We start from the raw sequence: 72,089 nt of genomic DNA on the forward strand, positions 1-72,089 counted from the left end.
CAGGTGAGATAAGGTAAAAGTATGTACATCAGCTGCAAACATCATCTGCTTCTGTAGCACTATATGATCTAAATCAGTTAAAAGTCATATTTTGGTGCAATATTGTGATGGGTTAGCTTTGGCTAACAGGCAAACTCCCACTCCGTTTCTTGCTCACTCCCCCTCCTTAGTGGGACAGGGGGAGAAAATAGGAAAAAACGGGAATGAGAGCTCATGGGTTAAGATAAGGTCAGGGAGACTGCTTACCAGTTACCACTGTGGGCTAAACAGACTTGACGTGGGGAAAATTAACTTTTATTTATTGCTGATTAAAATAGATACAGGTAGTGAGAAATAAAAAGGCAAACGTTAAAACAACACTTGCCTCCTCCCACCCTTGCCCAGGCTCCACCTCATTCTTTCACTTTACATTCCTCTACCTCCCTGAGCGGTACAGGGGGAATGATCAGGGGCTACGATCGATACATGAACGGTTCATCTACACTGCTCCTTCCTCCTCGTGCTTGTTCTCTGCTCCAGCATGGGTCCTCCATGGGCTGCCGTGAATCTCTGCTCCATGATGGAGCACCTCCAGCTCCTCCTCCTCCTCCAACCTTGATGTTCCCTCTGCTTTTTCTCACACTTTTTGTTCCCTCCTCCTCTCTCTGTCCAGCATTTCCCCTGCCTTTCTTAAATATGTTTTCCCAGAGGTACCACCACCTTGGCTGCTGGGCGCAGCTGTGTGCTGCTGTGGGTCCATTGGAGCCAGCTGGAATAGGACACAGGACAGCCCATGGTGTCTTCTCACAGGGACCACCCGTGTAGTCCTGGCCACAACTATCACCACATCTAGCCACCTACACCCAATGCATGTTAAAGTCAGTTTCTAGTGCTTTGCTTTTTCTTCCTAAAATAAACAGAAGAGTGAATTAATATTGAGCTAGAGCTCAACAGCACTTTCTCTGGGATATCACCTGTGTACAGGCATTCTCACCAGCAAAAAAGTTACAGGTCAGAGTATGCAGGAACATTTCTTGCTCCTTAACTTAAATATTATACTTATCAGAAATAATGGCCCAGTCAAGACAGGTTACTAGCAATTTCAGGAGAAGATGAAGTGTTGAATAGTCTTCATGTGATGTACCCAAAAGAGGTTTGGTTTAAGTATGGGCCTATTTTCCCAAAGCTGAGATCCTAATAGATATCTACAGGTTAGTTGTTGCTAGAAAAGTAATTTCAAACCCATAGGGTGGGATTCATCTCTAATGTTAACCATCTAAAAATTATATCTGATTCAGAGTCTCACCCAAGAGGGCAAGACTCTGAATTATCCAGATTATTTATCCAAATTATTCATTTGCTCTGCCTTATGGGATGAGATTAAACCTGTAATGGACACCTAAGTCATGACAAGTTCATTAAACCTTATTCTCTGTGAGGGGAACCCAAGGTTATAAGCCCAAACTTAAGGATCTTTGACAGATACTTAAGTAATGGCAGATGAATCTTATCCTCCTGATGCAGAGATAGGTCTTTGCACAGTGCCACAAATGGCTCCTCTGCTGATACCGGTACTGGTAGTTTCAGTGGTGAGGTTACCTACTACAAATTAGCTAGCTCTATCGTGTTTGCACAGTGTTTACTCTATCCTCCCCTCAGTTTTTTCCAGCTATTGGAACACTTATGCTGATTCTTCAGAAATAAACCTTTGTTAAAATAAGGAACAACTGCTTAAAAGGAAGAAAAATATTCAGCCACATACACTTGTGAGATAAAATGAAGTGGAAGTGGCTAAATTAAGGTGACTCAGCCTAAAGCAAGGAGCAGTTTAACAGAGTGATGACAACCCGGATTCAGCTGGGCAAACTTTGAGTCCTCTTGCGTCAAGAGGGCTGGTACTGCTTGCATGATTAAGTGCACTAGTAAAGGCTGGAAAAGGAAGTAGTGCCTGGGACTGAACAAGGATCTGACTGATTTACTAGTTAGCTGGCCTGGTTGCACACAGGGAGGTGAGTAAGCTGTGGGAAAAGTGCAAGTAACATTGGACTAAGTGCAAGAAAGGATTTGGAAAAGTTAGGCAAGCTTGATCCATGGTGGAAGCTACAGCTTTGAGAAATCACCTCAGAATGAGAAGCATGTCTCATCGGGACTCTCCAGGATGCTAAATGGGGAATTACCTAAGCTTCGCAGTTGGAAACAGCATCATAGAGGGCTGTATACTCTCATCTTGTCCATCAGAAACGTGTGTGTTCTTCTTGTGGCACTGAAGGAGTGCATCATGGATGGACTGCAACAGCTGTGAAGCTCTGCTAAAGGTAGGTCTAACAGCATTCCTTTTTTAAACTTCAGGCAAGGTTCATTCCCTTCTCTCAAATTCTTCCCAGAGGCAGAAATCCTCACCTCCTTCTCTGTCGAGGAAGTTAGGGCTATGCTAGAGCAGCCCTCCTCTGACTGACTGATTTTAACCCAGCTCCTCCTCCACCTCCTTTGTTTTCTATTCAGTAATCCTCAAGTGAAAAACTTACTGTTTAGTCAGAAAAATCAAGTACCCTCCACTGGAAACAGCAAAAAACCCCTGGACTCTCAAATTATTTTCAGGCAAAGTTGTAGATTTCAGAATACTCTTCTTACAAAACTTACTAAAATTTAGAATAAATCAGATTTGTTAAACGTCTAACACTTTAAAATGTTATCAAAATATTTCCTGAATTTTTTTTTACCGATGACAAATAACAGTGCCTGTGGTTAGGTCAGTCTTTTGAGTGAGTGTAGAGTTGCTTCAAAGTGCATGTGTAATGGTTGCTCCAAGCTGAGATACAGCAATACTTCAGAACTGTCATGACAAACGGACACAGCTTACTGCCTTTCAGTGTGATTTCTTGCTCAGTGTATGCTCACTGATAGGAGACTGAGAGACCACAAGAATGCAATGGAAGAATTTTTGTTGATGAGCTCCAGATTAGTGATAAGGACATAGAAGTCTGAACAAGCACAATTATCAACATTGACCAATATTTAAGAGTGCTGAGCAGAGCACCTAGAAACGTATCTTTCTCTAATATAGAATGAATTTTTGAAAATCTCTCTGCGTGAAGTGGCCAATGATTTTGTTATACGGTTCAGTTGTAAAAAGGTTTATATGTTTCGGAACGGGGATTAGCAAAAGCTGTTTCACAAGCAAGTCATTTGTTTACTTGTGCTTGGCAAATGGCTAGACATTTTCCCTCTGCCTGTCTCTAGTGATCTTTATTTCATCAGACTGTTTGGTGATGAGTCAATTTTCTTTCAACTGAGTCATAAATGCAGCTCTTCACTATTGTGATCTTGGGCAACTAGAGTTTGGTAGGGGAGGAGTGTCATGAGAGTGAGAAAGTTCTTCCTAAAATGATGGCTATAGCAGGTGGATAGACTTTTTGCACTCTAGATTTGGCTGTGTAAAGGACACCGATATGCTTGTCTTCACTGAGAATGTTACTTGCACATACATGTTGTCTTTCTTGGTTAGGCAATGAACGCCCCATGGTAGCACTACAAGACTCTTTATTGAATACCAGTGTGTGAGTTGAAAGAGTCAGATGGAGGATGCAGAAGGCAGCACTTTACAATATCTTCAGTATTCTAGAGAGGAAGCAGTTGTTTAATAACCATTTGTGAATCAATAAAAGCTTTGCCAGTGACAGTTCTAGGTCTTAATGGTGGAAGAATGAAAATTAAGACTTGAAGTTTAAAGACGTTATAAGGATTGTTTTTGAGCACCTGAAATGTTTTTTGCATACCATCTGGGAAGGAAAATTGAATGAACCATTCTGAAGGATATTCTTAAATGAATTGTATACAGGAAGCATGGAGAGAAATTAACAGTGCTCCATGAAAGGAATGGAGTGAAAAAAAAGGATTTTATTGAGAGTGCATTGCTTTTTTCAATCTGCCCATTTTTAAAGGTTTTGCCCAAACAGGGGGAGAAGACATTGAATTTGTAACAATTTTAGGGGTCTGAAATTCAATTGTAATGAGCAGAGATCTAATCAAAGCAGTTTACAGAGTGATTTATCAGATTTATGGTATGGGTCTACCTGGAGGTGTCTCCTCCCTCCCCTTCCCCCTTCTCTTTCTCTGTAGTTGACTCATTACTTTAGCTAGATCTCCACTAGCTGTAATGGAAACCTGGACAACTAGTTCCTTGAAGACGTCAGTTTGCAGGTGTCTGAATCCTAGTCCTAGACTGCAGAAACCCAAATGGAGGATTAATCCCATCCCCAGACTTGTGACTGAGAAAAAAACTGAGCATGTATCTTAAGACCTTCTCCACGTGCCTCCTCCCAGCAGGGTCTGTTCATTTGTTCGTTCTCTGTCCATACGCGAGGTACTCCAGGTAGCTAAAGTCCTGCGGGAATGCATACAGGTCTAGCAGGAAGATATTCTACAGATTGATGCGGTGGTTTAGTAGCTCAGTTTCATTCTGTTAACTGGGAAGGCCAGGTGATAAACAGAATTAAAGAAGGAGGCATTGAGGTCTCTGCCTCCTTGAGACATACAATGATATACATGCATCTAATAGTAGTTCCAATACAGAAACAGGCACATCACACACCTGTGACCATGTGGAGTTGCTGTTTGTGGCACAACAGCCATCAAAAGATTCAAACTGACTCTAAGAGCTAAGCATAAATAAAGGCAAACATGACATGCTTTGTTAGTCTCTTATTTGATTCCACAAGTTTGTAGCTGATAAAGTATATATTTAAGTATTCTGTTGTCAGTGCTTGAATATCTGATCAGGAATATTTGCATAAATTAGCAATCAGATGGCAATTTATACGCTTTTAACTGTCTAGGAATTTTCTCTGTGTTAGGCTATGTTTCAACAGTTCCCTTGAAAGAAGGATAATGTTTATGAAATACAGCTTATCTTTTATAATACAGCAGGCTCTATTCCTAGAAATATTCAGGATGCATATCTATTGTTTTCACACTAAAAGATAAGTCATTCTTTCAAGTCTTAGTCTCTTAGGCTGCTTGTCATCACAATTATTGTGATTCATCACTGATCTGACCATCACCCCAGAGGGAATTTGTGTGCATAATGAGATATGAGCTCCTGATCAGTGTTCTGAATTTTTCTAGGTAGTTCACAAAGTTTAAAATGGAAATTTCAGAACAGTAACAATTCCTAGCTATTTCAGCTATTTCTAGTGTGATTTGGAAAACTTGTATAATCTCTCCATGCCTCAATTACTCACTCAGAAAAGATGAGGGGTCTGGTTTTTCCCATCTTTTCCTCCCCTTTCTCTCCCCCATTAAAAGTAGTGCATACCCTAAGGTAGGTGTTAAATGCGTCTGATTTAGTCTAATGGATTTGAAACCACAATACTATCACCACTACCTTTATAATTCAAACCTTTCACTGATTCCTCCTGAGTAGCTGAGAACAAGCATGCCTATATGGTATTGCGTGCCTTCATAGGGCTTATTCCCACCCCTGATGCAAAGTCAGCATACCCTACAGTGCACCCCAAAACTGCACATTGCTGTCTTATAAATCACCGCATGTAGGATTTGACTGTAATTGATATTAACCTTTACAGATGTAGAAAAACAGAGAAATTAGAACAGAGGCATTGTATCTGGACTTTACTTTCACTGTCAACAGATGGCTATTTGCTGTAGCTGATAATTTTTGGAAAGCAAAGAGACATCTTCTCAAAGAAATTACTTTCTCTGGCAAGCCTTGCATTGATACATATACATATGCATCTATCTAGTTTGGAAAGTGTTACAAAAGTAATCCGCAACAAAAGAAACGTTCCATTTTGAGAGTGCAGATGCAGAGTAGAAGGCCACATGGACAGCTGCCATCCCTATTATGTGAAACAGAAACATGAGATCAGCTTCAAAACAGGTTTGAGACCCAAATAGTGGTAATTTAGTCACTGCAGCAGCAAACTGTGATGTCAAAATTCCCTTCTGCTAACAAGCACTTATCGCTTTCAGGACACTCCCTTTACTTTACTGATATCCTTCACGTCTGCTTCTCTACCCTTTTGCAGTAAAACATTTAATTTTTAACAGCCCAAATCTCTGAAACTTCATTTTCACATCAGTGCAAAGCAAAAGATGAGATTTTGCCCTCTTCCTCCCTTGATGTAAACAGAAGTGGAACTAAAGAGCACCCCAAATGTCCCCAGCGCATGATTACAAACACTAGCTGTGCTAAGACAACAAACTAGACTTCGAGGGAATGTGAGAAGGGAAAACACACGTCCTTTAATCACAGGCATGGGACTTCACTGGAACTAGCTCAACACAGGGTTCAGATGACTAAGAAGGGAATGGCTGCTAAGCTTAGAGCGCTGGCTTTATGGATTGTTAGCAGTAATTCCTTTTTACAGGCAGCTAAACCCTGGGTGAAGTACTGCACAGTGCATTGGCTTTATGGATATTTTTAATTATATGACATGCTGTTTTGATCAGCCCAAATCCATATGTGGTTCCAATGCAGCACTTTGATGAACTGGAACTATTATTCAGTTCAGTGTGAGAGCCTACTAAGGGTGGAAAAAAGCATTGAATTCTTACCATTCTTGCTTTTCTGAATAAATTAACAATGTGTGAAAATTAAAAAAAAAAAAAAATATCCCTGAGGTGTAGCTTCCTTTTCATCTTTAATTATTTTAAATTATAAGAAAACTCCAGAAAACGTACCACCAGGTAATGAATGGCTGTTCTCTGAGTCAGCAATGTTAGTATGTTATTGGTGTAAGAAAACAGGAAGAAACATGCTGCAATTACTAATGTGCTACCACTACTTCAATGTACAAACCACACTTAAACCAGATACAATTTGTACGTTTTGCTAATAAGCAGAAGACACAATGGGAAAATAAGTTTTCTACATTTAAAAAATGAAGTATTGGGCCTGTGGTCATGATTGCTACTATTACCATTGGATATGAGATTCTAAGTCACACTCTTCTCACTTAAATACAACATACTTCTAAATAAAGTCAAAGTTCTCAAGAAGCATTTGCCTCACTTTATCTAGTTCCTTGTTAGAAAAGTATGGGGTTTGTGCACCCCCACCTTAAGCTCATGTCTGATAAACTCCAGAACAAGGGTGCAATTGGATTCAAGGCATTAGAGGTAAAGGCTGTTGGTTTGTCCTTATGCTGTATAACTGCATTATCTAGTGTTAACAATAAAATAACATGTGGACCTAACTATATTCTTTTCTAATCTAAAGCCAAGATTAACTTATTGAATCTATGTATAAGGGAAATCTGGATATAAAACAGTCACAGTAATCACAGCAAAAAATATGTTATTAAAAGAAACAGGCACATGGTGTACACCCAAGATGCAAAGCAGCGGTTTTTAAGGCTTTAATAGTAAGAAGTTGAAACATTCCATTGGGCTTTTGTATGACAACTTTTTGGTTGTTTTTTTTTTTTAAATGTATTTTTAACATACGTACTGAAAGAATAAAAATATTTCCATACTTAACTGTAACAACCTCTGCTTGGGACGAGGGTGAAGATCTTTAAGTCTCTACCACTTCACCTAACAGCCATCTAAGCGAGAGGGATGCATGGCATCCTGCCTTTGTCAGCATTTCTCTGCTGTGTGCCCAGTAGCTAAAGATGGGGAAAAGCAAAGCAGAAAAGCCAGTTTCTGTGCTCTGGAGGGGATCACACCAGTTAGTAAATGAAAGAAAATATATTCCTTAATCTCTTCAGCCCTTTGTAGCAGTGCTTGTGAAATGAGACTTTTAAGAGGATACTAGCTTGTCCAAATCTGGCATTTTTTTTAAAAGGCAGTAAATAATGCATTTTTGACACCTTAGGTTCATTTTTGCACCAAAACCTGGGGTCACATTCTCATTGAATAAACTTTAATGTAAGTGCAGAGGCATATCTGTTCCAAACCACATTCCCAGAAAAAACTGAACAATTTTATCCATTATTCCCTCTCTAAATTCAGCTTAAGGTGTAAAGCTGGAATGCAAAATATCAGCTTGTATGAGTAAAGTGGTAAGTTGATTTCAAATTCACTTACTACCAAGGCAGTCAAACCCTGCAGAATGCCACTCATGCTGGTATGGCTTGTGATTGCATATGTGGTAACTGCAAACTAACCTCATTTACAAAGTAAACCTGGTAAAAGTAGGACAATTTCAGAGGCTAGGCTGGGCAAAGCTTCAGATATGAAGAGTAAAACAGACAGTCATACCTGTTCAAAATGTAAGATTTATTTGTTCTTTTTCCTCCATGAGTTCTGTGACTTTTGCTTATCTGTCTAGTTTGTGTTTGTTTTGTTTTTGTTTTTTTTTAATTTGGTGTGCAGTGAAAGATGCTTATTAGCCACTGAAAAACCAGGAGAACAACGGCAAGTAGGGTATAATCTTTCTCGGATTTTAATTTCATAGCCACCACTTGCACTATGTGATTTAATTTCTTCCATAATCTGACTTTTTCTTAAAAGATAAAAGCTCATTACAATATGTAAAAAGTTTCAAAATCTTTCTCTTCCACGTGCAAAGATTAAAAATAGTAACAGCTCTGACCACTGAGTTAGTCATCCAGAGGTGTGCCTCTTTCACAGGATTTCGAAGAACTTGGGCAAGGTTCCAGTTAGTGTTTGTGTATTCAGAGGTGTGCTTTGGTCCCACAGTGGGAAGCGGCACTGGCAACGGGCTTTTCTGAGGGGGTGTTCTGCAAAAAGGGAAGTCTCTTGAATCAATTTCTCATTATAGTCTTAAATCAAGACATTCTTCAGTGCTGATCTCCTCTGCTTCTCAGCCCAAATGATGCATAGGTATCCAGGATTTAACGAGCATTAAAATGAAGGTATGTTTTGAAAAAAGAATGTAAATGGTATTGCTGTTTTGACTCTTCAGCTACCCAGACCTTTAAAATGTATTTGATCTATATTGTTTATTTCAGCATTCCTTAATCAATTTCTACATTGTCTACTATCAAATATGGGGGCTTTGAAAAATATGAATTGACAGCCTTAAATGAAGCATAAGTTTTAGGTAGTCTTAATCAGACAAATACTCCTAGTGATTCCCCCTAGCTAAGACTGTGCATTAGAGCCATGAATAAAAGATTTCATTGCTTAATGATTAAATTTACCCTCTAAATTAGGCACAATATATTTTTCAAGAGCACTTGAAATTGTCTTTTTGGACAATTTTACTATTTTTTTCAAAGAAAATATTAAAAAATGCTGTTTCTTAAAATGTTAACTTTTGTATTTAGGAAGATATAATAATCAGCCCCACAAATTTTTCAAAAATGACTTTATTCAGACACATGGACAGCGAACAGACCAACACTTCAGGAAACTCTCACGTCTCCTGAATTTTTAAAACTAAACGGTTAATTTTCCGCACACTCCAAGTAACAGCTCTTAAGTTTTGTGAAGATTGGTTTCGCTACTTTCATTTTTCTTGCCCTGGCTGTCTACTTCCCAGATTCACCAGATGGGTTTTGCACAAACCCTTACAATCTCTGCAGCTGCAGTGGCGTATGGGCTGGCAGCTCCTCTAATGTTCCCTCTCCTTCCCCTACTCCAGCAACCTGCGGCTGTAAACCAGACATTGCTGGGCAGCAACCAACAGGCATTGGCTGTAGTTGAAGCTCAGTAATGAAAGCAAGGGGATAAATAAAAGAAAAAAAAAAGTAAAATGTAAGTGTAGTACTGTTTTTAAATATTAAGAATACTTTCCTACTTAAAAAAAAAAAAAGTATTTTTTGACAGTGCACTGTTTGGAAAGCAGTATTTTTTTTTCTTTATGGTTATTTTTTAGATTATTTAGATTATTGAGATAATTTCTATCCCATTAGATTAACTGGACTGTCTGCAAGCATATTTGGCTAGTGTGCATTTCTCCAGAGACAAAAGGACCAAAGAATCTTTTTTAAAAATAATTTGTTAGGCAGTGAATTTTATTTTGCACCTCATAGACTGAATTTCAGCACCATATGCTAACATAAAGCTCTTTGTAGCACAGGATTAGAAATGCACAGTCCTGTCTGGGTACGTCTGAGAAGAAACATTCTGTCTTTCTGCTCATCTATGTGGGCATAAATTGAAATATGCACTCTTTGACAAGTCATGAATCAAGAGCATTTTACGTATAGATGGCTTTTCGTTCCCTCCTGGTCACCTCGGGTGTCCTTATGTTGCAGTGCTTTTGCTTTGCTGTTTTCTGTGGATGAATTAATTGCATGTAAACATCAGGAATACCCTATGGGGTCAGCCCCACAGTCTATCTGCTGTTCTGGCAGCAGCAGTGGCAATAGGATCGGATCCACAACTCCGGCCACCTCCTGCAACCCATTCCCCAAGTATTCCCCCAGCATCTATAGCTGCTGAATCAGGGATGTTAGAGGGTACATCCACCTCTAATATTTTTTAGTAGCTTTTCATGTACCCGCTTTCTATGAATTTGCCTGGTCCTATTCTCAGCCTGCTGAGGCTGTCTACCATCGTAGCGCCTGCGGGAGCAAGGTGCAGGAGTTCACTGCACACTGACTGGAGAAGTGCCTCTCAGTGCTGTACAAAAAGTACTCCTAGGAACAAGTCACCTCTGGGAAACAGCAACGATCTCTCCTGAAATGTCTTTCTTTGTCTCAAGCTGGTTGTTTTTTTCTAAGTTTATTCGGACTTTCTTTAAAAATCTTTCTTCTCTGCCCCTGTGTTTCCTCTCTCCAACTGAATGCATTTATATTATCTCACAGACGATTTCCATTTTTGTTTCTAACACCAAAAGTTGTTGCTTCTTTAAGATTTATTTTGTTCCTTTTCCTGTTTTGGGTCGCCTTTTGACTTGTGTTTTCCACAAAAGTCATGTTAATATTAGCCACAAATATTTTAACTTGCTTAGTGTTTTCCATCATCTTTCCTTTTCTCCTGATTTAAATAAAGTACATACATGTTCCTAGGACTATTTTTGATTGCTCCATCTCATGGGAATGGATGAGCCCTTTACAGCCACTACATGTTGAATTATAAATCCTTGAAAGCTCCTTGTTTTCATTTTACATTTTCCCTGACTTTTCTCTTGCCACACGCTGTACCATTCCAGGGGCATCATTAATGGCACAGCTCACCCCTTCCCTCTCCAGGCAATTAGAATTGGCTTCTTTCCCAGGCAAGCCAAGCAGAAGAATTTACTCTCATTTTTTGTTGGCCGCGTGCATGGTGTGGCACGCAGACTACAACTGCTGCAGCTGCCACAGCTGAGATCAGTACCAGAATGAACCAGGTGGGGGAATCTCTGCCTTAAAGCATTTTGTCATGTTTTTTTATAGCACTTCATAAACAATGACAGCATTCATTAAATGACCTCTTGTTCACTGCATTGTGCCAAAATAGCTTTGTAAATGAATCTATATGTATTTGTATAAGTGTATGTGCATTTTTTTTTTCCAGGTAACCTCACTGCAGATTTTTGGATGTGCTGGATATTCACATATTTTCCTCTACATCACCAGTGCCACTTGTTAGTCAATGTATTGTAAACATTTTGATATGGCTCCAGGTGTCCTTTTGCTGATCCCTGGATAACATACATAGAGTGTGTCTGAGGATTTAGTATTGAAAACAATCAGAGCCAAGATAAATTGGTTAGTTTGTGATTGAAAGACCCTGAACACAGAGGCGTATTAATTCTGTGGAGAACTCAGAAGGTCTCAGAACTGGTTTTACATTAACGCAACCTTTGAATGAGTACTCAGCCATCAGAGAAACAGAAATCATGTCTTTCTAAAACCAACTTTGATCAGTGTGGAATCTGTTTGCTTACTGTATCCCAAATTTAGCAAACACCTGGTATGCTCTCGCTAATATTAGCTTTTGCAAATGGCAGGATTCATCTCTTCTCAGATAGTTACGGTTCATATCTTCCTAAAGCAGATACCTAAACCAGATAACAGGAATCACAACCTAGAAGTGACAGCTGCTCTACTGTCACTAGAGGTTAGGTAGCTCATACAGATACAGCTGGTGGTTTTGTATCTAGCCAAAGTTATGTCAGGTGGCTCCTACCCAAACTGTCTGCTTTCAGTATCAGTAGCGTCGTATCTGTGGTCTTGCCTTGCAATCTAAGCGGTACTGCCATTCAGAACCAGCTCAGTATGGCACACGTCCTCTTTGGCCCTAGTACCCAGTTAAAGAGTGGGCTTAAATACATTCTGGGAAGAGAAGGCACCGCTCAACAAGACCCGTTAAACATATGTCATTTCACATTTACTTCTTATACCTTGGACATCACTTAAGCAGTTAAGTGTCTGTTTCATATTATTTCACAGATGCAAAATGAAACCATCATGTTCTAACTCCTTTTTCAATCAAACTTGGAACTAAAGAGTCTCAATTTCTGCAGACCTGTGGCCCAAGCATTTGCGATGGCACGTGTCACAGTCGTTCTTGTCATGCTGATATTAAGTTTTTTCCAGCGTAAGACACCGATTTCCACTAGCTTGGCAAGTGGACAAGAAGATGTAGTGGGTAAGTAAAGTATTAAGCAACAGTTCATCCTACGATAGCCATCCCAGATATCTAATCTAAACTTGTTGTCAATGCACTTTCTACGACCCATAGAGAGAAACAGAGAGACCTGTGCTAGGAGAGGTGTCCAAGACAGGTAAAAGTGAATCACCTAACATTCTGAGAGCTGCAAATAGGTAAACATGAATGTCACTACTGAAGTCAGTCATATTCAACAGAGCTCAGAAACTACCCTGTCCATGTAAGAACAGAGCTCCTGGGAGAGCTACTGGGTGTGCAAGCCTTGCTGAGAGCCAAATCCTTTGTGTACACAGTGGTGGGCCCTCTCTTCCTCTATGTAATTTCTTTGTAATTGCAGATACACCTGGGCTACATAATGCTCTGTGGATTATCAAGCATGAGTCAAGAGTCATTCTGTACTGGAATGATAACCTGACAAAAGAAGAAACTGAGAAGTACACTGTGAAGTATATTTTGAGTTATAAATTCTTCAATACCAGTCACGAATGGAAAGTAAGTTGTTCAATGGTTACACATAAAGTGAAATAGTGTATTACTTCATTCAGTAGATGAATTTGCACAATTTCCCTTCCAATACTTAGTACCGTCTACCTTCATGCAATTCCTTCTTCCTCCTCTTAGGAAAGACTGCGGGAGAAGAAGAAGATAATACGTCTTGAGTTACATTCTGGTTTTAATGCTAAAGTTAAAACACAACTTTTTGCAAAAGAAACAGAAGATGTAATTAAGGAGAGTGGCTGGACAGAATTTACTTACAAGGCACCTCCAGGTCAGCTGTTTCCTATATGTTGTTAAGACATCCAAGTGTTCATGGTAATGTCCTGTCTTACTTGGAGACATATTTCTGAAAGCTCATTATTATCTTATACTACTTTTTTGGTATGGGTTTGGTAAGAAGATGACACATAACACCTTGGAATATAGCAGAATTATTTCCTTTATTAGACATGTTCACATTCAGAAAACTCCAGCTCCGCTGAGCAATATGTCAAAACAACCCAACCACTCTCTCCATTTTCCCTTGCAACTCATGTCTCTTGAAGATTGGCTTCTATATCACCTGGTTTCAGGAAATCTTAAAAGAGCAGAGCTTTTCAGCTACTAGTCTGGACAGTTTTTTAAGTGGGTTAGTAAGGCTTTTGGTTGTAGTAGCAGGTATGCTTCTCAGTTGTCATTGTCGAAAAAGCCAAAAGACCCATTTGTTCTCACCTACCACTTATTCATGCTTCTAGAAATAAGGCTACATAATGGGTTTGTAAAGGCAACCATCATGATGTTGTTAGAAAATCCGTGTAAAATAAACATCACTCTCTCTTTTTTCCCCTTTCTTTGTTGCAGTATATATTCAGAATCTTTCATGCATCATATATAACAGTTCTTTTTTCAATTGCACCTGGCATATTAAAGCAGAGGCTCCTGAAGACATCCAGATCTTTTTTTCATACAGGTAAGGGTCTTGTGCAAAATAAATGTGAAACCATGTTTTTCTACCTAAGTCCTTGATTTGCAAGACTCTTATTTCCTTCTCACAGACATGCAGGAAAAGATTTTGAATGCCAGCAATATATAAAAAATGCAAGGAAGAAAAATATTGGTTGCCATATGAAAAAAATATCTTTCCAACAATCAAAAAAAATCAATTTAAACATAACTGTAAGAGATCTGAGAAATAATTCTAGAAGACTGTCTTATTACAAAGCTTTTACACCTGAGACAATAGGTAAGTATTGTCTATTATTACCTATTATGAAAAGTTAATTTATTGGTTATTTCATTGGTCTGGAAAGCAAAGGAAGGAAAGAGGGAAGTGTGACAAAGAATATAAATTCTAACTTTTTATGCATTCATCTCTCTGGTAATTTTACACAAAGATTAAACAAAATGGATTATGGCTCAAAGGGTTTTATTTTTTTCTCTGATGTAATACCACTGTTTATCAATAATTGTCATTTTAAAAAATTGATAGGCTAGTGTGAGAAAATGCAATTTGAAAAGCATTATACCCTTCTTTTCTCCAGTTTTTCTCTTTCCTATCCTTCTCTTTTTTTTACAGTGCTGAAGAAAATGTCATAAAAAAAGGAACATAAATAGACACAAGTCTCATTCATAACTAAATTTAAGAATATGAATGTTCTCAAACATTAGTAACATTTCTATTTATTTATTAGGTCATTTTTCAGTTAAAAATATTTTGACAGTTATTTTTAATTATCGACAGTTTTGAATGATGAGATAAAATTATTTTTCCTTACTTCTCTGGGAAGTTTGAATTAATCTCATGGATGAGAAATTCACCTGAGTTTTAGCACAGACTGCAGATTCGAATACCTTTTAAATTATGAACATGTTGATGATATTCCAGAGCTGTAACACGGGAATCTGTCATAACTCAAGGGATAGCAAAAAACTCATCCAAAACTATCAAAATTTATTCTGAGATAGATCTCATTTATTCTGTTCTAATACATCAGAATTATTGGCTTTACCTAAAGATTTACACTGCAATCAGAGCCAGCTATAAGCAAGATGTTCTGTTTTAGCAAAATAAAACATTTTCAAGAAAATCAGATTTTCCTGAAAAGACAAAAAAAAAAAAAGCAGAGGGGATGATGACTAATCTGCAGGAAGACTGTATTAGGTGTTTTCAGAGCTGACTGGGAAGATGCTCACTTCCAGACTGGCTGCCTGAGTCTGATCCCACCCACAGACTCCAGAGCAGAGAGCTGCCACAGTACATCCAGTCTTAGGATCAAATGCTTCACACACCAACAAAAGCTTTCAGCTAATGTTCAGAGGTGTTGCCTGAACTACTCTAATTTACCTGAAAGCCTCCTGAGGGCTTGCCCAGCGCCACATTGGCAGTTTCACGCCTTCTCCCACCTCTCTGCTCCTCCTTCTCCGGCAACCTTCCTACCCAGAGCCTCCCCAGGGAGCACAGGGCCGGGGTGGGCAGGAGTGAGCGGGGGGATAAGTCGGAGGGAGCAGGCTGTCCCTTCCCTCCTTCTCTCTCCATCCACTGGATCTCCTTCCCCCTGCTCAGAGAGGTCACCGCCTCGTCTTCCCGTCTTAGCCATCTATACCCATCATCAGCCGTCATCGGGGTGCACGCCAGTCACAGCTGGTTCAGCCAACTGCTTCCCCTCCTCACTCAGCCCCAGGCACAAACCCTGTTAGCTTGCCTCGCCTCTAAAACCCATTGCCAAGCTTTGGTAGGGTACAGCAAAACCCGAGCGTGCTTGCAGGGAATGTTTTTCACATTGCAAGTAGTGGACTTACTCTTGCAAGGCTCCAACACTGCAAGCCAGGGTTACCTTCTCCCTCCTGAGAAGGTACCCTCCAGGTCACACACATCAAAAAAGGTCATTTGTATCTGGGAACCCCTTCTTAAACAGGAAAGCCTCTAGCTGGGCTTAGCCCTAGCCCTTGCATGGTCCTGGAGGTTCACTGGCCTGCTGCTAGCTACCAGCCCCTGCAATCCAAGCTTTTCTCTAATAACATGACATATGGTCTGACAAAACAGGACTTATGCATGCTCTGTGCTGCAGGCAGCCCCAAAATAAATCAGTTCTGGCTGTCGGGTGGGGGGGGCTGAAGAAATTTCCAGATGACAGGTAACAAAAGGGTGAAAAAAAATTGTTTCCTACTCTTGATATACTCTCAAAAGGGAGAGATGCTCTTGGAATAGTATTTCAGAGACTAAATTAAAAAAAAGCTGTTGTTTATCTCCTCACCTTTCATGGCTCATGGTGTGCCTCCAGCCTCAAAGGCAGGTGTTGGTCACTGCCAACAGCTTCAGGGACAGGAAGAAGTGAACAATTTTACAAGCCTGAGGTAGCCCTGGCAAAAACCTTTTGCTGACTCTGTGGGATCTTTGCTCAAAGAGAGGAGACTTCTCAAGGAGGGGAAGAAAAAAGAAAAGCCAAAATGGAAACCCCAGTGTGACGTACACACCTGTGGAGAGACACAGGGTCGTGCAGCCACAGCTGCTAGAGTAAGCACAACGGTGTCATGGACCAGTAATGCTGCCACTCACCCTCTCTCTCTCTCTGTGTGTGTCTTTTCTCTCCGGCACCACATTGCAGCCATGTGTCGTGGTTTAACTCCAGCCGGCAGCTCAGCCCCACTCAGCTGCTTGCTCACTCCCGCCCAGCGGGATGGGGAGAGAATCAGAAGGGTAAAAGTGAGAAAACTCATGGGCTGAGGTAAAGACAGTTTAATAGGGAAAGCAAAAGCCGTGCACACACGCAAAGCAAACCAAGGAATTCATTCCCCACTTCCCCTGGGCAGGCAGGTGTTCAGCCATCTCCAGGAAAGCAGGGCTCCAGCACGCCTAACGGGGACTTGGGAAGACAAACGCCATCACTCCGAACTTCCCCCCTTCCTTCTTCTTCCCCCAGCTTTATCTGCTGATCATGACGTCCTATGGTCTGGCATCTCCCTTGGGTCAGTTGGGGTCAGCTGTCCCGGCTGTGTCCCCTCCCAACTCCTTGTGCCCCCCCAGCCTGCTCGCTGGTGGGGTGGGGGGAGAAGCAGAAAAGCCCTTGGCTCTGTGTGAGCACTGCTCAGCAGCAACGAAAATATCCCTGTGTTATCAGCACTGTTTCCAGCAGAAATCCAAACCATAGCCCCATACTAGCTGCTATGAAGAAAATGAACTCTGTCCCAGCCAAAACCAGCCCCAGACCTCACTGACCCTGTCCAGAGAGACATGCCGTGCACTTCTGCCTCTGTCGGGAAGGCTTTTTCAGAAAACTCCAGCTGTGGTTCCTCCCTTCACAGCAATGCAACAGCAACTGGAAAGGGCTCGGGCTGCTTGAGTACTGCAGCACACGCCTAGGATCCGTGCCCTAACATTCACCATGCTAGAAAGCAACGGCAGACTTGCTTATCTAAAGCAAAGGCTAAAATTCTGGGAATCCAAATGTCCCTTGCTTCCAACCCTGTACTTCCTCCCTCCCTAAAATAACCCCATTGCCATCGCATTCCTTGCACTTAGTGACTGGAGCACAGCAGCAGGAGGGGGATTTTGTTTGTTTTTTTTACATCTAAGCACATCTTGCTTCCTCCGTAGCAAGTGCTTGCCTGCTCATTTACAGGAGAGAGAGATTTTTTAAGCATCTGTAGCAAACCATATATTGAATAAGACCTAACAGGAGCTGGTACCCTTCAGTAACCCCTCAGCGAGAGATGGAATTCCAGGTTTTTCTAAGTTATACTACCAGGCTTACGGGCAGACTTGGGGTATCCCACAAGACACATGTATCCTACATGGCAGGAAGCCTGTAGCAGCCCGGAGGTCTCCTCGACACCCACAAAGACTCTGGAGAGTGCACTCAAAGGGCCCGCTCCTCCTGCCCACCCTCACTACCTTCCCTGGAAACATATGTGAAAAAAAAGACTCCCTCTCTTTATTTTGAGACAGAAATGGATGCCACTTAGTGAGCAGCACTTTTAACGAAAATGTGTCACATACTGAATGCCTTCTTTGGGTGAGAAAAACTCCAAAATAGTCAGCTGTGTATTTTAAGGAGTAATGCACTGTGTTTGTTTTGCATCAGCATAAATATGAGAAAGAGCCTAAGGTACAGAAGATCTCTCTGTGCTCTTTTTCAGAGAAACTGAACCCACCGATCATTGTCTCAGTTTCCCTTGAAAACAGAAGTATTAAAATTCACTGGAAATCCCCGCCTACTATTGGTTCTGAAAAAAGCAAGTGCTTTTTGTATCAAGTGAAAAGAACAGATTGTAAGGTAATCAGTTGTTTGGTAATACACTTAATGTGTAAGATATAACTTCCATAAAAACTAGGTATTCCTTGAATTTAACAGAATTAAAACTCAAACAAACTTTAAAGAAATCCCAAGGTCTTTCATGAATGATCCAACTTTTCTTGTCTTTCTGGTAAAAAATGGAAAATCAACCCATTTTATGAAGTCTTTCAGAGTCGCGCTTGCATTGAAGTGGATTTGTTGTTTTTTTCTTTTCATCTTGAATTTGAATTGTACATTAGTATCACATAGATTACTGACTTTTTTGTTATAGAAAAAAGGAGTATTGACAAAAAGAAAAGTTTAGCAGGTACTTTGATAATATTTTTTTAGAACCCCCCCCCCATGTTATTGTTATTTCTACATATATCACTGAAAGAATCATCCCTGTTGTTTGCATACACTATATATATTTTAAAATATTTCATGGTGTATCAGCAGCTTCTCTTAGTCTTACTAGTAAGAAATAGAACAGCGTTATAATTTACGTTATGCTGTGTGGTGACTAAATGCCACCTGGCATTACCTGGTGGCATATTTAAATTACCTGGAAATAAGAACTGAAAAGTTTTCATGCAGGTTCTTATTTGAACTCCCAAAGAATATAAAGCCAAGCACTTAATTCAGAATACAATAAGTATGAAATTCAGATGTGTATTGGAATGTGAATTTTCTGAATATTTGGTGTTATCATTCAAGCTGTCTTTGAAGGTGTGTTTTTGTTTAAGAACCTAAATCTCAGCTAACACACACCTCAGTCAGTGCACAAGAGTCTAACAATAAAAGGCTTATCTAAGCTGGCTGCAAACATTTAAAAGACAATTAAACCCTGAAAGAACATACGACTGAACTGATATGTATCCACTCTTTGTTAGACACAGTAGAAAGGAGAAGTGCAACGAGGTAGACACTTTATTGATCACATAATATTATCTTCATAAACTACAGCAGAGTTTATTAATTCAGATGCAGTGCTAATATTGCTAGGCAGCTTCCAGAACAGGGCTGGCTCTTCCCACGTTCCCGCAGTGCAGAGAGCTCAGGTCTGTACGTGGACATGCCAAAGCTTCCCAGTCCTTTTTGGGTTTTTCCAGCAGACAGACAGAGAGCCTCCTTCTAGGCCACTTCTGCAAATAATTATGATTCCCTAAACCATTCCTAAGTCTAATACTTCAAAAACCCTGCCAGAGACATCCGGGGACTTGTCCCTGTCTATTCGCAAAGCTCCTAATCACTAAAGGCAGCGAGCAGAGGGAGCAAGGGAGGTTCGTGTTGGATCCTTGGTACCCTGTTCAGCATCGTGCTGGAGCCCTTCTGATTCCTTCCTGCCCATGCACACAGATTTCCTTCCTCATTCAAGACTCAGAGCAAGGGAGGTGGAAGCGGGGAGGGCCGAGAGTAAGGGGTCCCCTCCCACTGCAGGGCTGGGATGTGCCCAAGGTGGGCAGGGGGATCCTGTGATCCACAGTGTTCATACGGCCACTGCAGCCCCTGTTTCCAGCTTCCTAACACTCTCCACTCTCTGGAAGGGAATGTCAACTACATAAATTAGTCCAGCATCCTTACTTAAGTGGAATAAACCTCTTTTATTTTCCTTGTCTTATACAGCTGCTTCTCTGCTTTGTACACATCTGCAGGATATAAACATAGATGAGGAAAGCAAAGAAAAATCACTGAGGCGTGGAAGTGAATAAGCACCTACAGCAGTGGAAAATCATGTTGATTTTTTTTTTTCCACAGATGGGATGGTTTGGGAAGACAGGAGAGAGACAGCTGCAGCAACAATAAAAAAAGATGGCTGAGGGTACCAGCTAAGTGAGGGGGGCTTTAAGGTAGATTTGAGGAGAATCAGTGTTAAGGCTAGTAATGATTAAAATGGTAGTTACCTAGCCAAGAAGCACAAAAAGGGGGATTGAGGGTTGGGGGGGTGGGCGACAAAGTTAAAGAAGAAAACTGCAGCAGTATTACAAGAGACACAGGAGGGAGAAGAATGGAGCAAACTTGAGATTCTGTTTCCTGATCAAAGCAAGTTCTTAATTGCTGTCACAGAGACTTAATGAGTTGAGGTATTAGGGCATCCATAAGCAGGCCTGCAGATATTTGTTGAAGAACAGGTAAGAGTATAATGCTTAAAATGTACAAGCCTATATTTATTTATTCTGAATACCTGAAGAGTTGACTTGCTGAATACTTATGCATACAAATAATACTGTGATACAGATTGATAAAGCTTAAAAATAGGGGGTTAAGTCTGCAGGTGACTGGAAGATAAAAAGGGTTGGCAAGTACTGTGGGAAACAAGGTTAGAATTTGAAATGTTGTGTAAGTCTGAAATCAACAAGCCAAAATTCAGTGATAAGGAAAATCCTATGATTAGGAAGTAGAGGTCAAATGTGCCAACACAAAATAAGGAATTAATGTGTAGGCAGCAATGCAGAAGAAAAAAGGTCTGTGGATTACACTGAACCACAAACTGAGTCAATCATTCCATGTTATTACACAAAGGTCAAATGCTATTCAAGTGTATATGACAGGCATGTCACGTGTAAGACGTAGGTTGTGACTAATTCGCCCTTCTAGCTACTGAGTTTCACCTGAAGTTTCACAATGTGCTTTGGGCACCACCACAAAATATAAACATGCTGAAAAAAAGTTCAGAGAACATCAGTGAGAGTTATCAAAATGAGCAAAAGCTTTGAAAATGTGCTCTAAGAGTGGAAGACTGAGGGACATGGTCTAGAGTACAGGAGTGTAACTTGTGTTAACAATCTTTTGGTAAGTAAAAGAGCATAGGGATCGTACTTACCCATGCCAACTTGTGAGTAGGATAAAAAGTGACTGGCTAAATTCAAAGCAAGGAAAACATAGGCTAAAAGTTAGGAAAAGTGTCCTAATTCCAAGGAAGGTCTAGCATGGGAACAGGTTTCTGAGGCTGCCTGGGGATGGCTCTGTATAGAGTTGCTGACAATGGCTTAGACATCCTCCACAAATGCTCTGGGTAGATGTGACTGAAAGTTGCCACACATCATGACTGCTGGAAGGTGGCCTACATAATTTTGTAAGAAATCTTTCAGTCCTGCATTTTGGAAATTTCCTATGATGACATAAGCTTGTTATTGGCTCCTTCAGAAGAAGTTTTCAGGCACAGCACTTGGTTAGCACTTAACCCTTGTAGTCATTTACAGTTTGCTTTTGAAAGCCCAAGGACTTTCCCCCATTTTTACTTACTTTTGAAAAACTTAGCATGTGAGCTTTTGGACCTATTTTTGGCACCAGATCTGGAAAGGTATTAAAGAATGTGAAGAAAGAGAAAGAAATGGCTTGGTACACAGGGTCAAACGCACACTGCACCAGTCAGTATGAGGAGAGCAGGAGATCACCTTTTCTTAAAGTTGGCCTTACAGTACTATCTCATTGTGTTTTCCTAACACCAAAGATGCAAAGATTCTGGGCCCCTCTGTGTCTGAGGTGCATACTTTCTACTTCTTTGCAACTTCCTAGCATTATTGTTAGTTTCCTCTCCTGCTTTCTTTTTTGTTCCTTCTTAAGTTCTTAGCATTGTTTATTTATAGAAGTTGGCTTCAGTTTTCAAAAGTGATGAATGATTTAGAGATCTCTCTGTTTTAAACTCTGACACTCCTTGTGCAGGCTTGATCTTTTGAAGTGATGTGCTTTCTTTCATAGGCACAATTAAAGATACTTCAAGATAGTCACAAAAATGGTGGGCATCCCTCACCACCAGTCAGCTGAAAAATGTAAGCTTTTATTCTACCAGACAAGCAAGTATAGCACACTACTCACACCACAGTTGCATAGTTACTGTATTTGCCCTACACTTGGTATGATAAAAAATGAAAGTGTTTTCAAACTCTTACTGTCCTACTATAGCTGATACCTCCTTCCATCTTATCAGTTCCAGGGGCTCCTTCATTTTCAGTCCTGAGTATCAACACATGCCAGGTAAGAGTCAGATAGTGTAGAGTCAGATAGCATCTGGACATAAACATTTGTTCTGAAAATCTGTTCCTACTAGGTTAGAGATGTAAATAATAGTGTTTGACATCCCTAGATTTATATCAGTTTGAACTGCAATGTGAAATCACCTAAAATAACCCCCTAAACCTATCTTGATAGATTGTAGATGTCACCGCAGAGAAGTATGAGTATCCGTTTCATAAGCCAGCAAACAAATGTGCAGCACAAGTGAGGGTAAAGAAAGAGACATGCATAAGAAACAAGATTTGGAGTGAATGGAGTGAACCAGTGTTTATTCACGATGGTAAGTTATCATGTATTTACTATTCATAACACATCAGTACGTATGTTATTACCATTCAATGTATTTACTTCATTATCACGTTTGTTGTTGTCCTTGCTGTATTATTGTACCACAACAGTACCTAGAGGTCCTTGGCATGCACAAGGCTCACACAGGTCTAGGTGCTGTAGGGAAAGGCAGTCTTTGGTCAAACGAATTGTACTTCCTTGGTCCTAAGGCAGTCTAGCACAGGGCTGTTCTCCTGGGGTAAATCACATCTGACTCTTGACATCCTTTAGAAAACAATAACGGTCAGCAGCCGAAAAGCTCACAACACCCCCCGACTGCCCTGCAATGGACAGCCCAAGCATCTCAACAAATGTTTTCAACTGGAGTTAGTAAGCCAAGAAATCTACAGTCATAACGTTCAGCAAATCACGTAGTCCTTAAAGACTAAGTCTAACATTTTTTTTTTTACTACATCAGGGGAATAATTTCTTATCTGACAGAGGTAGAAAATGGTTTAGCTCTCATTTAAATAGATGTGCTCTGGCCCCTACAGCTCACTTCAGCACAAATTAAACAAGAACCTTGTAATAATTTTCCTTCACCTCCTATGACTAGATTTTAACATTCGTGTCCTAACAAGGGAAACTTGTGCTTTCCGTGACAAGAAAAATGCCTCTGCATGCAGCAGCTTCCTGATGTCAGGTTACATAAAGGGGAAGTAGTGTAATGGAGTTATGCTATATTTATGGAGAGAAACTGGTGCATAGAATTGTCTCTGTATGTTGACATGCAAAAAAAGTACAATACTATTGGTAGTAAAACAGAACAAGATAAATATTTAATGCAACAGACTGTGTATTTTGGAATATGTCTTTTTGATCTATTGAGCTTCAAGTACATATTTATCTGAAGACACAGGAAATGCAAGGCCAGACATTATTATTTTTTGCAGTGGATTGAATCTAAATCCTGTAATTTACCCTACAAATAGGGTTTGTAGGATGTTGCCTGCCTACTCTATCAGATGCCTCACCACATCCCACTCCCACCTCTCAGCTGCCACCTTTGTTGGCCCAGATTCATTCATTTCATTTCAAAAGCATTTCACTTGTGAAATGCTTGGAGAGAAAAACCTAGCTGCTCCACATGCTCACTGTGGTGAAGGAGAGAACGTGTTTCAGGCCATCAGAGTCTTGAATTGCCCTTTGGAGATGCTTCTTTCTTCTCACTGAAGACAGAGCGAGCCTAGGAGTGTAAGATGGCCTGCAGAGGGATCTGCCTAGCATCAGGCTGGACACATCTGATGTGTAGACAGTGGAGGAATGGGAAATTAGAAGAGCTTTTCCTGGTGGGGGAATGTAGATTTACTCTCTCCCTGACAGCCTCTCACCAGAAGAAGGAAATGGAGTTGAAGAGTCACCCGTCCTAGTTCCAGCCTACCAAACTTTGCTCTCAGCAGCTGCAACTCTCCTTCAACCGTTTTCAACACCGCTGCTTTCCCAGCTTCTGCTACAGCTGTTGTTGAGGCTGAACAAGCACAGCATGTTTCGTCTCCTTCAGAAAAGTTTGTGGCGGACAAGACCGACATTGCATATAAGCTGTAATATCTGCACGTGTTCAGTACAGCATGTTGATTTACCCCTGGAGCATACTACTGCACATATGCACAAGTTCATGTGATGCAGCAATTTCCCTTCTTCCTTCCTGTACTTGGAGAGGATCGGTGGCTTTTATAAAATAAATCTATGAGTATATTACATTGAGGGGTCGCATGCTCAGGCAAACATCTTTAAATGTCTCCTTTGATGCCTAGAGAAAGTTTTCGGTGCATTTTATTTTGTATTCAGTTGAAATTATTTTGTCTGCTTCCAACTGGGAACATGTATAAGTGAATATTATGAAGTTCATTTTAATACTGCCTAGATCAGAAAAACCCTAGTATTAATAGTATGGTTCATGGTAACTCCATGAAAGTCACATAATTTCATAGACGCAGTGAATTGAAAAAATCGAATGCAATGACCTGCTTTTTGTTTGCTTCTACATGACATTCCTTTAAGAATGAATTTTTAAGAGGCATTTCAGCCTCCATTTAAAAAAGCTGAAACATCAAAATGAAATAACATAATTCAAAACATAACTAAAATATTTGTTCTGAAATGTTCCTTTGACATGAAAAGAATTTGTTAATTTTCTCATGGGAATCACATTGATTCTCTATTGGAATTAGCATATGCCCTTGAAAAAAACCACAATTTAAACTGAACTGAGCTGTTTAGTGTAGAAACTTTCTGCTAAAAAAGAAATGTTTAATCAGCTTTATTCATATATAGAAACTTGAAATAATTGGTCTAATTTTTAGAGCTGCTGAGCATTCACAGATCGCTTTGAAGTTAATAGTAATTCAGAAGTGTTCTGCATTTTTTGCAAACCAAGCCACTTGTTTTGGTTTCAAAGCACTGTTATCTGTGACTAAGTTTAAGCATTTGCAGCTGAAAAAACCCACCATAAAATAGTCTACCTAAAAGAATATATGTGCTGCTTTTTCTTCCTCCTTTCCAAAATGCATGAAGTAAGAAAGCAAGAGAAGCAAATCTCTTTACGCTTCTTCTGATGCAAAGACCACTGCTTCCTCTTCTCCCTGGTGTGTACGTGATACGGGGTTAGCAGAATGGTGCAGAACAATTACCTCAAACGAAAGAATTTCTACTACACAGTCCAGAGATTGTTCAGAATATGTTTTCCGAGCCCTCACCTCAAAAGACAAGAAGGGAAAAACTCCCTTTTCATCTTAAAGTGAATACGTAATAGTTTTGTATTTTGGCAGAACCTAAAGGTTATTCTCATACACAGTTCTGCCCAGAAGTTTGTGAGTTTTTTCTTGGTTTCATATCAAATTTGTGGAAATTCAGTATCCTTGGTTTAAACTACAGATGGGTTCAAACTTGGAACTTTTGTTCAATTCTTTTGTTCTTTGAATTTGATCTAGATTGATCCTAAACCCACTGTTTAACTGGCCTCAAACTATTAACATTTTAAGAGCTGTTCCTGCCTGTTTTTCTTTAAAGTACTTAGTTCAAAGCAATCCAAACTAGTTATGGTTCTAAAGCTAGGTATTAAATAAAAAAATAAAATTTGCTAGAAATACCTTTTTGACTCAACCAGAGACATTGGTATTTTTGTATTTCGGGTATTTTGGAGGAAGGAATGCAAGGTACAGAGCAGTAGTATTTGTTGAACAGTATGAATATATATTGCTGGCATTTCTTTAGGACTATGCCTAGCATGGTTAAAAAAGGTAAATATAATGAAAACCAAATGTTTCTTCTTGGGTCCAAGAGAATATTTTGTTTGACAAAAAGCTTTTATTTTCATTTTGCTTTAAACCAGTTACAGCTGTGAAGGGGTGAGGAGGCAGCGGCAGGGCGCTCATGGTGGGTGGAGATGGGAGGTGGCAACAGCAGGAATCCAGAAGCAGCTGGGGCAGCAGCAGGAGTGTCAATAGCAGATGGACAGAGGGTTTGATACCCAGAGGAATCAAGGCTGGCTGGAAGGATCCAGTGGCACGACAGGCTATGCCCAGCATATGAGGGCAGAAATCCAGGAAAAGGAGGGGATGGAGTCTACTGGAGCAGAGGAAGTAAGGGAAAGTGCTGGATGCAGGCAGCAGCAAGGCTGAGGGCTAAAAGGAGGAGGAAGGAACAGTGCTGAAATCAGAAGCCCCTGTTTCCCCTAAAAAAGCTCCAGGAAATGTTTCTTTAAATCTGTGGCAGTTCAGGAATAGTGCAATATTTATGAGTCAATATATAATTCATCCGGTTATGAACTACCCTTTCCCACATTATTAATATTACCTTCCCTCTTCTTTTTAAGAAAAGACAGTGGATGTCATGCTGCTAAGCCTCACGTCATTTTGTCTCCTGATTTTCCTTGGAGGTTTGCTGCTATGTGCATGTAGAAGGTAGTGTACATTCCTGGATGGTAATATAAATTTCTGGTGGAATAGAGGTCTGGGTGAGGGTAAACAAACATACAATGGATTAAAAAACACAGATCTTCTCAGATAAATTATGTTTACAAGAAGCAGTTAATTGTGCATTTTCGACTATTGTTCTGTTAAGACCTAGTGTAAGATACAGAGCCCTATCACTGTCATCTCACAGCTCCCATCACAGTCGCTGGAGCTCCAGTCTCACATCCTACTCTCAGATGTCTTTCTGCCACTATAAATGACATTTTTTCATCTTACTCTGACTGCTGCCTCTCTATTCTCAGTGTGACTTTACCCCATGCTTTTGCAGGTTCTGCATCCAGGACCACCAATGTTAATCATGCCACAGATGAACTGCATTTGCCACGTTGCCCAATTTAATTTCCAAATCCATGGGTATTACCAAAAGCAGTCATTTACTCTAAGCTGGAGAGTTTACAAGAAATAAATAAAAAAGGAAAGTCAGGTTGATGGAAGGCATTTGTTTTGCTGTACTATTAGTACTATTAGTACTATCAGTACAGCAAAGTAATAGTAGTGGTCCTACACCCACCAAAAATTAGTGCAGCCAGCTGCCTCCATGCCACTACTTTTCTGCCTGGCTATGTAGCTTTCCTATTGACATGGCAGAGAAGGCTTTCTTGAACTGAAAAAATAAGCTCGTTCAGGATAGGATGGTAAGTCAAGATGCCTTAATATTTGGAAGGTGCAGTATATAAATGGAAGCTCTGTCAAAAGTAAATTGATTATTTAATTAATGACTAAATATTATTCCTGATTAGGATAAAAGAAGTTATCATGTGCTCTATCTTCCAGTAAACAAAGACTTAAGGAACTATAGATATGAAAGCTAATATAAAAAGAACAGAATAAAAAATTTCCCCTGGGGCAAACAAAACATGTAATTGAAAGCCATCTGCACCTAAACACAAAACAATATTCTGGTCAAAAAATGAGAATTGACTCTGGCCTCAAGAGAGCAATTCAGCTGGTAGATCTTGTCGGTGGAAAATTTACACAGTACTCAAACCCAACAGATAATCCTTTGTGGTGAAACAAAATGTTTTCATGGTTCTGTGCAGACAACACTCACTCTTAAACCTGAATTCTGCTAGGGCTCAGCAAATGAGTTAAAAGTTGTTTCCAATGCTATGCCTGCTCCCTGTCATCCAATGTTTCTTTCTTTGATTGTCACACTTTATAGGTAATATTTTTAATTATGAAAAGCACATACAGGAGTAATTTTTTAGCTATAGACATAGTAGCATGCCACAAGCTCTCGCTTTGCCTGGAAGTCGTGTGTTTGTGCATATCCACACAGTGCTTTTATACCTATAGCAGGCTAAAAACCAGTCAGGCTGAAGAAGAGCTGGGAAAAATGTTGAGAAAAACCTCTGCAGTGAAACAAAAAAGGGTAGAATGATTTTAGAAATTGTAGATTCCTGTCTAATTGACGTATCTATTACACAGCATTATTGACTGATCTGTTCCTGCAGACATTTAATAGTCATGTGTCCGTATCACTCTCCTGCAGGTATAGATGCCTGGAAGTTATAACTATGCCTGTTCCACATCCTTCAGATAATATCAAAACTTGGTTAGAGGCAGATGAGACTCACCACCAGGTAGTGTGTGTCTGTCTTTTTTCTCTCACTGCATTGACAGGTATGATATTACTTGCTATCAGAATGGTACATTACATCTGGAGCAGCAGGTCATTTTTAAGAAAAACTGGAAAAAAGGTATGCGCAATGTTTGTAGTGAAGCATGAAGAGAACAGAATGCTTGTGGAGGTCACAGGACAATGATCTCAGTAGACAGGATGGAGGAAATCCTCAGGGGAGTATAATCTCTAGCGTGTCTCAAAGTGTTTCAGCATATCCACACTCAATGGGGCAACATTTTAAGAAGTGATCACCCTGACTCCCTGCAGAATAGTCAGTTATGGGATATTACATGTATAAGCATGTGGGCAAGTTATCAAAGGGAAAGTTTTTGTGGAGATCTGCAAGTCATTGGCTATGTTGTAGTAAATGTGCACATTCTTATAGCAAATAAGAGGAGGCTCCACAATGCACGCAACATAAGCTACGCCAACTGTGCACCTGCTGGGGGATAAAACTGTGTACAGAGGTGTTTACTTTGGAAGAGCTGATGTGCCGTAAGTTCAGATGCTAGCTTATCTCGTGGCAAATTATAAGTCTTCAGTCAACTGGGCAAAACAAAACAAAAAATATTTGCAATATTTGTGTGGCTATCATTAATGGAGCTCCTTGGCTGGCATATTCAATGCTTCTTATTGCTGTCTGTCATTGTGTGAGTTAGAGGAAAAAATGTGCTAGTCAGGCAGTGGTTTAGATCTCTAAACTCTGGTGAAGCTACACAGTGAACTGTGCTCCAGGAGGCATGGTAAGATTGCCTCTTACCTGGTTCTCCTGCAACACATGATGAGAAGGTGCAGGTGTGCCCAAACTATGCTTTTGGGGGGGGAAACATCATTGAGATAGAAAACTGTAATGAGGATTTTCTTGTCCTGTATACTCAAAACATTTGTTCAGAGCCTCTGCAGGATTTCTATTAATTTTTCCCTACCATCCTTTATTACTGTGCTTACATTGCAATATCGAAATCTCTTCTAGTAGTGCATTCAGCAATGTAACTAACAATTGCCAATGTGAGTGGTTATGCCATCTTCTCTCCCGGGGGAAAAATGTGTGCCTTCCGGTATTGTCTTTTGGTTTTTATATAAATATACCTACATGATTGCAAACTCTGACAGAATCCGTGGACCATCTCAATTCGTGAATCACTATTTGAATTGTGAAGCAAGAGGCATGGGTTGTTTTGTTTTATTTTTACCTTCTCAAAGACAAATTTATGGAAAAACTGGCGTGCATATGTTATACAATCATATTACAAATGACAAGACTGAAGTGTTTTGAACTTGCACCTGGAGTTCATTCCACAACCCTTGGGCTGGCTTTCAAGAGCAGTCTGTGCTCCTCTTCTTCTTTACAGCCATCTTCTCTGAAAAGAAAAGCCCAAGAGCTCCAGAATTGAACTGAAGCCAAATCTCTTATTCTCAAGATTCAAAGTCATTTCTATGCCACTTCTGGCCAAAATTATTTGACCAAATTTTACCCCAAAGGTGCCATATTTACCACCTTTTCTGTGCAAAAATCTTTTGGTGCCCTTTTCACCAGTAATAGTGTGCAAATTAACTAACAATACTCCTTGTGGCCATCATATATGGGCTGGCAGAATGGAAAGATAAAATCATCACCATCAAACTTATGTTCTGTATCTCCCTCCACCCTAGAACTGCATACACTGCTATTTAGGGGTCTTTGTATTCAATATATAAATAAAACCCCCACAGCAATCAATGATCACCACAAAAATTATATTTAATATCACTAACAGAGAAAGAAGAGATTTCTGTCCCCAAACTGTTACAAACACTGAATATACCTTTGACAGGAAGACCTCAGCATAGCTGTGTAATTACTGTCTAGATGATTACAACAAGTGGCTGAGATGACTGTTGATGGCACTTCTGGGAAAGATAAATTGAATAAAACATATGGAACATATCAGTATCTCAAATATTGCTGACACCTGAAATAGCAAAGACACTGGCTTTGGACATACTGTAAGAGTTAAGACGACTGTGGAGAATGGTGCTGAGGTAATCTGTTTTACCCAACAAATAAATATAACCCCTGAAAGCTAGACTGTGACTTTGACATAAACCTTAGGTACATAGTCCTATCATCCTGGAGGGTGACAAGCAACAAAATTATGGCTTGGGAACAACTAAACAAATCTGTCTGTGAGCAACTTTTAGATTGAGAAACTCATACGGTCTCTGTATTCCAGTTACATGACAGGGTTAGTAATCTGTACTAATCCCAGATACACTGAATAAGTAGCATGCTTGTACAATATTCAGAATTTGTAATACCATTGAATGCAGATGTTGTTCATAATGTAACTTTTATCCAACAGAAACAAATGTCAATGCAAATGGAGATGCACTCAGAGGTTACTATGGGAATACCAGAAGAGAACGGAGATGAGAGCATTCAACAACAGAAATGTTTGAAGGAATCTGGATTAGAAGACCTGTAGGGATGATATGCTTTTTTTATCTGCATGCGAGACTTACCGGTCTGTTAGGTGGACAATATTCTGACAGATCTAAGAATGGCTGATACTGGAGTTTGTCTGAGCCCAATAATTTGAAGTATTTTGAGCTCTGACATTATACAACTCTTCAAATGAGCTTTGGATCACAAAGGCAAAACAATGTCTTGCAGTTTGTCTCTAACTACTACTGATCTTCAGCCCAGTAAAATTACAGCACCTTAGACAACATGATCTAATATTGAGGTCCACTTGGGTTAAAATGGAATTAGAGTTAGTGTTTCATAATGCTGCAATAGCTTCCAAGTACTGTCTAATAGATCAATGCCGTTGAACACTGGCTGTTCATACAAATCTCATACTATCTATTCAACATCTGATTGAAGTGGTCATGAGAAATGGTGGAAGCAATGAATGTTTCTGGAAACAGCAGCAGAAGCTCACAAGGGTTCTCTAAAGCTCAAAAAAAAAAAAATAATCTGCATTGTATAAGCAGACATCAACCAGAAAGAAGAGTCATGTGTGAAGACATAAGGTCTTTTAATGTGATGGACTTATTCCTTTGCAGTTAGTAAAAGGAGAAAACTTTAGACAAGGTAAAGAAAACAAAGGTTTTGGCTGTGTTGTGATTGTTTAAATAAGTATAACTCAGAGAAGTTAAAATTCAGAACTGACCAACTATTGCTATTTATTTTTCCCTGTCCTTTTAAAGAAATCTTTCTTGCTGTTTCCATAAGGTGGTGAGCCATGCAGTTCATTCTGAGGTACACAAGCAGGACAGAATCTTTTAACTGTTAGTTAAGACAGTCTTTGTTTGACTACAAGAAAAGGAATATAGGGTCTTGATTTTGCAAGGAAGATGTTTCTGTAGATTTATTTGCAGGCAGGAAATACAAATAAATGATAGACCTAATTTTCTGGAGGGTTTGGAAGCTATCTAAAAAATTATTGTTTTCGTTACTGGTAAAATTTCTCCATGTTCAAAATAATATTGGTTGAAGGAAATATTTGATTACACTTGAAATAACGTCTTTTGTATTATTGTAGAGGACAATATAAAATTTTTGTTTGTGCTTTTGAAACATTCAGTTTATAAGATACACATCTGTGCAGAGTTTTGATTCACCTGAATATGCTTTTTTTGGTGAAATGTATCCCTCACCACAGTGGAGAAGACTGCACTCTTTCTACTTTAATACTAAGAATGGCTGGTAATATCTCAAGAGCCCAAGCTGGAAATGCCTGAACAACAAAAGGACTATCACTGACTTTGCCATAAGATCACGTTTATGACCTCAGGAAAAAACAATCAACTTTACTAGGTAGTGTTACCTTTCCTGTTGCATTGTATTTTTTACAGAAGGTAAGGGTGGCCTTACCTTTGAACATCAGTGTTCTTCCCTCCATACCTGTCAGCCTGATGCCTATACAAATCATCAGGGAGAAGATGAATGATAGATATCAGGTACTGAATCAGGTTTCAGTAATGACAACTCTTATAATGTCGTCTTCTCTGTCTTGAACACAGCTGGGAAAACCTGCAATCAACATATTCATTTTTCTCTTGGATGGTCAAACACAGTCTCTGTGGGTAGACAAGGCAGTCTATCCCATCAGCCATGGTCCAGACGTTTTCTCAGGAAGTTGGGGAAGAATTACTACTTCAGTTAAAAATCATTACAGGAGGCATTTAGAAAACAAGTGTCATGAACTTACAAATTCCTTTCTTGGTGAGGATATAGAACTGATATAATGAAACAATCAGAACATATGTGAGCTAAGTGGGGTAGAGAAGTACCACACATTGGCCAAATACATCTGGAATCCAGACTTCATATAGTGAAATCAGGTCACAGTGAACATTATATCGTTCCTTAAAATATATTTTATATAGTTTTGGCTTGCAGCACTTGAAGCCAAAACCAGTGCCAGGATTTAAAATGAGACAGAGAACCTATAGATTAAAGAAATCCAAGTATTTTACCCGAAAATAGAATAATTCTTTTAGATTAAAATTGCTTTGCTTACAAGAGGCCTCAGTTTCAGTCAATACACACAGTTTGCCCATATGCACATGGCAACCTCCAGAGACACACAACATAAAACAAAATATTATAATATCAGTTGTATGGAAAACTAATCCTAAAGTGCAAATTTGATAATAAAAAAAATCAGTATCTGGTCCCTTCCAAGAAACACTTGACCAATTTGTTTATAAAATCATATAATTTTTCCTTAAAATAAGATTATTCTAAACCTATCGTAGACCTGTTCTCCAATAGTGGATTAATGTGCAATATATACACAAAGAAATGTACTTATCCAAAACCAAAACTGTACTATCCTCAGTATGACAATAAACACTTAAGTACATACAAAATACTCTGCAAGTTTGCAGACAACACCAAGCTGAGTGGTGCAGTTGACACACCTGAGGGATGGGATGCTATCCAGAGGGACCTGGACAAGCTCTAGAAGTGGGACAATATGAACCTCATGAGGTTCAACAAGGCCAAGTACAAGGTCCTGCATTTGGGTTGGGGCAACCCCCAGTATCAATACAGACTGGGGAATGAAGGGATTGAGAGCAGCCTTGTGGAGAACAACTTGGGGGTACTGGTGTGTCGTGGTTTAACCCCAGCCAGCAACTAAACACCACGCAGCCGCTCACTCACTCCCCCCCCACCCAGTGGGATGGGGGAGAAAATCGGGAGAAGAAGCAAAACCCGTGGGTTGAGATAAGAACGGTTTAATAGAACAGAAAAGAAGAAACTAATAATGATAATGATAACACTAATAAAATGACAACAGCAATAATGAAAGGATTGGAATGTACAAATGATACGCAGTGCAATTGCTCACCACCCGCCGACCGACACCCAGCCAGTCCCCCGAGCGGCGAATCCCTGCCCCCCACTTCCCCGTTTCTGTACTGGATGGGACGTCACATGGTATGGAATACACCGTTGGCCAGTTTGGGTCAGGTGCCCTGGCTGTGTCCTGTGCCAACTTCTTGTGCCCCTCCAGCTTTCTCACTGGCTGGGCATGAGAAGCTGAAAAATCCTTGACATTAGTCTAAACACTACTGAGCAACAACTGAAAACATCAGTGTTATCAACATTCTTCGCTCTGAACTCAAAACATAGCACTGTACCAGCTACTAGGAAGACAGTTAACTCTATCCCAGCTGAAACCAGGACAGTATCCACCCCTTATTCTATACCATTGACGTCATGCACAGTTCCCATACCTTTAGTTACATCCTGATCAATCATCACTTTTCCATCCCTTTAAGACATATGAGCAATGATATATATATATATGTATACACACACAGAGATATCATTCCTTTAGTTCATGGGTCATGTTCATAAAATGTTCATTGAGTTCATTTAGTTTCCGACTCTGGGCTCCATCTGTCATACCAGTCTTTCTGGGCAGGAGGGATGGTGCAAAGTCCTCTCAGTCGGTAGAGCAGAATTGGGCTTCAGTGCAGTGTGACAAGCAGGTGACATTTGGCGCAGCAGGAGGATGGTGTGCACCGTTGGATTGTTGCATGCTGGAGTCAGTTCTGGTTCCATCACTACTGCGCTTTGCTCAGTTTTATCACAGTTCTTTTCTTGCTTGATCTAAGTGATTCTTACTATAGTACTATGGATATAGCACATAATTATAGTAAGGATAATATACAGTAGCAGGGTTATATAGCAACTAATATACAGTTTAATTCTGGCTGTTCTCACCTAAAATTAAATCCCCTTGAGGCACACATCGGACTTCCCCATCTTTTCGCATCACCCACCAAGTGCACCCAGGCCCTTGAGCAAAAGCAATCCCACGAATGGGTTTACCTTTGCCTGAGGCAGGAGTAACCCAGACTGTCTTCCCTAACATATTTTTTATGTGCACTACAGGGACTTTATCCCCTTCTACAGTATGTAAAAATTCCGACTGGGCAGGGCCACCCCGATTGGCAGATCCTCTGGTGTTGACTAACCAGGTGGCTTTTGCTAAATGTGTATCCCAATGTTTGAAAGTTCCACCCCCCATTGCTCTCAATGTAGTCTTTAACAGTCCATTGTATCGCTCAATTTTCCCAGAGGCTGGTGCATGATAGGGGATATGATACACCCACTCAATGCCATGCTCTTTGGCCCAGGTGTCTATGAGGTTGTTTCGGAAATGAGTCCCGTTGTCTGACTCAATTCGTTCTGGGGTGCCATGTCGCCACAAGACTTGCTTTTCTAGGCCCAGGATAGTGTTCCGGGCGGTGGCATGGGGCACAGAATATGTTTCCAGCCATCCAGTGGTTGCTTCCACCATCGTGAGCACATAGCGCTTGCCTTGGCGAGTTTGTGGGAGTGTGATATAGTCAATCTGCCAGGCTTCTCCATATTTATATTTCAGCCATCGCCCTCCATACCACAGGGGCTTTAACCGCTTGGCTTGCTTAATTGCAGCACATGTTTCACATTCATGGATAACCTGTGCAATAGTGTCCATGGTCAAGTCCACCCCTCGGTCACGAGCCCATCTATATGTTGCATCTCTTCCCTGATGGCCTGAAGCATCATGGGCCCACCGAGCCATAAATAGCTCACCCTTATGTTGCCAGTCCAGGTCCACCTGAGCCACTTCAATCTTGGCAGCCTGATCCACCTGTTGGTTGTTTTGATGTTCTTCAGTGGCCCGACTCTTGGGTATGTGAGCATCTACGTGACGTACTTTTACAACCAGATTCTCTAGCCGGGATGCAATATCTTGCCACAGTGCGGCAGCCCAGATGGGTTTACCTCTGCGCTGCCAGTTGCTCTGCTTCCATTGCTGTAGCCAGCCCCACAGGGCATTTGCCACCATCCATGAGTCAGTATAGAGATAGAGCACTGGCCACTTTTCTCTTTCAGCAATATCTAATGCTAGCTGGATGGCTTTCACCTCTGCAAACTGACTCGATTCACCTTCTCCTTCAGCAGTTTCTGCAACTTGTCGTGTAGGACTCCATACGGCAGCTTTCCACCTCCGATGCTTTCCCACGATGCGACAGGATCCGTCAGTGAACAGGGCATATTGCCTCTCATTTTCTGGCAGTTTATTATACAGCGGGGCCTCTTCAGCACGTGCCACCTCCTCCTCTGGCGACATTCCAAAATCTTTGCCTTCTGGCCAGTCCGTGATCACTTCCAAAATTCCTGGGCGACTGGGGTTTCCTATGCGAGCCCGTTGTGTGATCAGTGCAATCCACTTACTCCACGTGGCATCAGTCGCGTGATGTGTAGAGGAGACCCTCCCTTTGAACATCCAGCCCAGCACTGGCAGTCGGGGTGCTAAGAGGAGCTGTGTTTCAGTACCAACAACTTCTGAGGCAGCTTGAACTCCTTCATATGCTGCCAATATCTCCTTTTCAGTTGGAGTATAGCGAGCCTCGGATCCTCTGTATCCCCGACTCCAAAACCCCAGGGGTCGGCCTCGGGTCTCCCCAGGTGCTTTCTGCCAGAGGCTCCAGGTAGGGCCATTCTCCCCAGCTGCAGTATAGAGCACATTTTTAACATCTTGTCCTGTCCGGACTGGTCCAAGGGCTACTGCGTGAACAATCTCCCGTTTAATTTGTTCAAAGGCTTGTTGTTGCTCAGGGCCCCATTGAAAATCATTCTTCTTTCGGGTCACTTGATAGAGAGGGCTTACAATCAGACTGTAATTTGGAATATGCATTCTCCAAAACCCCACGACACCTAAGAAGGCCTGTGTTTCCTTTTTATTAGTTGGTGGAGACATAGCTGCTATTTTGTTAATCACATCCATTGGGATCTGACGACGCCCATCTTGCCATTTTATTCCTAAAAACTGGATCTCCCGTGCAGGTCCCTTGACCTTACCTTCTTTTATGGCAAAACCGGCTTTCAGAAGGATTTGGATTATTTTCTTCCCTTTCTCAAAGACTTCTTCTGCCGTGTTGCCCCATACGATTATGTCATCAATGTATTGCAGGTGTTCCGGAGCTTCACCTTTTTCCAGTGCAGTCTGGATTAGTCCATGGCAAATGGTGGGGCTGTGTTTCCACCCCTGGGGCAGTCGATTCCAAGTGTACTGGACACCCCTCCAAGTAAAGGCAAATTGTGGACGACACTCTGCTGCCAGAGGGATTGAGAAAAACGCATTAGCAATGTCAATTGTAGCATACCACTTGGCTGCCTTTGACTCTAGTTCGTATTGAAGTTCTAGCATATCTGGAACGGCAGCACTCAGCGGTGGCGTAACTTCATTCAGGCCGCGATAGTCAACTGTTAGTCTCCACTCCCCATTAGACTTTCGCACGGGCCATATGGGACTATTAAAAGGTGAGCGAGTTTTGCTGATCACTCCTTGGCTCTCCAGTTGGCGAATCAACTTGTGGATGGGAATCAGAGAGTCTCGGTTGGTGCGATATTGCCGCCGGTGCACCGTCGTGGTAGCAATTGGTACTTGTTGTTCTTCAACCCTCAGCAACCCCACAATCGAAGGGTCTTGAGAGAGACCAGGCAGGGTAGACAGCTGTTCCGTGCCCTCCGTCTCCAAGGCAGCTATACCAAAAGCCCATCGATACCCCTTTGGGTCCTTAAAATACCCTCTCCTGAGATAGTCTATGCCAAGGATGCACGGAGCCTCTGGACCAGTCACAATGGGGTGTTTCTGCCATTCATTCCCAGTTAGGCTTACTTCAGCTTCCAATACAGTTAACTCTTGGGATCCCCCTGTCACACCAGAAATAGAAATGGGTTCTGCCCCTTCATAACTTGATGGCATTAAAGTACACTGTGCACCGGTGTCTACTAGAGCCTTATACTCCTGTGGGTCTAACGTGCCAGGCCATCGAATCCACACAGTCCAATAGACCCGGTTATCCCTTTCCTCCACCTGGCTGGAGGCAGGGCCCCTCTAATTCTGGTCAGAGTATCCAGTATTCACTTCTCGTAAAATTGGCTCAGAAGTCCCTTCAAGAGGATCAGAAATAAGATCAGCCCTTCTACTCTGTTTGGAAACCGGAGCGGCATTTTTCCTGGTAGAATCCCCTTTTGTGGTGTTTTTTCCTCGCAGCTCACGTACCCGTGCATTTAGGACCGAGGTAGGTTTTCCATCCCATTTCCTCATGTCCTCTCCATGATCACATAAGTAAAACCACAGGGCACCTCGCGGTGTGTACCTTCTATATTCTTTCTCTTGGGCAGAGGAGCGCTCACTCCTAATAGCTGAGACATTGGTCCTTACAGGTGGGCAACAAGACATCTCCTCTTTGAATTGCTGGAAATCCTCGGACAGCTTCTCCACAGCCGAAATGCAGGCTTGTAGGGAGGAGGAGAGATTCTCTTCGTATTGACGGAGTTGGCGAGCCACTTCATCCACTGTCGGTGCCTCTTCGTCTTTCCAGGTCATTATTGCCAGTGAGTTGGCATAGGACGATGGTGCGCTCCGTACAAACTTCCGCCACATGGGTCGTGTGCATTGGACTTCGTCTGGATCTTTGGGTAATTGTGGGTTGTCCGGATCATGATGAATTGTCTCTAGCACAGCTAATTCCCTCAGATATTGGATACCTTTTTCCATGGTTGTCCACTTGCTTGATTGACATATAACATCTTCCTTAAAGGGGTACCTTTCCTTCACACTTGACAGGAGTCGCCTCCAGAGGCTGATGGCTTGTGTCCCTTTTCCAATTGCCTTGTCAATGCCACCTTCCCTGGCAAGCGATCCCAGCTGCTTGGCTTCCCTACCTTCTAATTCCAAGCTATTAGCCCCATTGTCCCAGCATCGGAGGAGCCAGGTGATAATATGCTCACCTATACGGCGGCCAAAATCTTTTCGCATATCCCGCAGCTCACTCAAGGATAGGGACCGGGTTATTACCTCTGGTTCTGCCTCTTCCTCCTGTTCCCGTGATGACCCTGGTTCGCCTTCATCCTTCGCTAAGCGAACTGATTTTTTTGTATATTTCTTTTTCTGTACGGGGGCAACTGATACTGGTGCAGGTTGGTCCACTGGTTCAGTTGCAGTACCGCTCGCCGGGTCTTGGATAACCGCAGTGTCTGTTGCCAAGGTTTGGGTAGCTGCTGTGCTCGTTGCTGGGGCTGGAGGGACCTCAGTGCCCGTTGCCGAGGTTTGGGTAGCTGCCGTGCTCATTGCCGAGGCTGGAGGGGCTGCGGTGCCTGTCGCTGAGGTTTGGATAGCCACAGTGCTCATCGTTTTGTTGTTAGGTCCAGAGACCTTCTCTTCCCCTTGAGGGTACTGAGTGGTGTCGAACAGGGCTCGATAGGCATGGGCCAGGCCCCAGCACGTTGCAGTAATTTGTATCTCTCTGGAGCTGCCGGGGTGACAGCATACCTTTTCCAAATATTTTACTAGTTCTTCTGGATTCTGCACTTGTTCAGGGGTGAATTTCCAAAACACTGGAGGTGCCCACTTTTCTAGGTACTTGCCCATACTACCCCACACACCCTGCCACTCATAATTATCCAGCCTTGGGGCAGATCTCTGGGTGATTTTCTTAAATAGTTGTTTAACCTTAAATGAGAGCTGAACCACATTCAGAAGCATGCTAATTCCTAGCAGTAGGGCTAGGACCGTGCTGGTCCCAACATCCCAAGAGTATTCAAATTTTTCAAAATTCTCAAACACCATTGTAACTGGACTGAAGGAGAAAGGAGAGGGGAAGAAAGGTATCCCACCCATAGACTGGTTTTCCAAGGAGGAAAGGTAAATGGTATAATTATTAATAGTTTCCCACAGATGGCTTCCACAGTATAAAGGTGACAATGCTGGGTGCAAGTACCGGATTAATCCCACAGCCGACGACTTTATCATACCATAAACCAGTGTTATACAATACATCAAAGCGAAAACCTTAATCCACCTCCCACGGATGATAAGCAGCAGAAGAGGGACTACATACAGCAAGCGAGGTGATACATAACAGAACTTTAAAAACCAGAGCAACAACTCTAAGAACACATAAATCAACATAATGACCAGCAACTATTAGACCGATATAATGAATGCTTATAACAAATTTGTTTTAACAAGCTCTGGTCAGGTTTGTCGTTATCTCAACCCTTCGTGCCCCACGTTGGGCGCCAAAAAGGACTGTCGTGGTTTAACCCCAGCCAGCAACTAAACACCACGCAGCCGCTCACTCATTCCCCCCCCACCCAGTGGGATGGGGGAGAAAATCGGGAGAAGAAGCAAAACCCGTGGGTTGAGATAAGAACGGTTTAATAGAACAGAAAAGAAGAAACTAATAATGATAATGATAACACTAATAAAATGACAACAGCAATAATGAAAGGATTGGAATGTACAAATGATACGCAGTGCAATTGCTCACCACCCGCCGACCGACACCCAGCCAGTCCCCCGAGCGGCGAATCCCTGCCCCCCACTTCCCCGTTTCTGTACTGGATGGGACGTCACATGGTATGGAATACACCGTTGGCCAGTTTGGGTCAGGTGCCCTGGCTGTGTCCTGTGCCAACTTCTTGTGCCCCTCCAGCTTTCTCACTGGCTGGGCATGAGAAGCTGAAAAATCCTTGACATTAGTCTAAACACTACTGAGCAACAACTGAAAACATCAGTGTTATCAACATTCTTCGCTCTGAACTCAAAACATAGCACTGTACCAGCTACTAGGAAGACAGTTAACTCTATCCCAGCTGAAACCAGGACATGGTGGATGAAAAGCTGGACATGAGCTGGCAATGTGCGCTCACAGCCCAGAAAGCCAACCGTACCCTGGACTGCATCAAAAGCAGTGTGGCCAGCAGGTAGAGGGAGGTGATTCTCCCCCTCTGCTCTGGTGAGACCCCACCTGCGGTACTGCGTCCAGCTCTGGGGTCCTCAGCACAGGAAAGACTTGGACCTGTTGGAGCGGGTCCAGAGGAGGGCACAAAATGTTCAGAGGGCTGGAACACATTTCTTATGAAGAAAGGCTGAGAGAATTGGCGTTGTTCAGCCTGGAGAAGAGAAGGCTCTGGGGAGACCTTATTGCAGCCTTTCAATACTTAAAGGGGGCTTATAAGAACATTGGGGACAAAGTTTTTAGTAGGTCCTGATGTGATAGGACAAGGGGTAATGGTTTTAAACAAAAAGAGGGTAGATTTGTATTGGATTTAAGGAAGAAATTTTTTACAGTGAGAGTGGTGAAGCACTGGAACATGTTTCCCAGAGGGGTGGTAGATGCCCCATCCCTGGAAACATTCAAGATCAGATTGAACGGGGCTCTGAGCAACCTGATCTAGTTGAAGATGTCCCTGCTCACTGCAGGGGGATTGGACTGGATTACCTTTAAAGGTCCCTTCCAGCCCAAACTATTCTAGGATTCTATGAAAATCTTACTCAGCTCATCTGGCTTGCTCCTGTGAATGAAGCGCTTGCCTTCATCTTACCTGTGAATGAAGTCCCTGTGTAGAAGATTTTACCTTCTGGTATTGAAGTGGCACAACCTGATGAGACACTGGGCAGTGCATTGCACATAGAGAGATTGCTCTTCCTCTCCACTTTCACGTGTGCAGAGGACTCTGGAGTCAAAATCCCTTTGTCTGGATTGTAAAACCCTGTGAGATATCATGACTAGCTATTTTTATGCTTCCAACTCCAAGTCCCCACTTCTGCCAAGTACATATAGCACACAGGGACTTAGGGCTAGGAGTATTATTCAGCGTTTCTTCCTGAACATCAGTGACTAATGCAGATATCAGGCGTACCTTACTGTAGCTTCTGAAGGCACAACAGCCCCTTGTCTTTGCTTTGAAAGGAGGATGATTGCAAGAGGACGAAGGGAATCGGCAAAGCAACCCTCAGACTCGGGACTCTGTACGAAGACTGGTCGGGTTGTCCATTGCTGCCACCTACCGTACACACAACCGACTTTAATGAGAAATAGTCCTCAAGTTTTCAAACTGGTTTAACTCAGGGCAGGGCAGATTTAACTGCACTGATATAATTAAAGAAGTCCACTTCCCTCTCTAGCTTGAAAACATGGCCTTTGTTAGGGACAGGATCCATCTCCCCTAATTTTACTTTCCTTAGGGTTGGGTGTCTAATGAAACAGAGCTGGCCAGAGCCCTGGGATTTTGAGAGAAGACATCCAGCGAATACGTCGTTTCAACCTAGAACAGGTGTCCAAGACAGGATGACTCTCCCATCTGGAGATGCCCATCTCTTTCTCGTTAGACCTTAGATGATCAGACTCAGATTAGATGCTTACATTGGCAAAACATGCTTTTCTTGACCTAGTTTTTCTGGCTCTCCCTACCCAGGTGAAAGCAGATATTCTGGCCAAAGAACAGCTTGGCAGGTGTAGCCTTTGGATTTGGGAGTTTTTCCAGCACAGTTAAAGAAGTCACAGTTCATATCTCATCATGTTTCAGACCAACATTATTAAGCCAGCAACAGCAGTTTTGATCAGAAACAGCCTTGATCAAGAGCAAGGGCAGAGAAACTTGGGCTGCAGTGTTTGGGTTGAAGTCCAAGTTCACAGTTTTATTCTTCTCACTATCAAGTGGAGAGGCTGGTGAATGCAAGTATCTAACTTACATGTAATTGTACACCGTTATAAGTTTCACCAAAACGAAATGTATCAAACAGATAAAGAGCGCGTGTGTGTGTGTGTATGCATGTGGAAGGAACATGGTCACGGAAATGTCTGTATGGAAAAAGGCACAAATATTCCTCAGGGCCAAGTGGACAGTTCTTAGCATGCTGCCTGTATTTCTCCATTACAGCTGTACACATTATCTGCTGGCATTTGAATAGCCAATGCTAGCTGACCGCTACAACTTGATCTACTTATATCTAAAGGAACCAGATGGCTCCTACACAGTAACTCTAAAGATAAAGATGACATTGAGAATATGAAAATGCTTTGGTGGCTGCTGCAGCACTGGGTTGCACTAAGAGTTGTATTACTGCATCTCATCAGAACATACACATCAGCATACTTTTGGTAATCTCAGAAAAAAATCCAGGTCACAGCTTTGAATGCTAATTGCATATGAAGCCTGTCACCATGCTTCTAGTTCTCCTGAAAACTGGCAGGTGATCAAACCCTTAAACATTGGACAAACAGTTAGAGAATATGATTTTGGTATTTAGTTCAGGAAAACATTTGGTGTGACATAGACCCAGCGAAGCAGTCAACACCTTTGAGTCAAACTACCATAGCTTTACTCATCTTTCCTATTATAATCCTCTAATTTTGTAAAAGCTTCTAAAAACCACAGTCATACTTACCTAGCTGCAGTAAATCCAAAACATGTAAGCATAAAAAAATACATGTATAATACATAGGCAAAGCAAGACATTAACAAGGAAGGAAAGAAGAGATGGAAGTGGAGGAAAAGAATGAAAAGAATTAGAATTCCAGACCATACAGCAATATTATTATGTTTTCATTACCTCACAGAATTATTTTGGATCCAGCAAGCTGCCACTTTGCATTCATATAGATAAAAACAATTGTATTTTAAAGCTTGTTTTGGCTTCTGGATGTCTTTTTTTTTTTTTTTTTTGACCAATGGAGAAAATGAGAAATGCTGTGATTATGTAAATATTCTAGACCACAATAGCTAACAGATACTCATTTCATCCTTGATTTTTGTGCAATAGGCTACTATGTGGGGAAACCTTTTTCCAATTTTTAAACTATAGAACTGCTTGCCACAGGATGTTGAAAATGTACATGGCTTCAAAAGGAAACTGGACAAAACCATAAAAAAAATACCTGTCAAAGACTTGCTAATTACAAAGTCAACTCTTCTCGCTCATGTGGTGCTCCACTCATAAATTGCAAGACACAAGGAGAACACATCTGTCCTCTTCTTCATTTCTTCCCTAGGCACCTGCTACTGGCACTATTAGAGAGAAAATGGACCACTGGTCTACGTCAGCCTTTCGACTCATCAACTACACCCAGATTTTTAGAGCAGTTGGAGGAACTGCTAAGGCATCGTATGTGTTTCCCAACTCAAGGGACTAGTGGGTTCACTGCTGATGTTGAAACCAAGTGTATGACCTCTGTCTTCAGGAGAACAGCAAGGCGTGCTGCTCAGCTAACATCTAAATGCAGAAAACCTCAGAACTGGCTGGCTTCATAAAGTCACACAGTTCATCTTCACTATGGTAATGTGGGGAAACTTTATCTGCCTGGACTTCCAGTGATAGTATGGCGAGGGGAATTTATCCACTTACATAATTTCAGTAGCATCTTGAATCCAGGGTGTTTTTTGTAGAACAAAATGTTTTATTTAAAACACACAGGATGGGAAAGATTTATCCCTGATCCCTTTTGGACATTTAATAAAAAGAAATAGTGATGCATATACCATGGACTGTTCCAACATCTGGCAACTATAGAGAGATGGACACAAGCAAAATTGTGCCCACTTTCAGCAGGCTGAGGAGAATTTACAGTAACATATATTCATTATATTGTGAATGTAGTCAGCTTTGATGCATTATAAACCTTCCCTACTTGACTGGAGAGTCTGTGAAGTATGAGTTATTCAGGGTTATACAAAAACTCTACATTATTTGCATCCATACATCTCTCAATTTTTTTCTTCATGAAAACCAATAAAGAGTAAAATAGCAGAATACCTGTCCCATGTGTAGCATATATTTTGGATTCCTTTAGATTGAAGACAGTGTATGTTAAAGGGAAGGTCTGTGCCTGGTGGGAAGGTTAGTCCTGGTAATTTGAATTTAAGAGGCTTCAGGATAACCTGTTTGGGGAATTTATGTTGTTTACCTCCTGCCATGTTCCTAGCTGTCCTGGTTTCAGCTGGGATAGAGTTAATTGTCTTCCTAGTAGCTGGTACAGTGCTATGTTTTGAGTTCAGTGTGTGAAGAATGTTGATAACGCTGATGTTTTCAGCTGTTGCTAAGTAGTGTTTAGTCTAAAGTCAAGGATTTTTCAGCTTCTCATGCCCAGCCAGCGAGAAAGCTGGAGGGGCACGAGAAGTTGGCACAGGACACAGCCAGGGCACCTGACCCAAACTGGCCAACAGGGTATTCCATACCATGGGACGTCATGCCCAGTATATAAACTGGGAGGAGTGGGGGCGGGGGATCGCCGCTTGGGGATTAACTGGGTGTCGATCGGCGGGTGGTGAGCAATTACACTGCGCATCATTTGTACATTCCAATCCTTTTATTATTACTGTTGTCATTTTATTAGTGTTATCATTATCATTATTAGTTTCTTCTTTCCTGTTCTGTTAAACCGTTCTTATCTCAACCCACGAGTTTTACCTCTTTTCCCGATTTTGTCCCCCATCCCACTGGGTGGAGGAGGAGCAAGTGAGCAGCTGCGTGGTGCTTAGTTGCTGGCTGGGGTTAAACCACGACACTAGCACAGGGACTTGTATTAAAAGTGGTAAGGAAAGCACTTTCCCAGCAGTGAAAAATGGGACACTGCTGGGCTTTCTGGGAGCACAGAGGGGCCAGGGCCACCCCACTGGTGCGTGACAGGTCACTTCCCTCCCAGCTCTAGAGCCGTGGGTTAGTTTTACCAGCACAGGAAGGTTTGGGGTACAGGCAGCACACTTCAGATGATTGAATTAGTGAAAACCTGGTGATTATCAGGCCATGGTGATTATTGATTTTGTAACCCAGTAAATCCTGTGATCTCTTTAAATGCTATTTTTCTAGGGCACTTCAGCCCTCGAATTGGAGCATTGCTGATGGGGTGGTACTTAAGAACAACTGGGAGCTCTCCTCACTAAAAATAACCCTTTCTGGTTGTTTTTATGTACTTTTGTTTTTTTTTTTATGTGAGTAGATTTTAAACACTAGGTGTCAGTCAGTCACCTCACAAAAGCAAACTCTCAAACCATAGCACATTTGTCTTTGGCAGCAAAAACTTTTAAAGAGAGCATGTACAATAAAGTACACATTAAATGGTAACTGCAATAATGCCAAAGCCAAGTGAGGCAATTATTCCACAGTACTTTTTAGCAGCCACAGAGATCCCAAGCCAGGGAATGTGGAGAAAACCCTTTTGTAGAAAGACCCTTGCACACACTGGTGAGTATTCACACTGTCTCTGTAAAATCCTTGTTAATATGTTGTCTAATGCTACAGGTGACTGCTAAATTCCTCTGGTAAACCAACCATACTACTTCTGTTTCTGGAGCATTTGTAAAAAACTTATGTTTCAAAAGAAAGGACACCCATCAGCTAGGTTGAAAAACAGGAGTTCAAGCAGCACTCTTCTCTTCTGCATTTCCTCCTAGCTAAGTTAGGACACTTGGTAAAGGGTCATGCTACTGCATTTCAAGGAGTTATGGGCCCCTCTTGTTTTTCTGACCTTTGGAGGTTGCTCCCCACAGGGCATCCCTGGCATACAGAAACTTATGCCTGCAGCCAAGTTGTTGTGACAGCTGGGGGCTGTTTACGCAAAATGCTTGCGTTGACAATAGAGTTTGAGAATTGCTCCTTTTGCCAGTTCTCCAGCAAAGAGGCCAGTTCCCTGGCGGTGAACTGCAGCAAGAGTTGCTGGACTTCATGGGTCAGGCCCCTCAGGCAGCTCTGCACTGAGGAGCTTCAGTTTTGTGGATCTGGCTTTTAGTGATCTGGTATCACAAGCGATGCAGACACCTGAGCTGTCTCCACAGAATAATGATATACAAGAGAAGCTGTTTGCTTAAGCACTGCTGCATGACTACAGACGTACTGTCTCAGGACACAAACTAGTATGTCCTCCCTGAGCTCCCCACATGGATATGTAGGGTGGCATCCTGCTGCCTCTCCGCTGTGTAATTTGGGCACCCAGCTTTCCCTTCTGATTGCATCATGGACCTGTCTCAAATGCTCCACTAGATGTCAGGGCACATACACGCTCTGGGTCAGCTAACCAGTGTCTGAAATTGGGCTCTGAAGTTACAGAGTTTTTTATTATTCTCTTCAGCTACATTTTGATTCAGAAATCTCAATAATCCTCCAAAAATCTGTTGCATGTTCTTGAAACACGTTCAGACCGTCTTTCTTTCTTGGAACCATACATGTGTAGCATTTCAAACACTCAACTACTTTTAAGACAATGCCACTGTGTAGCTTGAATGGAAACTTACTCTAGACTGTATGAAGAAATGTATTTTATAATTCTGATCTCTACTCTTTTACACATACATTTAAAATTACTGCATCTTTGCTGTGAGACTCTGAGGAGAAATGGCTTTTATGACATGCTGACCCCACAATACACAATTTTTTTCATCCCGCCTGTGAGATTCCAGGATGCTAGTTGGGTTAGTGCAGCTCCCTCCCCGTGCCAGTCCCCAGGATGAAGGACCACTGAGGACATGTCATCAGAGGAAGCAGGTAACAGCTTTCAGGCTGAAAGAACAGAGCTGGATTTTTCACTGTTCTGTACTTTGTGAGGCAGAATACAGCCATGTGCAGGGCTACTCTGTGAGAGCAGTTGCATTTCCACCCACTCTTCACTCATCCTGCCTGAGCATAGGTCACTGCAGAAGGCGAGGGGACTGGAGAACCAGTGCCTTTGATGTCTAGACGATCACTGCGTTTGGGTCTTTTTTATATTATTTAGCTTGTTTGATCTCACATCAGGGCTTTAGTACTTTTTGTCCTGGTGATGGGAAGAAACAGCAATGAATTAGTTCCTCATCTATGTACCTGTCTTCCTGCTGTGATCACTTGGCCATCCTTTCTTGTTCCCTTTACTTCAGGGTAGTTTTGCACCTGCACATCATCATGATGGCCATGACAGCCCCTCAAATCAATAAAAACTAGACATATTTGTATGTCAAGCCTTCTACCAAGACAAAGGCTGCCTTATGTGGAGCAATATGCAAACACCTATACCCAGATTCATCCCATGTAAATGAGGTGCCTCTGTTAGAAAACCAGAACCCCTCCATAGCTCATGGAGAAAGACAGACACCTCCAAAGGATGGCTCATTCCACCTGAGGATGTCTATTTCCTCCTACTTTTTTTCCTGGACTTGCAAGAGCTCCCTCTTACTGCAAGAGCTCTAGTTCAGCACATAAAGTTAGTTGAAAAGAAATATGGGAAAAACATTAGCTATATCAAAGGTATAGCAACACAAATAGAAAACATAGTTAGAAGGTAGAAAATGGAAAGGTGGAGAAAAGCAGTGTAGCGGTGAGTAAGAAAAAGGCTCTCAGGTGCCCTGTGTCCTCAGGCCTGTCATCAGAACGTGCCATGTTTTGACCATACATACCTGCTAATTTGAAACTTCTGTAATTTTCATAATTCTTCTTTTGAGCAGATGCAAGACTGGTAACTGTCACCAAAAATGTCCTCCTGATTGCTTGAAATAGCCATTTATGGCTCCATCTAAAGTGTGTTCAGAAAAGTGGGATGAATTTTGGACTCATTATCTGCTTGAAGCCTAAGATTGACCTGTTGTCATGAGTACTGTCTTTGCCTCACTCAGAACCGGAGCTCAGAACATGAAGCATGCGATACTAAGCTGATTTGATCTGCGAGATACAGCCATAAGCAAAAAATTATATCCTTCCAAATTATCATGTGGGTCTTTTGTTCCAAACTGGCTATATGAAGCTGAATTTGGTGTTTTACTGCTGAAGTAAAACAAATGAGCACTGTAACAAAAGAACTTTACATCCTTTGCCTATGGGGATCCTTTCATGGCTATGAAGGTTGAATGAATTGGCCTGACACAGACTCTGCCCTCTCCCTTGATGACTACTTCTTTAATGTTTGTGAACACTGAATATTTATCAGTCTTTTACCTTCAGTCAAACTCTGGCTGAAGCTGGCTGGCAGGATTAAAAGGAAAAAAGGAGAGGTGACTGAGAGACATAGGCCCATATACACACACAGCATGATCAGACCAACCTCATTTACCTAATAAATCAGGCTCAATGTTCTTAAAGACACACTACTGCTCTGAGAAGTGAAATTATCAAAATAGTAATACACCATGCATAAGATCTGACCTTTAATAAGGTTAGATAAATTTATTGAACTCAATTAAATTAGTCTCACGCATACTTAGAAAACTTCAGCTAATGAGCTGATTGGTATGGTTCATACTTAATAATACCTTTGAAGACTATATTCTATTTTTGTAATCAGTAAGGAGTGAAAGAATTCACAGACTCAAAATGCTGAAGGTTTTTTTGCCTCTGTAAAAGAAGGTCTTTTCCTAAGTGAAGCTAAGTGAAAGGGCTCTCTTTTTGAAAAAAACAATTGCTTCATAATGCATGTAAAAGCATGACATTGTCAAAGAAACCAAGTGAGGTAAACACTGAGCTGTTTAGAAGTAACATGGGTTTATTAAATATCTGATTTAAAAAGCATACAACTCATCATTGTGGTTGCACACATCCTAAAGATGTGTTCAGCTCTCACTGTCATTGAAATATAATTTTTGCACTTGTGGTGAATGCAAATCAAACTATCATGTAAACTTTATGAAGGCACACCAATCTTGCTCCCAAAGAAGTTAATAGCACAGTTCTCCGTGAGTATATGGAATTTCTTTATTCCATTGAAACACTGGGAAATGCACACAACCCTGGCTGTTCAGTTGTATCAGCAAGATAGAGACTGATTTCAGAATCCAGTGTCATCCATAGAAGGAGGGAGAGGTAGACACCACCTGAGTATCACATCAGGATGAAGATATATTTTCCTTGGCTCAAAAAGCCAATATAATTGTGCAAGCAGGACCTATTTCATAACAAATTTGAAGCTCCTGAAAGAAATGTTATTTCAATATTACAAAAATCACATAGGACACAAGATTAAAAGGTATTAGTTTTTGTTGGCTGGCTGGGGTTGGTTGTCTGGGGTTTTGTTTTGTTTCTGTTTTGTTTCATTTTTTTGCCAAAGCCAGATGATACTTGATATAAAGCAGCAATTTGATCTGTTGGATCATAACATAAACATCCTGTCAAGACAAACTGATGGTCTATCTAGTTTTTTCCTATGTAGTGTGTGGCTGTGCTTTTTATCTATTCATTTATTGGGTTCAAGAATGCTTGGAATTAATAAGAAGTAATAAAGAGCAAACCAGAAAATATAATAATGACATTCTAAAAATTCATTGTGTATCAGTGGCTCAAAAACTGCATGCAGGTCTGGTTGTCCAACCTAAAAAGAATACAAAAATCTAGAAAGTGAAAGACAACAGCAGTGAAAGGTATGAAATAGCTTGCACCTGAGAAGGAACGAGGTGGTGGAGGGTCCTTCAGCCTGGAACAGAGGTAGTTAAGGGAAAGGACGGTTATACTGCTATAAACTAAACAACTGGCTATAAACTAAACAAATCAGATACATCTCTTCCAACAACATGCATTGTTAAGCTGTGAAAATCTTTGCCAAGTAGTGCTGTGGATGCTGATGGTCAACATGGGTTCAAAAGGGGATTAAAAAAATCTCTTGATTCATCGAGAACTATCTAGCACAGTTCTGTGACTCAGGAAGCCCCTGAGCTAGACAGCCAGACAGGGAGAGGCTGCATGCTACGCTTGTCCCCTTCCTACCTCCTTCCCTTGGCCTCTCATGGTATGCCAGCTGGAGGAGCGGTTGGGTTGGCAGTGCCTGGTGCCCTCCCCATCCACCCTGGGACCTCATCCTTGGCATGGAGTCCTCCAGACGGGCTACGGAGGTGCTGAGGAGCTGCCCCGTCTGCCTGGGGAGGAGTGGGCTTTTGGGAGGCCAAGCCATGCTCTCCCTGGGTGGGAATACAGAGGAGGTTTAGAGCTCCTTTTTCTTGTGCACCTCTTGCCAAGAGGAAGAAAATATATATTCTTTGAAGTGTAGATAAGCTCATCAACTTTGATAGGGGTATGAGCAGGTGTGGCCCATATCTTCTTCCTGGAATCTGTTCACTAAAAGGCTATAGAAAGTTCCGAAAAATGGTGAACAAGGTTAGAATATAGCTTAGCACAGTAACGATGTCCTACAGAACAGCGACCACATTTTGGGCCGGGGCACATGACCCTTCTGAGGGCTCTTTTTAAGGGCCATGCTGGCAGGGCTATTACCGCTGGATTGTGGGTGCAGGCACAGCATCTGCTACGGCAGTTCCCATCTCTGCATGAGGACACGTGCCATGCAGAAGTGCGTCATCTACAACTGGAGGGCACGTTTCATGTTTTGATTCCTTCCTCCATCTTCCTCCTCCCACCTTGGAAAGAAAAATGCTTGTCCAAAGATGCTGCCTGAACATGGATGTGGAGCAGAGAGAATCCATTTTGTTCAAAACAAAACTTTAAACTTGCTCAGTGTGTTCTGCTATCTCTGCTTTGCTGCTTGATAAAGGAGATAATGAAATTGGAGATAAGAGAAAAAAGAAAAAAGGCCTATCTTGATCTTTTTGTTTTTTTCCCTGTAAGTACTGTGTTTCAGGTGTCACTAAATTTTGTTTCTCTTGCTTAATGTGGCATTGACTTCAGCAGAAATTACGAATCACTTCTGTTATTTGTCCAGTTTATAATCCCTACTAATCTGAATTTATTCATCCCTAATTTAAGTTTGTATTTCAACACAGAACTGGGACAGAGTGTGAGCCTCACTGACAATTTATTTCCCTAGGGGAGAGGGATGACAGAGACAGGCTGCAACCTGGGCTGCAGCAGCTGCCAGCCCACAGCTTTCCTTACAGCATAAGGTGGGCTTCTTCCTTCAGTGAAAAAGCAAGGAAAATCTTGTCTTTCTTAGTTCCACGGTTGACTGATAGATGGGGAGAAAGACTGAAAAATTCCACTTTGCAGGCTTGCACTGAAGGCAGCAATTTACACCAGGTGAAAGCAAGACAAAACCGAGGCATTCTGTTATAGCGTTGTTTTCCACTCATGCAGAAAAGTGGTGAAGCAATGCATGCATTACAAGGCACTGAGCATTCAGGCTGACCCTTCCTTAGCTGTGAGTGAAGGTGTCCCAGTTTGGTCCTCTTGTCACATAAGTGAACCAAGCAAGCTTCTGCTCTGAAAGCTACTCAGTTAAAACAACATAAATGGGTTTATATGGGAGAGGGGCAGTGCAAAGGAGGAGGAGTGGAGGTGGGAAGCCTGTATTTATTGCTTCGCAATCACTTAAAGATAGAATTTGCTCCCTTTAGAAGTGCTTTTCATCAGCAATGCAAATTGATAGAGATGTGACGTACCAACTTCTTGTGAGTGTATGATCCCAGGAAGCCCTTTTTACTTAGACTCTCCAAGATTAGTTTTATGACAATTCCATATCACTGAAGCAACTTCTATTGTAAGCATGCAACTGAGATTGGGCAAGGGGTTGGCTCAAACATTATTTCACTGTGGTTATCCATGGATTGCTGAAATTCTCTGTAGCTGAATGGAATTCAGAAAAGAAAAGCATGGAACATAGCTACCTAGCTATGAAATGTCAATGTAGTATAAAAACTACTTTGTTTACATTCATGTGCACAGTGGCTCTGTCATACCTAAACACCACGTCAAAGGAGGAAATTTTTAGGGAAGCAGATACAACTTTTCAGCATGATTTTCCATACCAGTACTGCGTTTTAAACTGAAATAAAGAGAAAAGGTCATCTTGAAAAGATATTCTTTAACAAAAGCAGAATCCTCCTTTCCAGCCCCAAAACAATATGATCTTTCCATGAGCCTTCCCAGCCTCTACTTGCCCTTTCCAGATTGCCTTCTAAAAAATACTAAGAAAAAAAAGACCCTAAATACACGTTCTTCCCCTTTAGATCTAACTTGATAAAAACTGCCACCCTCCATTCCCCATATGCCTGCTGGTCATGGCCATCACAAAGTTAATACTGTTACCAGAAATGAGCTCAACTTAACTCAAAACATGTGTTTGCCTGTACAACAGCATTTGAGAAAACTTTGCTTATATTTCCCCATCTTCAACTTTTCTATTGTTTGTTTGTTTGAAAACAACATTTGAAATTCAATTACATTTACTGCAATTCTGAGAAGGGCCCCTGCTTCCTTTTTAAAACAACTCATGGAGAAAACAAAATGGGGGATGTCAAGAAAAAACCAACATGCTGCTGGTGCAAGAGGCTGTCTGTAGAGGCTGGCTTTCCCCTTCTTCCTTTAAGCAGACTTACTTATTTAACAATATTATCTTGTGCATACCTCACTTCCAGTTAGTCTTGTACTGAAGGGTCTTCTCAGCCGTCAGTAGTAACTGCAGCTGGATCACATTGTAACAAAGCAAGAAGATGTCCTGGCTGAAGAGTCCCACCCCAGCCCCAAAATGATTGATATTTGTGGAAAGATAAACAAAAATCTAAACTCTACCTAGACACAGTAACCTAAGATATCACACTGCTTTGACCATACAGTCCTCTTTTAGAGTATTTTTGTGTGATTGCTCTTCTAGATACAGGGAATCTTCAGTGTAATTAGTCATTAAAAGGCACAAGAACATTTTGTGGTTATTAGCTCAGATAGCAAAAGATGAACGACATGAACCATATTCCCTGATGCAAAATCCTCTTCGATAAGCGCAGAGGGTTACCAGATCTCCAGAGTCTAGAACCGCATCTCTGTCCCCTTTACTGTAGGATCATCTGCAGAGTATATAAATAAGTCTTTTAACTCTCCCCTCCACACATGAGCAGCTCTCCCCTCAAGACCTGCTTTAAAGCTTCAGTACTATTGGGGGCACAAATAACATAACAGTAACAGAACAACTACCTTCTGAAATTTGAGTTTCTGATACAATTTTCCAGAAATATAGGTAAATTGGGGCCTGAGGGAGCAGAAACATCTATAGCTAGTTGTATGATGGGCAGCCATTTGGTCAGTGCAAGGGAACATCATTAAATATCCATTTATCTCCCTGCTTTCTTTGCCACAACGAAGTCTTCCACAGTTGCAAAGAGCCCAGGCTCTCCCCAGGCCATCATGTCCCATTCTGATATAGTGGACTAAAGTAAGGCAGGCAGGATAGAAAGCTCTCAGGAAGCGTCCAGCGCTGTCTGTTTGAGTATTGAGACAGCATTGCTTTTAGGGAGACCCCAAAATTTCAGATGGATGAACATGACATGGGAGTTCTTAGTAAGGCATGGTGGGTAGATGTGAGGAGTTTCCACTATACTAGAAATTCACCTCTAGTCAACATGGGAAAGAAAACAAAGAAATGAAATCTTATTATATAAAGTACATGGAAAAAAAATGAAATAATTAAAACAATAGGCATAAAAAGCAAATACTGAATTCCAGTGTAGACTTTAAAAAAAAAAAAAGTAGTATTCCTATCACTTTTTATGACAATGGAAAGAAAAAATATGTATAAGAAAAAAATTCTGGTGTTGAATTTTCATCACATTTTTTGTCTTCTGAAAAAGTTGAATTTTGCTATCATGGGCTGAAACAAACAGGCAAAAGTTCAGGTTACAGTTGGTTGGGGTTTTTTGTTCAAAACTCAGACCAGAAGACTGAATGAGTGAAGTTAACTTTCCTTTACAATTTTATGTTCATAATCTTTTACATATATGGGTTCACTTGAGAACAGATGAAAGAAGTTGTAACACACCACAATACTGACATGAATCAACACAATTCTGCATCAACGGGTAGTATGTAAAAGAGAAGTCTGGGGTTTGTGAAACCTCAAGACACTGAAAAAAGTAAGTTTCACTAAGCATTGCAATTTTTGCTACTTTCTCTACTACTTGAGATAGTACTTTTTAACAATTGAGAACTAATTAAAATATATGACCATAAATAAATACACAGCACCAACTAGAACTCTTCATCAAGCAAGAGACAGATGTTTATGTGCAATAGTTGCATATTTTTATGAAGGCAGCACTGCTGGGTAAACATAGATACCTGAACTTCTTCAACCAAACCCCGATCCGGAAGCGCTGCCAAATGGCAAAATGAAAAACTATATACTGTATGTATACACTTACCAGAATGGCACTTTACAAGTGTTCAGAAGATCTACCTGAAATCAGATCTTTCATATTTAAAACAATTCTGTCTTTGTAAAAAACACACCAACACAAAATGTTGTCAAAAAAGAAAAAAAACCACTTTTATATTTCATTTGTCATTTTTCTACAAGAAAAGTAAGAAAAATGGCAGTTACCCATGAAAAAAAAATCATTTCTGTCATACTCCCATTTTTAACAGGAGCATTTTAATATTAGAAAAGCTTTGTTAGGTCTATGCAGGAATATGCAGTGACACAAGGTTTGTCAGGAAAAACACTGTCCTTTATGAAAGCAACTCACAGACCTGGAAAAAGCTTTTAAGCACACAAACCGTTTACAAGCCTGAAGTGGACACAGCAATATTAAGGCTGAACAGAGGCTGCAAACAATTGCTATGGGTTTAATGTAAGTATGTTCATCAGAAAGTTGTAGTGAAAAGAAATGTACCGCAGGAGGAACTGATAAGGTCTTAGACCTTGTCATAAAGAGAGGGAACTGATGTCAAAAATGAACTTGAATGAATAAAAGAGATTGACCGTTGAAGGAACTCAAAATACATGACTACTCTTTTCTGAAACCATAGTAAACCAGGCTGACTCGTTGTTTCCTTTAATTTGCATACAGATGAAATTAGGATTTAGGCTAATCAGACCCAATGTGTTTTCCTTGGGGGACAGGGGAGGGAGAGGACGGGAAAGAAGAGAGGAAGGTGAAGTTGGCGGGGGGGGAGGTGTTTTGTTTTTCTTTGTTTTGTTTTGTTTTTAAAAAGAGAACTAGATTGCTTCCACATCTTTGGGAACCCACCAACATTCCAAATATAATTATGCAACATGAATCTCAAGTGCTGAAATGCTGGAGTATATGCTGTCAACACCTGGGGCGGAAAGGAGGACAGTTTAGGCAATATACTTCAGGCTTCCTCTACTGAGCTTTCTGTGGGGGCTAAAGGATTGATCCCAAATCCTTCCACCTTGTTAGATATTCCAGAGAGTTAGTTTTTGCCAGCGTAGTCTCTTGGTTTTACAAACATGAAAAATATAAACTTCCAATAGCCCAAATAATTCAGCTATAATCAGGACCTCCAGGCAATTTCCTAAATACGTGACTTATCCTCACGACTTGCACACACAGCCTTACACGTGCAAGCAGTTCAAGTGAAAGGAATGATACATCCTCAATAGGAAAAAAAAATTTGTGAGATTGGGTCTGGAAGAGATATCTTGCCAGTTCTGTGGTCTTCATTTGAGAGTTCTTTAAAGAGAACTAAATTATTGATTTTTGTCACTTGAAATAGTTATAAATGTTTATAAAATATCTAGTTTATAATTTGAAACAATTATAAAATAATTATTTTATAAAATATGATATATAAATAGGCTACAAAGTTATCAGATAGGTTGGTCTGGGTCTTCTGTTTATATTGACATCCCTGTTTAAGAATTATCAATACCTAATTAGCATTGGGACTACAGACAAAGCCACCACCAGGAACAATTAAATACAGGCTTTTGCTTTTCAGGTTGACAAATGCTTATTATGGCTTCATTTGCAGCAAATGCTATGACAGAATTGAGGTTTTACATGTGCCTGCCATTTTGAGACTTAGAAATCACCGATGAGTCCATCCAGACCAGCCAGTGGTCAAAGCACTCTGAAAGACTCTGGATGATCTGGGAGTTATCACCACTGTCCAGGTGATGTTGTGGCACCAGCTGGCAGCGTTTCTCAGATCTGGCATAAAAATGCAGCCTGGCAATCTAAGGCTGCCAAGCATCCAAAGGTAGAAATCATCAGGCATTGCTCTGGCTAAAATTTCAGTTTCAGTTGGCTCTTCCTCCCTCCTCTGGGTACATGGGACTGCTTAATCTGCCAGAGGGGCAACCAAAGTTCAGTAGAAGATGAAGAACTTTCCACAGGTAACTCCGCTTCCACAAGATTTGCACACAAAACTTGAGGAGTGCCAAAGTAATCAAAATGACCATTCATACGCTTAGCTAGGCACGTGTCTGACTTTATTCAGCTTACTTAATTTTCTAAATCACTTTGGGGCATAAGCTGGTATAAATGGAAGAAATTCATATAATGAAACTAGAATTTTATGCCTAGGAAAAATGCCAAGATTCATAACCATTCCCCCAGCTAAATTCTACTTTGCCTGATTTTCTGAATTAAGTGGTGGTAATTATGTGCCTAATATGCATTCCTAGTTAACATGCTTGTCTCTATAAATTCAGTAATTGCTTATTCAAACAAGGCAACAGGCATGTAACACATAATTGGCATGCACAATTACCTCATTTGCATCAGCAGTCACTGTAATTTCATGTCACACTTATTATGCATGAAATCATGAGTGTATTTTGGAAGACATTTGAAACCCAAAAGCAAAACAGAGACACAAGTTTCTAAATCAAGAATCTTTTCCTCTCACCTTTAAAAATATTTTCCTTCCATGGTGCTATTTTTCATTTTTGTGCATTTACTTGTGTTTATTTATTTATTTTTGCTTTCCTTAGCTCACTGTCCTGTAATCAGGTCTGTAGAAGATTGTGAACAACTAGTCCTACGAGAGGGATAGGGCTCCTGTGTCCGCCTGTGTCAGCTAAATGGTTTATGTTCTTCCATGTATGTTGAAAGAAGCCTAACATTTTCAATAAGCAAAGGCTGAAGCATTTTCATCCAGGCATGGCTACTTTCTGAAAAGGAAAGTTTTCTCTAAATATAGTTGATATTATGGATGACTGTGTATTTGTCTCTCCCAATTATTGACATTCTTATTGCTATTTTTTTATTAAAACCCATTTAAATATGCTATTGCAATTATGATTTAATATTTCATTTAATGAAATTGGAACTTTGGAGAAATTACCATTTTCACCTCTGAGAGCTTTACAATTAGTGATTTAAATACTTTAATAATTTCAATAATTTTTTCATATTAATTTTGTTTGCTACTTGAATAAATATATTAATTTAAAAAAAAAAAACCCAAACCCCTTATTGATGGAACAAGTTAAAGGAAGCTATGGTCCATTTTTCATTGTGGAACATAATACAGGGGGAAAGCAGAGCATAAGAGTAATTTAACAAGGTGAAACACAGGTAGCTGTAGCCTTAGTGGTGTCTCTAGGATGGGAGAGCTGGAGCTGATTCAGCTTTTTCAATGCCTGTGCCTGGCTGTATCACGCTTCTCAGCTCAGCTCTGCATGAACTTAAATGTTCATTTTTTAAATTTAGCTGATTTTCAACTTCGTCAGTTAGTCATGCATTCAAAGCCATTTTATTTCCCTGTATTCCCCGGAGTATCCCCACTTGAGATCCATGAAGCTGCTACTCATTAGTCCAACATCTTATCTTAACTAGTGACAGCAGAGTATTAACTTAAGTAGCTGCTATTTTCTCTTAAGAAGTCTGTGCAGGACTTTATCCCCACCCAGTTCATCCCCGTTCTCACACTGGAAGATGCGTGTCCTCCCGCGGAGGAGGCTGTTTGGAGCCTGAGTGCAGAGCTGGAGCTCTCGCCCTCCCAGAGCCGCTCCTGGCCCCACGCTGGATGGGTCCCGAGGAGCACTGAGCGCAGACTGGTGCCAGCGGACAGTGATGCCGCCCTGGGACCACCCTGGGAGGCTGGGACTGACACAGCCAGTAAGTCAGGACATTTGCCAGCTAGTGCTTAACATCGGGTTAAACTGAAGGCAAAAATGTCAGATTTGGGTTCAATCTGTGATGTATGGAGTCGATCATCTGAAGGCACCTCTGCGTAGACAGAAACCCCACCTGCTATGCGAGTTCTCTCATTTTCTGTGAGTGTATGATTTATGTGTAGTAAACCAACCCCAACGAGTGGGAGTGAACAAGGAAAGCAGGCTAGCTACTGGGTTAGTCTTCCAGGACAGTAGAGGGTATTGATTATGCAATATTTTGAGGGGTGCACTGAAGCCACTTTTAAAATCTGATTTCATTGGATCTAGAAATATGAACAATAAGTGTCTGATTCATCCCAGGGTAAAATAATAAAATATATATGAGGGTATATATGTTCATATGCATGTATAGCAATAATTTGTTATGGAATATGAATATGCATGTATTTATCTATCTATTTATATAGAACCTATACATACAGATGCATGTATGCACACATACACGGGCATGCACATACACACAGGCATATGCTCAAGAGCATAAAACCACCAGGAAAGCATCAAAGGTCTTTGCAGTTAGAGTGATACATAATGCACCTTCTTTCCTCCTTGCCTGTGACAGAGCTGCAGAGCGCAATACGGAAGCTGCCCACTACTGGGTAGCAGCTTTGGCGTATTTTATTTCCCACAGTGATTCATTTTTAGAGAGTGATTTGTTCTGTCAGCAGCTGACTTTCGTACTGCTCTGTGCTGAAGGTGTTCAGCACTAAACAGGTGATTGCCGACAAAAATGGAGCTTCCCATTGCCATACACAGGAGGTCAGGATGGATTACAGTGCTGAAAGTGTAAACTATGGTGTCTTCCAGTTTATTATGACAGCAAGTTCTAGCCGTAGGTTTTAGGAAGCTGGCTAAAAATCTCAGCATGAGCTCTCCTATCACCTCAAAGAGAAAAGCCAATTAACAGTGGAATATGTATTTACCAACATGGGACTCACATCTTCATTGTATGATCTTCAGGGCTATGTATGGCTGGAGGAGTCAGATGCAGCTGCACACTCATACTGAATGGCTGTTGTCCAGTCTAGAGAGAGCTGTAAATTCCTGCATTTCATTCCATTAAATGGTCTTTAGTACTTGATTTTCCTCTGTGTTAAGTAAGTTCCAAAGTGAGTAATGGAGCACTGTGAGCTGGGACACCAGCTAAATGGGGAGAAAACAAGAAAATATATCTACTCTCCAGATAAAAAAGATGGAAAGAATAATATCAATAGCATTACAGGGTTATGTCACAAATGTGAATAATGTAGAAAGATATGACTTAAAAGGAGGAGCAGTGAGAAAACTTTCAGATATAAAGGCATGTTCTTCTTGCTGCTCTAAGTGCTATTATGGAGCACCTTTGAATCATTTTTAATGAATTTTATCTAGTTTTACTAACCATATCCATTATTCTTTTGAGGAAAAACATTTTAACTGAAAAATTCAACACTATATATCTGTCACTTTAGTGTCTGGGAAATTGAAGTTCCTGTTCTTTGATTTCAAGTTCAAAAGCCAGAGTTCTTCATTTTAGATGCCTTATGCATTTAGAGAATAAGCATTGTTGTCATGGTGTAACCCCAGCCAACAACTAAGCACCATGCAGTTGCTCACTCACTTCCCCCCACCCAGTGGGATGGGGGAGAGAATCGGAAGGAAAAAGGTAAAACTCGTGGATTGAGATAAGAACAGTTTAATAGAACAGAAAGGAAGAAACTAATAATGATAATAATAACAATAATAAAGTTACAGTAATATTAATAAAAGAATTGGAATATACAAAACAAGTGATGCACAATGCAATTGCTCACCACTCACCGACCAATGCCCAGTTAGTTCCCGAGCAGCGATCCCCCCCCAGGCCAACTCGCTCCAGTTTATATACTGGGCTTGACGTCACATGGTATGGAATACCCCTTTGGCCAGTTTGGGTCAGCTATCCTGCCTGTGTCCTGTGCCAAATTCTCGTGCCCCTCCAGCCTTCTTGCTGGCTGGGCAGGAGAAGCTGAAAAATCCTTGACTTAGTATAGACATTACCAGGCAACAAATGAAAACATCATGTTGTGTTATCAACATTCTTCTCATACTGAATCCAAAACATAGCACTATACCAGCTACTAGAAAGAAAATTAACTCTATCCCAGCTGAAACCAGGACAATTGTTTATCCCAGTTGATACTTACTTGGCTCCATTTGGGCATCCAGGTACTCTGATAATATAATCTGACTCAGAGTCCAGAATATATTATTTTAGTATTAAAAGTGGTGCAGTTGTTTTTAGGGCTGCTGATCATGTGCATGCTCTGTCTCCTTATATACGAGTCAAATGAAGCACTGGTCACAATGCTGACCCACAACCAGAAGAAGCTGCTGATATGGAAGGTAGCAAATCATGGAGCAATTTCACTGTGCAGGACAAAAAGGTGAGCAGTGCTCTCTGTCTGCTGCTAACACCCTGGCAATTTCTTTTCTGGTGAGCCATGTCAACAACATCAGATGGAAAAAACAGAAGAAAGCTTAAATCCTCACACCCTGCCCTTATTTTCATGTGTTTAGGTCACCTGGCACCCATCTTTGCTCATGCTTATTACTGCAGTGAGACAGGTACATGTGGAAGAGCAAATCTGAAAACTCAAGGAACAGGCTGGGCAGTGACACAGACCAATGCCAGATGATACCATCGGCTTGTCCTTCATCTTGTGCTGACTGCAAGACACAAGTAACTTTATTCTGTGTGTTTGCAGTCGAAAAACTGCCTTGTCCCTGATACAATGTGGAAAGACATGTGTGCAGTTTGGGATGCCTTTAAACATCCCATTTTTTACATATAGGGGACTGTGAGAGACTGAAAGAGTTAATGTCTCAGACATTGTGGTGGGGCAAGTTCTGCTTAAAAACTAACTCTGCCTAGCAAGGAACCCCCATGAAAAGGAGCCGATCAGCACCCATCAGCAACAGGAGGGGGAGGGTGTGCTGGCGGGTGCACAGCTCCCTGCTCTGAGGTGCTGAGCAGGGCAGCTCACCATGCAGGGAAGGGGAAGTTACTCCCCAAATGACCCCCAAGCCCAAAGGCTCACAAACCACTCATGACACCTAATTAGCCTAATGCCCACCCGAAGGAGGGGCAAGGATGATAAAAGGACACCAACTGAAGCCCCAGGTGCGCAAGCCCACTGGAACCGGACCCCTCGGCTGACTGAACCAACGCTGGACCCAAGACCAGTGAAATCTTTCTCTTCTCTCTCTCTTTTTCCCTTTTCCATAATCCCTCCACCTCATCCCTTTAGACATAAACCGTTGACCAAGTCTGGGACTAAGAGCGGATCCAGCTGCCCCTGGGCTCCTCTCGGAGAAGGAGTCTAGGAAGCAAGGGGGTCTGCTCTGAACCCCCTGAGCCAACGGGAGGGCTCTCCTTATTGTCTTCCCTGAACTGATCCCCAGATAAGCAAGGCCTGTAGTATATGTTTGGTGATGCATGGTCAGCACATGTTACGCAGTTTACTGACATGGTTTCATGCCAATTTTTGTTGTGAGCATACCAGTTTTTGTGGTAGGCGTGCCAATTCTTGTTCTGAGCAAATAAAAGGTGAGTTTTTTGAGTTAAAGGATCCCGGGTCTCGTTTCACCTTAATCCTGACCTGGGAATCAGCAAATCTGAGTCACGTCCTGAGAAATCGGGACATGACAGGGACAAAATTTCTTGGGGAAATTATAAAAAGTGGTCATTTTACATGTTTCTTTTGTGAACATTAGCAAATCTTACTCTTGATATTTTAGTTAGTTTAGATCAAACCTGGCTGGCTTGTGAACCAAATTTTCAGGAGTTCTCATTTATTAAAATCCCTTTGAGACCCATCAGAGTCCAAACCTGCTTCCATTTAGCTTGCCAAATACTGGAGGCTTGCCTGGCTCTTGCTCGTCATTGGAAGACATGATTTCTCTTGATCCCTGCAATGACAGCTCTCACATCAGCCTGCTCCTGTAGAAGACCCTCTGTTCCCTCTCGGACCGCCTCAAGCAACGCTTCAGAGAGCTGGGCGCTTGCTAGGGTGCCTCGTCTGCTCATTTTAAGAGTCACAGCAGGCTTTCATAAAAAGTACTTGCTGTTAGTCAGATCGAAATCACCCTTCATTAAATGCAGGTTAAGTTAAAGTGGAAATATGTCTGTTCTGGAGGGTACATTCAAAATAGCTGATGCTTATAAAAGAATTGGGACAAGAAGTAAAGAAAATAAAAGATACGATCTTCCTAGAGCAAGCACAAAACTTCAAGGCCTTGTTTCTCTCTCTTTTTAGGTGACATGCTGTAGGTACCTTCTTGGCCTGTGAGATCAGGGATCTCTGCTCCCTGATTGCTGCTCATTGCAGATAACAATCTTCAGAGCAAACCCTTTCCTGATAAAACTCATTAACTTTTACAGCTAATCTATAGCTCTTCTTATTGTCCTCCAAAGTTTTAGTATGGTTCAATTCCCCTTCCCAAAGCTTACACTCTAGCAAAACCTACTAGTCTTCTAAGTCCTGGAAAATTAAGGACTGTTGCTATCTATAGCAAATGTTACTTGTGCAGTGCAGGTGTTATTTGCACAAAAGGATCTGTTTGTGTTTCCTTGACTCAATGAGGGGTACAAATCCACCACTGTGACCGAGGTGTATTTTTCTCCTGGTAGCAACATCAGCATAAGGAGATTCTGCTCCCTGCATGTTTCCCCTTCACGGTCCCCTGCTCTCGTATTCTGATTCCTGCACTGCCCTGTAACTGACCTAAATTCTTCATTGATTTTAATCTTAATTTAAATTAACTCAATACCTAACTTCAAGATCAAGGGAACACTGTTCAAAATATCTTTGATGTTAATCAGATTTTGTGCAAGATTTAAACTCGAGAGCACTAAAATATATTCAGACGATGATTGCAGTCTGGAATATTTTTAGGACAGTGTCAACAACAATGGTGGAATGTGGGAGTTTTCAGGAGTAACAAGTTCAGTTGGTTCATGAGAGATTTAATCTGTTATGAAAATTAGAATGAACTGTTCAGTGCATCACAAATCCCCAGGACTCAATTCCAAGTACCAGCTTTGCAGATCTTTCTGTGATTGAGTTTAGGCATGGTAAAGGTGAAAAATGCTGATTCTCAGTCAAACTCCTTGTGGAAAAAGAAATGTGATTTGAGAAAGAAAATAAAAATTCTCAAAACGAAAGTACCAACACAGATCAGTTCCACTTCTGAAAATAAAATCCTATGTTCCTGGAGGTCCTTGCTCAGTAGTTGCAGAAGAATGAAATTGTTAGTATACTGTAATTTTTGGACAGTTTATTCTTGTGAAGAGTTAATCTTACCTAAAGAAACAATAAAAGGCAATGCAATAAACTGCCTGACGCACGAAATGAGTGTGGTACCTGCATCTTTCAGTACAAGTACCTGAGACAAGGATTAAAATACTTTCCAAAGATAAGAATCTGCAGTCATCTCAGTACATCCTGAGATTACTGACTACTCAGTCTAGTATTATTTCACACTGATCAGTTGATTTTTTTTTTTAAATATGTTTGGTTCCAGATACCACAAAAGTTTGCTGTTAACAGTTGAGCACAGACAGTAAGTGTGGCAAGCATTTAGCCTGTTTCAACACACCCTCCGCTGGCAAGCTGCTGAAACACCAACAGCATTTCATAACAGCAATGGGCGAAACCTGGTGGGGTTTGTTTTTTCAAGGTAAGACAGTGCATGTTGTAACTGGAGCCCAATTTCTTGAACTGCTAGCTGGAAGGTTATAAGCACTGGTTTTGCTGCTGCTGTAGCTTGCACCACTGCAGCCATAGAAGATGCAGCAGGAATGGTCTGTCACTTGGCCTTTTCTAATGAAAAGCCCAAGCAACTGTACGCAACAAAACAGGTCATTAACCTAATTTGACTCACAATGTCAAATGTGGCACTCAGCAGCAGAAAAATCCAACAACTGCATGTTGTCATAACGCATGAAAACAACTGCATTCATAACAAGTTAAAAGTAGTATGGAAAAATTCATTCTTAATGTTCTTATCTTACTTTCAGTATCTTCTATACAATTGCATGTACAGATACTTCTCCGGAAGAGCTCTTAAACTGAATCCTTATCTCCTCCCCATCAATATCTGCAGCAATGGAGGGAGGAGGGGGAGGGAAGACAGCTGGAAATTCCAGGGTGCGTTTCATGGAGTTTCCCTACCACTTGGGACTCACCATTATGCACAGGAACCTGCAACAACTTACGAGAACACCGGCATGAGATCAGAACCTGCCCGATGCCCGTCTCGTCCCTGTCTTCCTAGTGCCCTAGTGATGATCTGCATGCTGCAGGCAAAACTCTCTTGGCTGTCACCCTGCTTTCCTAGCAGGCTCCTCTCTCACACAGCACCCCTGGGGATGAGTATCAGTTCTCTACAAACATAGATGCAAATCAAGACTAAATCTTATTCTTTCCCTCTCTTACCCTTGATAACGTCTTAACTTCCATTGAAATTAAGTTTCACACGAGCTCGCTAAATGAGAACTGAATGCCATTACCGGCTCCAGAAGCTGAAACGGTGACAGTGATAGTTATGAATCTCTGCAATGAATAGGTCAATGCACAGTTTCCTCGTGTGTGGGACATAAAAAATTATTTTCAGACAAATGCTATTTCTCTCATGACTTGAAAGGCAGGCCGAGATTTCGGTAGTGCAGCCCCAGCTGGCGAGTAACTTACAGGAGTGGCTATGATCCAGTCATGAAACGGTTATTTAACCCCCAGGTCTTCTCCATTCAGCCTGTGATTTCTAAGAGGTGTTTCACCGCTTTGCCTTGCACGTTTTGTGGGATGTAGTTCAAACTCTGAAAGATGAAATAATGCCCCAGTGTATTCCTGGCATGGTCTCCTGCCCGCTGCACACAGCCAGTGAGGACTGAGGGAGAAAGGAGATGCACAGGATGAAATAGCTTTTCTGTGAGAGAAGGAAAGATTACTGGTTTTGTACTGGCTCCATTACTTGCTCTTTCTTTTTAGCACTGGAAACACCAGAGGCTGGTTTGAGGATGCTTATTTTCTCCTCTGTTGTTTGGTTGGGTTTTTTTTAAATGTGGGGAAGGTACATAGAGAGAAGGATATACTCACTTCAGTAAAACATGTTTTCTTTCAGGTTGCAAATGAATATTTAGGTTTCCTCTTCTCCCATGTAATCCGCCATCATTTCCTACCTATTATTGCTTACGTATTCTTTAACAAATCAGACCTTTGTCCCATATATATGTGTTTACCATCAGTTCAGTTGTTTGCATTCCTCTCAGCTTCTTTACCATTTTAGGAAACAGGAATAAAGCTTCTTTCCTGCAATGCAAGATTGTTCCAGGATGACAGGAGCTCTGCCTTTTACCAGGGAAGAGCAAGGGAAGCTGTGTTGGATATTTTGCAAAGGAACGTGCTAGAGGATTGGAAATTTCAAAAATAGGTCAAAATATTCAGTGGTGGGAGATGGAAGAAGCAGACTTCTTCAAAGAAGAGTAACTGAAAGTCGCAGACATTTTTAGCCTCTAATCTTTCCTAGTGTTACAGGACCCTAATGCTGTAATTATTTAATTACATAGTCCTATTAATTGTATTAGTATTAATGTATATTAGTAGAATCTTAAGGATCTTAATCTTACATAATCTTAAGGATTATGTAATCAAAAGATTATCACAAATGCACTTGCACACAACTACTCTTCCATCTTCTACAGATTGCTTTATAGACAATATGGTAAAATTTGCTTTGCCATCTTTTCAGTTTAGATGTGGGACTAGGGCAGTATTTTGACTTGCCGTTGAAGGACCCCACACATGATGTCAACATAAGTAGATGGGAAAAGAGAAAGAGAATAGAAGTGTAAGTGACTGCCAGGTTTCCATTTGATGTAAAATACTCTAAAAATTGAGAATGTCCCAAAAAGAGAAATGGGTTCAGTTGCGTCCTTGAATTTATAATTCTATTATTCTCTTCCCCAGAAAATAAAAGCATAATACTAAGAACAAAAATGTAGAACTTATTACAAGTGTTTTTAACGATACACATGGCAAAGATGAAATTTAACAAAGTGATATGGTAAAAAATTAAACATGCACTATTGACTGGAATAATGAAAAGACTTTCTAAATGAAACAGGTAACACCTTCCAGTATGCAAATTGATGTATAATACCCATTAAAAATGTTTTCTTTTGCTTATAATGTCTCAGTACTTTAGAAATTGAACTGTTCATTCTTGATTTTTATGTTGTATAGGATGCTTGTTTGTGTTTGATTTTTTTTAAAGATGCTTAACTTCAGCCAAAATACTTCTTTTTTCTTTGGAGGTTCAGACTTGACATTGTGAAACATTTCTTTACTGAGAGGGTGGTCAAACACTGGAACAGATTTCCTAGAGAGGTGGTTGATGCCCCAAGCCTGTCAGTGTTTAAGAGGCATTTGGATAATGACCTTAATAATATGTTTTAACTTTTGGTCAGCCCTGAAGTGGTCAGGCAGTTGGACTAGATGACTGTTGGAAGTCCCTTCTAACTGATATATTCTATTCTATTCTATTCTATTCTATTCTATTCTATTCTATTCTAGTTTTTTAATGACTAAGTTTTTTTATTTGCTGACATTGAAATATTTCTGCTGATACATTTTTTCAATGGCCAAGCATACTTATTCTTTTAGGTAAGGTCTTGAAATTTATATGGGATCCGTTAATGTCAGTAACAGACTATCAAAGTGAAGAACTTCCAATATGTAGACAAATGCCCTGCACAGCATGTGACTATCCTTATCAGGACACCCTCTTCTTTATTTCTGTAGCACCCATATTCATTTAGCATATACCTTCCGTATTCTTTAGCACATCAAGCAGGGTCCTACACATAAAAGACTCCTTCATGATCCAGGTGTGATCCATTCGAAAAGCAGCTTCTTTCTGCTGTCTGGACTCATGTCTCTGTGGTGAAGTTGTATGCAGTACGCAAACAAAAGGAGTTGAATAAAGGGTTTAGCTTATACACCACTCTTTATTCTGACTTTGGGATACTTCACCTTGCACCTCTAATAGTGACCTTCTGAAATAATTTTGTGCGAGACAGCTGTACCTACTGATGCAGTATATATGGAATCTGGTTTAATGTTATCCTTCCCTTGGCATAGGTATTGTCACTGGTGGCAGTTGAGTACCAGGCAGGTATAGGACAGTGATGAATGAGAATGGCACTGGTACAAATGACTGCAGATCAGGCTTTTACACACTGCTCTCTGCAGTATTTTTGGTGAGTTCACAGTTTTGAATGCTTGCTTATTGTGGCTACTACTAGCTGACAGGCAATGCTTGAGAATGAATGAAAGCTCAAAGTTTCCAATAAGTTCAGAAAATAAGTATTGTTGGGCAGATTGTAATGATATCATGCAAGCAACTGTAAAGCAGCAGGAAACTTTCAGTCCTCTTTAGTGATAAAACTCTGTAGTGCAATCATGTATGGGATCTGTAATTAAGCTTACTTGCATTTTAAAGCTAGAAAAACAATATTCTTGCACACATACACAAGTTAATCATTGTTTCATGTAGAACAATCTCTACTTTCCTACTTAAGGGCAAATTCCTGAAACAGAGAGATCAGCCTGCCAATTTGAGATAGTCAGATTTTAATTTGACTCTCCATACACATTGCTTGGATGTAACTGTTGCAGATCCATCCAGAGAAAGAGGCTGTTAACTTTGCTGCTACAGTGTGTTGCAGGCTCATGTTCATCTTGTTGTACATATGGGACACCAAGGTCCTTTTCTGCAGAGCTGCTTTCCAGCCGGTCAACCCCCAGCATGTACTGGAGCCCAGCGTTATACCTCCTCAGTTACAGGACTTTGCATTTCCTCTTGCTGGGTTTCATGAGGTTCCTCTCCACCCAACTCTCCAGCCTGTTGAGGTCCCTCTGAATGGCTGCACAACCATTTGGTGTATCAGCCACTCCTCCCAGTTTTTTATTGTCTGCAGATTTGCTGGGAATGCACTTTGTCCCAGCGTCCAGGTCATTAATGAAGATGTTAATCTGTATTGGCCACAGTATTGACCCCCGGGGTACACCACTAGTTGCTGGCCTCCAGCTGGACTTTGTGCCATGAATCACAACACTCTGAGCCTAGTAGTTCAGCCAGTTTTCAAGCCACCTCAACCCTTATCTAACCTGTACTTTGTCAACTTGTCTGTGAGGATCTTGTGGGAGACCACGCCAAAGGCCAAAGTAAAGCCAAAGTAAACAGTATCCACTGCTTTCCCCCATCTGCCAAGATAGTCGCCTCGTTGTACAATGCTATCAGGTTGGCTGAGCATGATTTCATGTATTTGGAAATGGTTTCCAGGATTAGTTGCTCTAACACCTTCCCAGGGATTGAGGTGAGGCTGATCAGCCTGTAGTTCCCCGATCCTCCTTCCTTTCCTTTTTGAAGATAGGAGTGATTTTTGATTTCTTCCAGTTCTCAGGAATCTCTCCCATCTGCCAGCTCCGTCAGCACTCATGGGTGCATCCTGTGAGGCCCAATGGATTTATGTATGTCCAGTTTGTTAAAGTGCTTGCTAATCTGGTCCTTCCCTGCTAAGGGTGAGTTTTCTTTGCTCCAGACATTGCTTCTGGTCTCAGGGGCCTGGGATTTCTGAAGGCTGGTCTTGCTAGTAAAGACTGAAGCAAAGAAAACATTGAGTACCTCAGCATTTTCTGTGTCATTTGTCATCAAGTTCCCCTGTCTCATTCAGCAGCAGGCCCATGTTGTCTTAGTCTTCCTTCTACTGTTTATGTACTTGTAGATCATTTCTTGTTGCCCTTCACACCCCTCAACAGACTCAACTCCAGGTTGGCCTTGACTTTTCTAACCCTGTCCCTGCAAGATCAAAAAGCACCTTCATACTGGTAGCTCATCTGCTCCTGCTTCCACCTCCTGTACACTTCCTTTTCATGTCTGATTTCAGGTAGGAGCTCCTTGCTCATCCATGCAGATCTCCTGCCATCTTTGCTTGGTTTTTTCCCTCCCTTGCTTTCCTGTCATTCAGAAAGAAGGCTGGGACAGGCCAAGCTGTGGCGATGCAAGGAAAGATGAACAAATGACAATTTTTGAAGTGACTGCACAAAAGCATGAATTTTAAGAATGCCAGGGACCCTTGAGAATTAATCTGCTAAGCTTTGCCCATAAATAGAAGATGGGCCCAAAAAGTACAGTAGAGGTCTTTACACATACACTTTGCAGCATATCACAAAAGCAAATCTGGTTCTCCTGTCAGAACAATGGGCTGCACTGACTCAAGTTGACTAAGGTGATTTGTCATGGAGTGATGGGACTCACTATTTTCTATAAATGTTTTCTATAAATGGGATTGTTCCCTTTATCCCACCCACTCAAAGCACACTGAAATCACTTCCTGTTAATGCTAAAAATTACAAGGGATCTTCGCTGTGAAAAAGCGATAATCTCTACTATTTTGAGGGGCTTTTCGTAGAGTCTGTTACCAAGGCCATGAGTAAGTAAATGACATTAAATGGAAGTTACTCACAGGCTATTGACTGTTCAGGTTCTAAGGGAAGCAAAAAATAAACTGAGACAATTTGCTTTGCTGAACTATGTGGTGATCAAAGACTCATTTTACACCACTGATGAAATAGTAGAAAGGGGAATAAAAAGAGAGGAAGGAAGCTGATGAAAGTCAGTGAGTGTGCTGGAGGTTGCAGCTGGCAAGCGAAGCCACCTCTGAGAGCTGCTGTCATGGGTGGAGGAGCTGGCAGAGGGCCAAGGGCTGTTTGTGCGGTTTGTTCCAAAGTGCAAAATGAAGTCAAAAGGGCTTCTTTTGATTTACTTGCTTTACTTGCATCCTCCTGGTCCTCTGGGTATCTTGTTGAGAGTTTTCTCTACTGGCAGTTAAGATCACAAGCCCTGGCTGCTAATTTTCAGCTCGCTCACTCTTTGCTTTCCCTGTTCCTGCATGAAGTTGCAGTATTAGGATGGATCTTGTTTTCTCAGGCTAAACATGCCAACGCTGCACTGCGTGTGAGCCCTGAAGAGGGGGCACGCTGTGACAGTGCTCCATCCTTGACCTCATGGGAGCGATGACCCAGAGGATGTGGGCAAGTTAATCAATTACACTCTTGCAGGCAGGCAGAAAAAGACACAGGGGGGAACAGATCCCGTGGCTCACAGGCGGCTTTCCAGTTCATGGACTGGGATCATCCATATTTGAAAAAATCAAACCAGGTAATCAGAGCTGGCTTCCAGAAAGCAGAACCTGAGGCAGGTGGTTGGGCCAGTGTCTGCCTGCATGGGGAGGAGGTGGGAGGTGCCCAGGCCCTACATCCCTCAAGTCCCAAATCTGATGTTTCTCTCAGCGGCAGCAAAAATAGCTCAACGGTGCATCAGCTTCATGCAAGCAATTTGTTTGACAGCAACAGTCATAGTTGTTTTTTATTCCCCAGGACCTGAGTCCCAGGTTTGGTTTCTAAAGTAGTAAAAGGAGTAATTTTGTTTGACTTCAAGAGGCCCTCAGTATTTTAAAAGGAAGTAGAGACTGGTGGGAGGGACAATTACCTGGGGTACCAAAATACCTGGTAGGAGGAAACAGTCAGTGAAAATGCACTGTTGTCACTTGGGAATTAGACCTTGTTTTAGATGTAGTGTCTCAAAATCAGAATAATTATAAGCTGGAAGGTATTTTATACCTTTTCTTTGCATGTTATCTCCCCATACCGCTTTCCCCCAAAGAATGAACTGTTGTAGGAGGTCTGTAGTCCAGTGTGTTTTACCTGTATAAAAAGCAGACAGAGACAAATTCAGCTCTATCACACTCGTGACACATGTTCTGGAAGGAAAATGCATTTTTAACTCAAATGGCAACATGTAGGAGTTGCCATGTCCTGGGGAACCAGAGAATTTTGGATCTCTGCCTTCATTTGTTTATCTCGCTGGCTTCTGCAATGTTGACTGTGGAAACCGTGAGTGATTTCAGCTTTCCATTTACTATCACCTACGACCTACAACCTAGTTTAGTATTTCAGTTCTGTGTTGCTTGTTATTTTAGTTCCAGGAATTAATGCCTCCCTGGAGGAACTTGATCAAAGCATGGACTAGACGGTTAACAGAGTACTGTATGTGTGTCAGACAGTCATGCTGGGGTTTCCAAGAGTCACTGAGATATAGGTCTTCCTGGGTCATGCAATGGGTAAGCCAGTGAAAGTAGCCAACCCAAGAAAAGTGAATAGCCAGATCAAAACTAGTATCACATCACCCTGCTGGAGACTTTGATGATGTGACATAGTTGATAAGGATCTCATCTGACAAACAGTACTGTTGGGTTAAAAAGGACAGTGAATGTGTTAGGGAAAGCTCCGAGAGGACTGAAAATAAGCCTAAACAGAAATCGTGGCAGCACTTCTGGGTATATTCCCAGCCATGATCCAGCTCCTTACTTAGTACCACGTGCGGCAGACAAACTTCTACTTTCCCTACTTGAGAAACTGGAGGCAAAAAGTAGTCTAGGGGATGAGGTCTCCAGAAGGCAGTACTGTGGGTGTGCCCAGGCCACTTTACAACCATTATGACTGAGTCATTCACCTACCCAAGCATGCCCCCGCATGAGAAAAATGTTCCTATACTTTTTCTGATGCAAGCACAGAAAAAACTTGAGACCAGCTAGGAAGCAGAGATAGGAATTGAGGTCTAGTATTTATATTTTTACCTACTGATTTCATGGAGCACCTTGTTTTGTGTGATGCTTAATGAAGGGAGAGACTGGAT

At 41.3% G+C, this 72,089-nt stretch overlaps 1 protein-coding gene across 2 annotated transcripts; it reads left to right on the plus strand.

Moving 5' to 3' along the window:
* The first annotated feature begins 11,794 nt into the window (after window positions 1–11,794).
* LOC128135112 (interleukin-5 receptor subunit alpha-like) lies at window positions 11,795–30,983 on the plus strand. Of its 2 annotated transcripts, XM_052773665.1 has the most exons (10): window positions 11,795–12,492; window positions 12,851–13,005; window positions 13,135–13,282; window positions 13,852–13,960; window positions 14,046–14,233; window positions 18,127–18,263; window positions 22,416–22,560; window positions 26,422–26,509; window positions 28,074–28,164; window positions 30,548–30,983. In XM_052773665.1, the coding sequence occupies exons 1-10, from the start codon at window positions 12,390–12,392 to the stop codon at window positions 30,668–30,670; spliced, it is 1,287 nt and encodes a 428-aa protein (XP_052629625.1). In that variant the 5' UTR covers window positions 11,795–12,389; the 3' UTR covers window positions 30,671–30,983. The 2 variants fall into 2 exon arrangements, with proteins under 2 accessions (XP_052629625.1, XP_052629624.1); XM_052773664.1 differs by lacking the exon at window positions 30,548–30,983 and having other exon boundaries at window positions 28,074–29,070.
* Window positions 30,984–72,089: the final 41,106 nt, after the last annotated feature.

This window comes from Harpia harpyja, chromosome 22 (genome assembly GCF_026419915.1).
Source record: "Harpia harpyja isolate bHarHar1 chromosome 22, bHarHar1 primary haplotype, whole genome shotgun sequence".
NCBI classification, from domain to species: Eukaryota; Metazoa; Chordata; class Aves; order Accipitriformes; family Accipitridae; genus Harpia; species Harpia harpyja.

Coding starts and splice junctions, on each gene's coding strand:
- LOC128135112 (XM_052773664.1), top strand. CDS start 12,390: ATGGCACGTGTCACAGTCGTTCTTGTCATGCTGATATTAAGTTTTTTC. Junction 12,493..12,850: donor TGGACAAGAAGATGTAGTGG/GTAAGTAAAGTA, acceptor TTGTAATTGCAG/ATACACCTGGGCTACATAAT. Junction 22,561..26,421: donor ACCAGTGTTTATTCACGATG/GTAAGTTATCAT, acceptor CTTCTTTTTAAG/AAAAGACAGTGGATGTCATG.